This window comes from Phragmites australis, chromosome 8 (genome assembly GCF_958298935.1).
Source record: "Phragmites australis chromosome 8, lpPhrAust1.1, whole genome shotgun sequence".
NCBI classification, from domain to species: Eukaryota; Viridiplantae; Streptophyta; class Magnoliopsida; order Poales; family Poaceae; genus Phragmites; species Phragmites australis.
The window spans coordinates 31,851,732-31,923,820 of record NC_084928.1 but is presented as its reverse complement, the minus strand read 5'-3'; the positions used below and the strand labels follow the sequence as shown (position 1 = coordinate 31,923,820).

At 43.0% G+C, this 72,089-nt stretch overlaps 2 protein-coding genes across 2 annotated transcripts; one reads left to right on the top strand and one right to left on the bottom strand.

Annotated features, from left to right (window-relative positions):
* Positions 1-39,375: 39,375 nt before the first annotated feature.
* Positions 39,376-44,519, top strand: LOC133927078 (GDSL esterase/lipase At4g26790-like). The gene is made up of 3 exons (XM_062373349.1): positions 39,376-39,927; positions 43,207-43,696; positions 44,118-44,519. The coding sequence occupies exons 1-3, from the start codon at positions 39,445-39,447 to the stop codon at positions 44,309-44,311; spliced, it is 1,167 nt and encodes a 388-aa protein (XP_062229333.1). The 5' UTR covers positions 39,376-39,444; the 3' UTR covers positions 44,312-44,519.
* On the bottom strand, positions 44,449-46,583 carry LOC133927077 (serine/threonine/tyrosine-protein kinase HT1-like). Its single transcript, XM_062373348.1, has 3 exons — positions 45,665-46,583; positions 45,049-45,504; positions 44,449-44,931 (listed from the first exon to the last, which is right to left on the bottom strand). The coding sequence occupies exons 1-3, from the start codon at positions 46,142-46,144 to the stop codon at positions 44,680-44,682; spliced, it is 1,188 nt and encodes a 395-aa protein (XP_062229332.1). The 5' UTR covers positions 46,145-46,583; the 3' UTR covers positions 44,449-44,679.
* Between the last annotated feature and the right edge of the window lie 25,506 nt (positions 46,584-72,089).

Genomic DNA, 72,089 nt, shown 5'->3' with positions numbered 1-72,089 from the left:
AGGGTTAATTTCATGCAAATATTATTTCATGATGATTCTCTAATCTTGCCAAATCTTTTCTCAGTTCTTAATGCTTCCTCTATTGCTACCACAATTGATGACATAGATCAACTAACGAGGAACAATCGCTTGGAAAGCTAAAGTGATGTTTGTCCTTGGCGTTTTCGACCTTGACTATGCACTCAGGGTTGACGCTCCCACTGGTCCCGCCATTGGTGTGGAAAATTATGAAGAACTAAAGAAAACATATGATTCACTTTCTGAGAAGTAGGAGTGGTCTAACCGCATGTCACTTATGATAATGATGAAATCGATCTCATATGCAATAAGGGCAGTAATCCCTAACTCGAAGAAAGCTAAGACGTACTTGGCATCCGCGGAGGAGCAATTCAAAGGCACCTTAAATGTTTATGCCAGTACACTTATTCAGAAACTCCTCAAAACTAAGTATAATGGGTCTGGCAGTATAAGAGAACATATCATGATGACGACTACTATGGCTGCCAAACTCAAGGGTATGGACATGTAAATCTCTGAGGGTTTTCTTATCCACTTCATTATGACATCTCTTCCTCCTGAGTTTTCTCCCTTCATGATTAACTACAATACTCAAAAGGAGAAATGGACCATGAGCGACTTGATCGTGATGTGTGTCCAAGAGGAAGAAAGGTTGAGGGCTGAAAAAAAAGATTCTATTAATCAAGTAAGCAGCCCTAAAAACAAAAGAAAATTCTAAACCGATTATAAGTCTAAGAAGAAGTTGCATTTCATCGATAAGCACAACAAAGCAGCATGAAGGGCGCCCTAGGCACCTGCTCCTAAGACTGAAGAAACTAAAGATGATGGCTGCCACTTCTGCAATAAGAAAGGATATTACCAAAGAGACTATCCTGGTTTCCTAAAATAGCTAGCAAGAAAGGGTAATGATATAATAATGTTTATTAATGAATCTCATTGTGTTAATTTCTTCCTAATTTCATGGTGAATTAACTCAAGTTTCATTATGCTTGTTGCCAACTCATTACAGGCATTCCATACCGTGAGAACCCTAAGAGAGGGGAAGCAAAGTCTTTGAGTCGTCAATAGAAGAAAGCTGAAGTCGAAGCTGTTAGATTACTTTCATTAGTATTAGATAGCGGCTTCATTCTTCATCTTAATAATGTTTTCATGTTCCTTCCATTAGGAGAATTTTTTCTTTAGTTTCTCCGTTAGACGATTATAGTTATTAATGTAATTTTGGAGACAATAGTTGTATCATTAAGTTTAAATTCAAAAATTATTTGTCTTGCTTTCTCTGAATGAATTCTTGATATCTCTAAATGTCTGTGATGTGATTGATGAGACTTATTCGAAATTTTGGTATTGTCTTTTAGCCCACATTTCGAGGGGGAGCTGTTGAGGTTTCTGAAATTCCTAATGAAACATCTGACGGTGAGCCTCAACAGTCCCCTGCAGTACCCAATCCTGGTTCTGCAATGCCTAACCAACCGATCAGGAGATTTACCATCTCGAACGATTACATTATCCACATGAATGAGGATGTTAATGGCATTCGCCTGAATGGCTTAATGTCATGAAAGATGAATTAAAGTCTATACGCGATAATGATGTATGAGACCTAGTAGAAATCTCTGATAAAGCTAAAACAATATGTTGTAAATGGGTCTACAAAATAAAGCAAGACTCTAAGGGGAATATCGAAAGGTTCAAAAGCGAGGCTCGTAGCAAAAGGCTTCTCGCAAAGAGAAGGAATTGATTAATGAAACTTTCTCTCCTGTATCAAGCAAAGATTCCTTCAAAATAATTATAGCGTTTGTAGCGTATTATGATTTAGAGCTGCATCAAATGAACATAAAGATGAAATTTCTTAAAGATGGCTCAACCGGAAGGTTTTATCATGGAAGGCAAGCAAAATTTAGGATGCCACCTTAAGAAATAAATTTATGGTCTAAAGCAAGCTTTTAGGCGGTGGTATCTAAAGTTTGATAAAATCATTAGAAATTTTGGCTTCAAAGAAAAGGAAGTTGATAACTGTATTTATGTAAAGTTTAAAGGAGAAAATTCACCATCTTAGTCATAAGAAAGATCTCGGTGAAGTTTTTACGTTCTTTATTACGATATTCACTAAGATAGGTCCAAAGGCATATATTGATAGAGTACTAAAGGAACACAATATGTATAAGTGCTCTGCTTCGCCTGCTCCTATTGTTGAGGGCAATGAGTTTAGGACATTTTAATATGCGATGTCTGAGGAACCATTATGAAACTGATCAAATAAAATCGGTTCCTTATGCTTCAGCTGTCAGAAGCTTACGCGCCCTGAATTCAATTTTCATAACCAGGATGTTTGGCAGATATTAGTCAAATTCAGGGCTGGACCATTGGAAAGCCATTGAGAAAGTCCTTTGTTATTCGTAAGGCATTAAACACTACATGCTTATGTTTAAGAATGCATTTGTGAGGTGTGTGGATACTAAGTAATCCACGATAGGTTATATCCTCATCCTCGTTAGATGAGCTATCTTGTAGAAAAGCTTCAAGCAGGCACTTACTAAGTTTGTAGCATGTTATGAGGCTATCAGGTAGTCTGTATGACTAAAGAACTTACGTTATCCTAGAATTAAGAATGTAAGATAACATTATGAAACCACTTGCATTATACTCAGTTTTCTATACGAGTAACAACAAGTCGAGTGTTACTGTCAAACACATCGATATTAAGTATTATGTTGTGAAAGATAGAATCCAGAATCAAAATATCAGGGTCAAGCATATAAAATATTGAGTTAATGCTTGTGGCGCCACTCACTAAAGGCTTATGACCCCATATTTTTGTGATTATGTTGCCAGCATGGAGTTATTGGAAAGCCTACAATTCTGGATAAGAGGACCATAAAATAAACCAACTCCCATTAACTATAATGAATTTTTATTTCGAGATGGAGTGGTATACTGTAAGTATTTGAGTTTCAGTGGTATTTCGTTGGCTACTGTAACGCTTTACCTTGGTGTGTTGTTTCATTAAGAGTGGGCTTATGATGTTGGCCTTACGATCAAAGGGGAGAATGTTGAAATTGATCTCGACAAACACCATAACGGTCTAACTTATCGCCGAGAGAATAAGGGGGAGCTCGTCCCCACGAGCGCCACGATGAGGGGGGGGGGGCACTAACCAACAAGTTGGTTGCGGTCCCACCTCCGTGCAACACCATAAAACAAACGAAGGAGGCTTCGACGGTAGTAGGTGATCAACTCATGAATTAGCCGCCTCTCCCCAAAACCCTAAACTCTAAACCCTAATCAATCCTTAAGGGTGCTGTTAACGGGGTGAAGACCGCCGCTGCTTCATCCACGATTACGTCCCGACATCTCATCTACACCAAGTTGTCATCACCGTTGCCACCAGCTGCGCCTGCACGATGGCAACATCGCCCAAGCCAATAACAACTTCACCAACCCCCACTGCTCATCTATCCCAAGCTGACATCAAGCACCTAATGGTAGCATCCGGCTCTGGTATGTGTTCACGCTTCCGCTAATGATGTGTGTGTTCTGTTTTAAGGGCTAGTAATCATGTCTTAGGGTGATTAAGATCTAACATTGGGAATTAACGGTGCATTAACGGGGGGTTTAAGGAGAGGTTGGTTTGCATGCATGGCTGAACACCTAACGTTCAGGGGGGAACCACAAATGAGCTAGCTCTTGTCATTTCCTGGATGGTGACCCTGGTTTTCAGGCAGAAAACAAATGCATGGTCTCTGCATCATTGCTAATTTCAGTCTTGGAGGAAGAAAAAAAATGCAACTCTTTGCCTCATCTTGCTACAGCTAGAACAAGTAAAAAAGCGTTAGCATCCTTGATAGGGAAGGAGCTAGAGGAAGGAATCTGGAGCTAGAAGATGAACAGTAGAGGGAAGAAGAAGAACAGTGGAGAAGGAACATAGCAGAGAAGGAAGATGACGGGCAGAAGAGGCCGGTTCTGATATGTCTGGTTCGATGCCTTCTCCTGATGGGTGTTTCTTCTTTTGTACCGTGAGTCCATGCCTGTCTTCGCTTGCTCAAGGCCAAGCCCAGTACTTGATATTTCCCTCTCCTTGAATTGCGACTTGATCCCAAGTCACTGTCGTTGCACTGCCCAGATCCTGTGGAACGTTCTGGTCAGCGAGGTTGATAGCGATCAGGCCAGCGCTGCACCCCATGCCGCCGAACGCGTCCTCCGTCGTGTTGATGTTGTGCTTCACGATGTGCATGATACTAGCGTGCATCGTCGACTGCAGCAGCACTCCAAGCACCCGCACCGAGTTCACCACCACCAGGTCCACGCCGCACTGACGCGTCGTGTCCCACTCCACCTGCTCTCTACGCACTCTGATAGACCGGTCGATGGAGAAGAGCTACTCCAACGTCTGGAACGTTAACTTGTTGGGAAGGCTAGTGGTCTATTAGGTGTCATCTGCCTAGGTGTCAGCGATGGTGGCTTCATGCTCAAACTTCCAATGATATGGGCCCTCTGGGTCGACAAGCGTCCACATGCAGATCAATGTGTTATTAGAGAGGGTGCTGACATCTGCCACCGGGTTGTATGGGGAGTGGATCTCGACGAAACACAACCTTCCTTTGCTGAGCTTGACGCAGCGGTGCTCATCGATGATGACTTTGGGATTATGGATGACCGATTCATTGAGCTCGGAGCTGACAGGGAGCGGGACGAAGCACATGTCCGAGTGGTTGGGGAAGGGGTCACGACGAGCATGCCATATGCGCATCGACCCACCAGAGCATGCCATCATGGGAGAAGACATTGTGTGCGTGCCAGGGCTTATGCTCAGGGGAGGTGACGAGGCGCTTGATGGCCCACTCGTGGGTGTCGGTGGAGTAGTAGAGCAGGGTCTCGTGGCGGGTGCTGGACGTGTGCTGGAGCTGGGCGACCATGTAATGGCCCGCACAGCGAGGGTCAATTTGTGAGAAGCGCACGCCGTGGACCCTAGGTGCGTGGCCACACAGCGCGAGCTGGAGAGCGCGAAGGGGATGTCGATTGGAGACTCCAGCAGGTTGGGTGCCTCGGGGCTCGATGCCATGCCGAAGAGGAACGAAGCACCTCCAGGCACTGGACGAGCAGCTCCAGCTCGGCAAGCACGTTGAATTCGTGGCACAGATGCTCGGTGAACGCGACCAGGTGTTGCATCTTGCGCGTCTTTTGATCCATCTTCTTGTATGTTGCGTACCGTAGCTCGTGCAGGTTGGCACTAGCATTGCCCTTGAAGAGCACGACGAAGAAGGCATCAAACCTGCAGAGCAGCGGGTCCGTGCAGCAAGCGGAGGGCCATGTTGCGGCGTAGAAGAGGTCCCGGTAGGTGCCGGCCACCTCAGCAAGCGCGAGCACGAGGAGCATCGTGTCGTTGTTGGCCACGAACCTACACGCGCCCTCGAGGTAAATGGCCTCACCCTGTAGGTTAGCTAGCTGGGCGTCCCCGAGCAGTTCCGCAGCTGATCCGGCCGCCTCTCCGCCCAGGAGAACCGTGCACAACTGCATCTCCTCCGCATCGCAGTGTGGATGTCGATGGCGCAGAGGTCAGTCACACAATCAATGTGACAAGCCGCGAAAGCTCGCCGCGCGCGTGGAACTCTACCACGAGCGAGCTGCAGATGGCCGTCATTAGTCCGTTGAGAGCGGTGATGTCAGTGTCAGCGACGAACCATGCACACTCAAGCATGGGACGCTGGCCAGGGAACCCGTGGATGCAGTTGCGGCGCACGTCCAACACCCGGCTCAGCACGAGCACCATGCAATGGTGTCCCATGGAGTGGAAGAAGTTGTCCGATAGTGACAGGTTCTGCAGGTTCTCGGTCTTGGCAAGCAGGCACACCACATCTGGGACGTGGCCGTACAGCTAGTTCCCTGCCAGGTTGAGCTCCTCCACATTGCCCAGGCACCCGAACGATAGGAGGATGGGCCTCGTGATGTCGTTGCCACTGGCGTTGAATGGTAGGTCGAGGCATTTAGTCAGACGGTTGGTGGACGTAGATATGCTTGGAGCAAAGTTGGTGATGAAATCATGACGGTGTTGTGGGGGCCATCGGTGACGAGGTGGGCGTCATCGACGAGGAGTGGGGTCACAGCCCACACGTGGCGCCAGTGTGGGAAGAGCACGACGGTGCATGTGGCGGCCTTGATGGGGGAGGGGGGCGGATGCCGATGGTGTTGCCACCCCCTGGCGTGGCGAGGGCGGTCTCAGCGTGTTCCGCGTTGATGTCGGAGAAGGCAGGGGAGATCTCAGCGTTGACGTCGCTGCAGAAGACCACTTCCACCTCCCTGTCCGCCACCTCGGGTTGGGGTTGGGTACTTGGGTCGCTATGCCTAGTGTGACCTCAACGCCATCAAGTTGCTGCTCGATCGTCCCGAACTAGTCGCTGAGTCTGTGAAATTCATTGAGGATTAACTTCATTCGTGGCTCCATGGCACCGACCGACTTCTAGGAACGTGTGGAGTGGTGATGGGATCCAGATCAGTCGCAGAAATGTAGCCTCCGATACCAGTTATTAGCATCCTTCCTAGGGAAGGAGCCAGAGGAAGGAATTTGGAGCTAGAAAATGAACAGTAAAGGAAGAAGAAGAACAGTGGAGAAGGGAGCATAGATGGAAGATGACGGGCAGAAGAGGCCAGTTCTGATATGTCTGGTTCGATGCCTTCTCCTGATGGGTGTTTCTTCCTTTTTGTACCGCCCATGCCTGTCTGCGCTTGCCCGGGGATCAGCCCAGTACCTGACAATACATTTCTTCCATCAGGAAGCTTTGCATCAACAGTTAAACTGGTACCATACCATTGGATGAACCAGCTCAGTGGTCAGTCCTCCGTCAGCATACTGCATACAGGCACTGACTAACCCCACGTGACGATGACCTGGCACTAGAGATACAAGTAGATATATAATAGATAGTTCGAGTCGTAACTTTAGTTCATGTCTCTCAATTCGTTGGCAATAGCATCTTTATTTCAATTGAGTACGTTCTAGAGCGACTTCTAGAGCGACGTAATGGCTAATGAAAAAAAAAAAACTTGCATCCCTACATGCACGACTGCCCGCTGGATCGTGGGTCAGGTCGCGCGAGTCCGTGGAGCGCCTCTCCATCTCCAGCTTATAAGCGAGAACCTACCACGCGGTCGTGGCGCCCAATTGACCTCGATCGACTCGACCGTTCCAGGCGCCGGTTGGCGTTGTTGCCCTCGCGTCTAGCTTGCACGCGGACGCAGGCACAACCCTGCTTGCTGGTGTCACTAGGATCTCCTAAACGAGCCGCACAATAAGTCGTGACGGCGATGCGATACCGATACCCAGCGCTGTGTCCGTGCACGCAGTCGGCGCCGGCGCGTCTGCCAATAATGCGCATGAGTGGTTCCAGCGATCGAGCCGCGTACGTGCACAGCGCCGTGGCCTTGTTCGGCTCCGTTTTTTCTGGAAACCTTGCTGCTCTCCTCAATCAGATCGGTTGTTGGTGCGTCGCCGTTGCCGGATTGAGGGATCCATGCGACTGGGGTGGGCATGCGGAAGGATCGGGCAATCAGTTAAGGCGGTAGGCATGAGGGTCAGGAAAGCGACCGCTGGGAACCGGGGTGGGGGGGGGGGGGACCTGGGAACGTCACTGCACTTGTTTATGAATTTTTTTTATTGATATATCTAAGACTTTATATAGTTATCTTTTGTACTAGTTCGGTGTAATTTTTTCAATTCTAAGGATGGTGCACACGTGCGGACACCAAATTTATACGTCCAAATAATACAGTTGAAACCACTTATAACTATGTGTGTGTATCGTGAATGAACCCGGATGAGTAGAGTTAGGTTCTCACGTCTCTACCACCACACTATAGTACTATGATGATCAAGGTCGACTTATCTCTTTGGTGGCCTTTTAATGGGGAAAAAGTGCATGTGCACTAAATGTTTTATGAGTTGTGCTCTACCCACATCAACGCACAAAAATAAGAGACCGTCTACCTATATGATGATAGATTTTATAACAAAAAATCTATCAATTTTTCAACCAATAAGATGCTGACAGATCATATGCAAAAATCTAACAGACAATACAATGAGAAAATCTATCAATTTTTTGAAAGAGTCTGATAATGATCATTACGGGTGCAATAAAAATAATAGAAAACCAGAACCTGATAACATCTACGTGGAGCTTACATAAGAGGAAAGAAAAAACTCTAGCTGACTACACTGATCATACTTGCATAGTTTATGTGCAAATTTAAATAAGCAGATTAGATTGTAGTTCTAAGAGAGAGGGAGATACACATTGCAAGAAAGAACTACTAAGAGGTTGAACCGAAATAACATTGTGATACTTACAGGCACATCATTGAAAGGAAAAAAAACTGAACTACAGTGTTCCTGCTGCTTTCCATAATCTAATTTTGCTTAGCATAATCACAATCCTACCACTTCTTTTCCCCGAAAACTGAGCTGCTGTGGTTCATATAAACCTAGATATTTGCAACATGAACAATGAAAAGTCTCGGAGACAAAATCACAAAGCAAACAAGACTCACATAAACAATTTTTTGCATATTTTTAAGCAAAAATATAAACAAAAATAGAGGCATATGTCGTTCACAATTTGGACTCGAATGATAAGAATATCATCTTGAGATAACTCGTCCACTTAAAAACACCACATTTTCATGAACTTAGTCACAAACACACCACATAGGGAGAATTAGAAAATAAAGAGGCATATAAACAGATAAATAACTAGATATATCTTATAAAGAGATAAAGAGAGAATATTGTGACAAACACACATAGAGTCAGAGAGAAAATAAAGAGAGACATAGAGAAGGAAAAAGAGAGAGAGAGAGAGATAACTAATATAATTTATAAACACACACAGAGATATAAATAGAGAAGCAGAGACATACAATAATTAATCAAGAGATAGAGAAAATGGAGAGAAATAAAGAGATTAAGCAAGTTAGAACAAGAGAGAAATAAAGAGATAAAGAGATAGACAAATATAGAAAACACACAGAGAGATAGAGAAAGAGAAAGAGAGAGACAAACAGAGAAGCAGATAGAGATAGAGAAAGAGAAGAATTAAGCAAGAGATAAAGAAACAGAGAAATAAAGATAAATAAAGAGATAAAGCAAGTTAAAACAAGAGAGAAACAAAGAGATAGCCCCATATATATAGAGAGAGAACGAGAGAAAGAAAAAGAGAAAGATAGAAGCAAAGATAGAGATATAGATATAGAGATACGTATATAAAGAGAGAGGGGGAGAGATAAAAAGAGACCTACACACACGCAGAGAGAGCAATATTAAATACCTACTACATTACTGAAAAATATACACACAAGCATACATAACTGAGAAACACACAAATTACATAACTCACTATAATGAAGACCTGATAAGACACACTATGTAACTCAATATATAACCTCACTATGTAGCTCGCACTAAATAAAAGAAAAGAAAAACTATGTAACTCACTACATAACTCACACTAAAAACTACACACTGTGTAACTGGAGAAGCACTAACAGAGAAACAAATTAACCTAAGAGCAAGCACAACTATGCAACTAAAAAAAACATAAGTAGATAGGGAGAAATGAGAAGGGGGGGACAGAGTGATACATATAGAAACAGGAGAGATAGACCTAGACAAAGAAAAAAAATATAGACAACACACAAGGAGAGAGAGAGAGAGAGGGGAGATAGAATGAGATAAAAGAGAGATGAGACAGTCAGGGAGCTATATTTGTGGCAAGGGAATCATCTGGGAGGTGGTTACTGTACAATTGATTCCCAACAACTAATGAAAAGGGTCACTAATGCAAGTTTTATGTCAATACTGATGGTTCTTGATCTATGAAAAAAGCTGTAAACCTCAAAATCAACTTCAATAACTTAAACCAAAGAAACCAAGTGAAGCACCAACATGCAACAAGTTTGTTAGCTTCTCACTTCTCAAAATAAATATACGTATTATGATGAAAAAGTATATAGCACCAAAGATTGGTGCTGTAAAAATATTTAGCTTTCAGTTCCCAATGAAAAAGAGCACACATAATTTCATATGGAGTTAAACGTTGAAACAATCACAAACTTTGGACAAAAGCATAAGCAACGGACAATGAGTGCATATATTTTATTCAGTATGTGACGAATGTTTCAGGTGCATGTAGGGATCAGTGACGTCCTAAGAAGGGGATGCATTAGGACACTTATAACTATTTTGGCTCCAAAAACAACATAAGATAAATCTATATTAATTTCTATCTAAATATGCTCTAGGTTTATCTAGTGTATCTATTGTACTAATCAAAGCGCTTATAACCTATCTAAGAAGGTAAATTGCAACTAAGTAAATGCAGAAACATAAATAAGGTAGAGAGAGCAAACTCGGCACAAGGATTTTTCCCGTGGTATCGATGGCATGAATACCACCCTTAGTCCACGTTGGAGCTCCAACAAGGATCTGCTCCCGGTGGACACCTGGTCACGGCTCTTGAGCCACCAAGTAACAAAGACAAGGCCTCTACCCGGATGAGCCACAAAGGCACCAAGGCAAGGTCTCACCACTAGCCTCTCTTCTGGTTCCTCGTCGTCGTGATCACTTCGGAGCTTGAACCACCAAGGAAAGGGTCTACGTGTTCACGTACATACTTCTCATCGCCGCTCCACACCAAGTCGGAGGGTCAACAAGCTTGAGCAACTTCGGCTCAAGTTGCCGGCGAGTCACCAAGACTCTAAGGCGCTGGCGTACCAAGAGGTATAAGCTTGAATCACTCCTTGATTCACTCTCTAGGCAGCAATCACCTAGCAACACACTCTCTAGGCCTATAAGCATTAATTATTCTCTAATCTTATGCTTAATTGTTTTGTATGATCACTTTAAGCACTTTGGTAGCTTGGATGTCTTCTTAAGTGTATACGAACTTCTCTAGACTCCAGCTGCACGCCACACCTTCAAATGACTGAGTGGAGAGGTATTTATAGCCTCAAACCGACACACTAGCCGTTAACCCAATGGCTCTGTAAAGCTGTTAACACCGGATGATCCAGTGAGAATAGTAGTACTAACACAGGATCATCCGGTGAGTACACTCTCACAAATTAGTCGTTGGAACCCCACTCAAGCCAACTGAACACCGGACACTACGGTGTATACCGCAATATCATCACCGAACATTCCGGTGAGTATACCTTAGCCATTCGAGCCAACATCTTTTCTGTGTAAATTGCTCCAGTGCCTTCTCCAGTGCTTATTAATTCATCACCGGACTATCCGATGAGAAATTCTCACCCATCTGAGCCAAATGCAACCCTCTCTGGAAAATATGCTCCAATGTACACATGATTTCATCACCGGACTATCCGATGGCTTGAGCTTCGCCTGCCACTTTGTACTATTTATTATTTGGTGTATTTGTTCGTTGTACTCTTGCTTTATTACCGGACTATGAAACTGCCTCTGCTGCAATTGCTATGATGCTTCTGCTCATTTGACACCAGACCATTCAGTGAGGCAAAATTACCTCTGTTTGTATGCACTGTTCATTGTCTAGTGTGTGCAACACATTCAACACCGGACCATCCAGTTTTGACAAAACTCCTGGGACTTCTCCAATTCTACTAAACTTTGTCCCGGCTTCAGTGGCTTCTTCATGTATTGCATCCATGAGACCTACTAACATATATTCTTAACAAACATGTTAGTCCTATTGACTATATTATCATTAATCACCAAAATCACAAACATGGATTAATAGGGCAATTTTTCCTACAATCTCCTCTTCTTTGGTGATTGATGACAACACAAACAAAGCAAATGGCAAATAGCAAATGATGCAAAATGTAAAGATCATAAATGAGCACAAAGTCTTACCACATTGCTTGGATGCATGTTCTTACCAATTAGTCCCCTTTGTTGTGGCTTCCCCTTTCTCCTTTGCCACTATTTCCGTTATCGACATATGCAAGAGCTTCTCTTTTGTCGATCTAGACGCCTTATGTTGCTTCTAGCATCTTCTCCTTTTCTCTCTTTGTCAACTTCGGCATTCCTAGACCATCTTACTTGTTGCTACAATCTCCCTTACCTTGTTATTTGCTTCTTGTTTTGGTTGTCCAAATTCTCCCCCTTTATCAACAATCCCAAAAAGGACTATATGCACATGTTGAACTCAAAGAGGAAAATATTAGAGTACATGGGAGAGAGCTTCACAAATCATGATCCAATTGAAAGTATACCAATTGAATGGATATTACTACAAATGAATGATACCAATTGTAGGGTATGATACCAATTGTAAGCTATGAAAGCACATGAATCACAATATATGAAACTCACATAATACAGTCTAAACTCCACATATATGTGTGCATACATATGATGAGAATAAAATATATACACAACTAAACAATATATCACGATAGGAAGTTTAAGCTATATTATGCATGAAGGTAGATTAAATGAACAAAGATTTGACAATGATACCAATTAAAGCGTTTGAGCATTGCATACCTCCGGGGACATGTTGATTGCTCCATGAGACTACAACAGATATCACTAGCAACACATGTTAGTCTCAAAATCACAACCTATACGATATACTCCCCTTAAATATGTACATTCAAGTGTTGAATACTTGTGAGATATATGCACTTGTTATTGATAACAATGGAGATTTATCATATACATTGGATCATTACACATAAAAGATATCAATTGTAAAACTATTACCATAAAAGAAACCTACCACTAATAAACATGTAGGTTTCTCATGGATAAGAGAGAAACACAAGCAACCTACCATTTGAGACTTACACCAGGCATTGAAATAAGCACATGCAATCATAGATGAGGTAAATGAGCTACATTGAATGAAAGAATTTTGCATCTAACTTCATTACCTCTTTTACCTTTGAATGGGAGTTTGGGTATATGATGTTCATGATCTTCATCAATGTGTCCAATCTTGTATACTTAGCTTTTTTGCTTTAACTTCTACTTCATCTTGTAAGCCAAGTCTCTAAATCCCTATAGCCGCTTTGGGGCTTTAAGTCTTCTTTGGAACCCAAACCGATTGGCCCCCTTTATGTTGGTGATGATTTCTTTAGGCACCCAAATAGGTTGGTTTCACCTTCAATTCTTCTTCCCAATCATGTGTGCAACCACCTTGCTATTTTACTTCTTCTTGAACTTGTAGTGGTTGCTCTTTATCTTGTTCTTGTAGTTGAGCTTGGTGTAGAGGTTGGAGGCCTTGTTGAAGAGGTTCGTTGTCTTCTTCTTCTCCTTAGTCTCATTCTTCACTTGCTTGCATTGGAATGACTTGTGGCATTCTTGATGGCATTTGAAGCATATCACAATTGAACTCTCCGTAAGCTTCTTCACCATGAAAGCACGGTTATCTTGAAAAGGTTGGACATGTCCTTTGCCCTTCAATCTCGCCAAGTCCTCCTTGAGCTTCTCCACTTCTTGCTTAATCTCATCATTCTCTTGTGCAATGAGTTCATTATATTGTTCTATAACAACATTCTCAACACAAATCTCATTGCAAAAGGGTGAGCTAGATAAAACATATAAATCATCACAAGAAGTGGAAGCATCTACCTTAGGATTGTAATTAAAAAGAGATGTAGATTGCTTCAAAGGGACTTTAGTTTGAGATTCAATGCACTCAAATTTAGCCTTAAACTCTTCATGCTCCTTGTTCAGCAAATTGAATTTGCACAATAATTGTTCATAATTAGAAATAAAGATAGCATGAATGTCATTAAGTGTATTAAATTTTTTAAGCTCCTTCGATTGTTTCTTAAGTGCCCTTTATTGCTCATGGATCAAATGAATGAGTTCATCATAGGAAGGAGAATCCTCATTGGATTCATCATTACTTACATCGCTATCCATACCTTTGGGCATAAGGCACTTGTGATATGGCTTGCGAGACGACTTATGTGATGATGACCTTGAGAAAGAGCTTTTCTTAGATGGGAGGATGGTGAAGCTTTCATCACTTGAGCTTGACTCTTTATCGTCGCTCACCATCTTCCTTGGCTCTTCCCCTTGTCTCCCTCTTGTTCTTCGTCTTTTTCTTCTCTTTCTTGATATGATCAATTGTTTTGACCAAGTCCTTCATGGAGATTGGGTGATCAATCTTGGCATTGATCTTCTTGATGTTCTTCTCCACTTGTGAGATGAGCTTGGCGACTTTGGGATCCATCTCTTCATCGCTTGAGGTGCTTTGCTCATCTTCTTCATAGCTCTTTTCATCTTCATCTTCATCATCTTCACTTGAGCTTGACTCTTGCTCTTGTCTCCTCATCCTTGCTTTCGTGTATTGACATTGGGCTTGCTTGCTTGTGAGAGCAAAATTCTGGGCGTCAGATGAGGAAGAAGCTTCCACCCCCATGTTCATAGTCATCTCATGAGCGGTGATCTTACCGAGCACTTGACATGGAGTCATCTTCTTGATGTCATTATTGTCGTAGATAATGGAGACGATCAACTTGTACTTTGGAAGAAGAGCTTGAAGTATTCTTCTCACCACTTAATCATTTTCAATTGACGTCAAACCTAACCCACCGATCTCATTAACAAGAATATTCAAACGAGAATACATATCATTAGCACTTTCATAGGGTAGTTGCTTAATGCCATTATGCTTAGTAACAAGCACATAATATTTCTCATTTTGCACATCCTTTATTCCTTCATGTATTTCAATAAGACTATTCCAAATATCATGTGTATTGGTGGGAGAATAAACATGATTAAATGCATTAACACATATAGATGATAAAAGGAACTCTTTGCCAATGCATCTAATTGTGTCTTCTTGTTGGTGATGCATTGCCTCGTCCCTTTCTCGGTGACTCTCCAAACATCTAAGCCTTTAGCTTGCAAATAACAAGACATTAGAATTTTTCAACAAGAGAAATTTGTGCCATCAAAAAATGGAGCACTATGGGAATCCATCCCAACCCCGAACGTTAAAACTCTATGATGTTAAGCTTAGAGAACGAGGCTCTAATACCACTTGTAGGGATCGGTGATGTTCTAAGAGGGAGGGGTGAATTAGGACACTTAGAACTATTTTGACTCCAAAAACAACACAAGATAAACCTATATCAAATTCTGTCTAAACGTGTTCTAGATTTATCTAGTGTGTCTATTCTACTGATCAAAGCACTTGCAACCTATCTAAGAAGGTAAATTACAAGTAAGTAAATACGGAAACATAAATAAGGTAGAGAGAGAAAACTCAGCACATTTTTTTTCTCGTGGTATCGATAGTATGAATATCACCCCTAGTCCACGTTGGAGCTCCATAAAGGATATGCTCCCGGTCAGCACCCAGTCGCGGCTCTTGAGCCCCCAAGTCACAAAGACAAGGCCTCCACTCGGATGAGCTACCAAGCCACCAAGGTAATGTCTCACCACTAGCCTATCTTTAAGTTCCTCGCCACCATGATTTCTTTGGAGCTTGAGCCACCAAGGCAAGGGTCTCCGTGTCCCCATACACGCTTCTCATTGCCTTTCCACCCCAATTCGTAGGGTCAACAAGCTTGAGCAACTCCAGCTCAAGTTGCCGGTGAGTCACCAAGGCTCCAAGACGCCGATGTACCAAGAGGTATAAGCTTGGATCACTTCTTAATCCACTCTCTAGGAAGAAATCACCTAGCAACACACTCTTTAAGTCTATAAGCACTAATTACTCTTTAATCTTGTGCTTAATTGCCTTGGATGATCACTTTAAGAACTTTGGTGGCTTGGATATCTTCTCAGGTGTATATGAACTTCTCTAGACTCCAACTGCACGCCACACCTTCAAATAACTGAGTGGAGAGGTTTTGTAGCCTCAAACCCGCGCACTAGCCATTAACCCAACGGCTCTAAAAAGCCGTTAACACCTAATGATCCAGCGAGAACAGCAGTACTAACACCGGATCATCCGGTGAGTACACTCTCACAAACTGTAACACCCTAACTTTCAAATTTTCTCAATAGTTAAAATTTTGGTACAATTAAATAGGAGTTTCAGATTTTTTCTTGAATCTAGAGAAAATTAATTTATAAATTTAAATTTGCCATATGGTAAATTCTTGCTTGTTGCATTCATACTGGCTCTGTAGTTGCAGAAGGCCCCTTTTTCTCTCTCTCTGAATTTTTGGGTGAAAAATGTTTTTAAAACTCATTTGAATTCGGTGTAGATTCGAATTAGAAATAAAATTTGGAAAGAAATAAAAAGAGGAAGAAAAGAATAGCAACCCGAGCCAAAATCCCTTCAAATCTCGGCCCAAAACCCCTTTTTTCCCTCTCTCTTCTCTCTCGGGCCGAGCCCGTGCCTGAGATGGCCTCCTCCCGCGCTCCTGAGCCGGCCTGCCCACCTTGAGCTGCCCTAGCCCTCGCTGGCTAGCGGGCCCGGCTCAAGTCAAGCCACGCCAGTCGAGCAGAGCCGCTGCCCCAGCTCCTCTTCTCCTTCCTCCAAACCGCGCCCGAGCTCTCCCCGGTCGCTGGCTGTTTCCTCCTTCCCCACGCCCTCTCCTCTCCCAACAACGGTCGGATCCGAGCACTCAAGTACCATCAAGGCCCCCTCGCCCGTTTCCCCCTCTTTCCATCCTCTCTATTGCGCATTCAAGGCGAGAAAAACCGACGGCCATCAAAGCCATGGCTGCTGCCCCTTTCTCTTCCAATTATGACTGCTCCGCTCGCCCTCTCCTCTATTTAAGCCGCCGTACTCCTTCACGGCAAGGTTCCACACGTTTTGCACCACTTGTACCCCTTTTTCCTCATCGCTTTCGCCGTCGCCGGCCTCTTCTTCATCGACTTTGGTGAGAACCTTCATCGTCACCGTTCTTTGCAACCGAGCCATCTCCTGCCAAATTGACCCGCTCCTCGTCTTTGTAGGACACCCCAGACTCGATTATGTGGCTTGCCACCATCGTTCGATTTCCGGTACACTTTCACCTCCGCCTCATCGACCGTTGTCGTTGTCCTCGCTATTGCCCGGCCACCTCGATGCCTCTCCAGCCCATGTTAAGGACCGGTTCATAGAGCGACCACCCATGACAACAAGTACAACCACGAGACCAATATGGTATAGCTTGGATTGGTAATTAGATGCTCTCCCACTGGTGTATGAGCCAGTTGGATGTGTAGATAAGGAAGGGGTACTTCCCGATTCTACCCAACACAATAGTGGGCTTCTAGGGTAGATGGTTACTCCACTTATGTACAACGGCGAAACCTCAGTGGGCAAATGCATACTAAGAGACTCTTTGGAAAAGCGTCGTAGTGATCTCTTGGTGCACACCTCAGTAGTGTGTAAGGTACTGACAGGTACCGGCATAAGAGCTGATCATGACTCGTGGGTAAAATTGTACAAACTCTGCAGAGTGTCAAACTGAATATTCAGTCATGCTCACGGTTATGAGCGACATGGACCCTCACATGATTAGTCAGGTGGATGTTTTCTATGGATGAGAATTGGTTGAATTCTCAGAGGTTAAAGAAGATCTTTTGTACTTCTTTCCCCTTTTACAATAAAACTGTTTTTCCATTGTTTAGGACTAAAACTGGTTTTTTCTGCAAATAACACCCTGGAAAATAGGAAACCTTGAGTTAAATCACCATGTCATATTTTTTTTCCCACTTGCTGAGTATTGGAAATACTCACGCTTGCTTTTTAGAAGGTGAAGCTTTTGAAGAATTTCCTGAAGATGATGTTGAGTTCTAGGTTTGTGGAGCTTCCAGTCGACTGCCTGTGGTGGGAGCTGCGCTTGTTTCTTTTCCGCTGCTGTGTAATTTTCTTTAGACCTGTGTGTAGTCATTTTGTAATAAATAACGTTGTTATAATGAGCAATGTATCTGTTATCCACTAATTTTCTTTAGACCCGTGTGTGGTCATTTTGTAATAAATATGCTCTGGTGTACACGATTTCATCACCGGAACATCTGATGGCTTGAGCTTCGCCTGCCACTTTGTACTATTCATTATCCGGTGTATTTGTCCATTGTACTCATGCTTTATTACCAAACTATCTGATGCCTTCAAAATCTTATGCCAAGAACCAAACATTCCGGTGTGTATTGCTTGTTGAACACCGGATCATCCGGTCAGTTGATCTTCAACTTCAACTCTTGAAAATGCCTCTGTTGGAATTGCCACGATGCTTCTGCTCATTTGACAATAGACCATCCTGTGAGGCAAAATTGCCTCTGTCTGTATGCACTATTCATTGTTCGTTGTGTGCAACACATTCAACACCGGACCATCCGGTGAGAACAAAACTCCAGGGACTTCTCCAATTCTACTAAACTTTGTCCCGGCTTTGGTGACTTCTTCATGTATTACATCCATGAGATCTACTAACATATATTCTTGACAAACATGTTAGTCTCATAGACTATGTTATCATTAATCATCAAAATCACAAACATGGTCTAATAAGACCATTTTCCCTACAGTGCATCAGATGAAGAACACATAGAACAAAAAAAGGAGTGCTATCTCTTCAATATATAAATAATTATGGAATACAATACAAAGCGTTTGTTGGACAAAAAACAACATTCATATCGAGCATTTTCTAGAGCATTCAAAAAACACAATTATATGACATATATACCATGATGTTCATACTGGAATTAGAAACACCCCACAGGCCATCAAAAAACATGAGTGTGAAAATGACCCCACGACAATCAGAACACATAAATATGATTGTATGAAAAAAGAACCCTAAAATCTACGAAGAACATATCACCACTCACCAATGAGATTCTCTCTCCAACAAGCAAACTAGAACAACAACAAGGTCTTGCAACACCATGAGATGCCTACACAAAGATCATAAACACATCAGCAACAAAATCAGGAAAAAGAAAAAGAGGATCCAGCACAAATGTTCATAAAAATGGGAGTGCTACTCTCCCAGAAACAGGATCTTAACTTCTCGATTCATGCATAGCGCTCCCCTGCTCCAACTCGAACTAACCCTAAAGCACAACATAATGACACCGCAAATTAAGCCTACCCCACTTGAGCACACAATTTTTTTTGGAGATATGAATGAATCGACAATCAAATCGAATAGATCAAGAGACATAATGGAGCAAAAATATATCAAATTGAACCTTCATATCGCAATTTCTCAATTCCTCCACCAGGCTCCCTCTGCTCCAATTCGACTGGACCCTAGAAAACACAATGAAATGACATAACGAATCAAACCCTAACCATTGCAAGCATCGAAATAAACGGGTAAATGAATGAATTACCAATCCAATCAAATAGATCAGGGGAACAAATAGAGAAAATCAACCAAAAAACTTCGAATCGTTGGTGCGAATCGACGGGAAGGGACGGAGATAGCGAACAGTTTGTAGAGAGAGGCATACAGATTGGGATAGAGAGAGAGGCGCAGGTTACAGCTAGTGGGAGAGAGAGACGGTTTGTTGTCACATTAAGAGAGAGTGGGAGAGATGGATGTAGAAACAAGGAATAATAAACAAAAACAGATCTCCCATCCTAACACGGGTTGCGGTGCATACTCGAAGTCCCCCGATGACAAAAAAAAAATCCATCACAATTTATCAAAGCTTAGCATAGATTTTAAAGCACATCTAAGGGCCACAAATTAGACAGATTTGAGAGCAAGAAATCTATCAACAGATAAATAGCAAAATTCCAAAAATAAAGACTACCTTGTTGATCTTACTGTACACAAGCACTATAGCTATAATGTAACACCAAGGGCCTGTTTGGCAGAGCTCCTAGAGCAGCTTTCTAGTTGAAATCAGGTGGAGCTCTACCAAACAGCAGCTTTCAGCTTTTAGCTCCCTAAGTGGAATCTATGGGAGTGATTCTCTGAAATGAACTAAAAGTTAGGGAGCTGAAAAAAACAACTTCCCCTGATTCACTTCCCGTAGAGAATCACTTCCTCCATATATTTTATTTTAGAGAATTACTAGAGAATCACTTTCAGCCACAGAATCACTTCCTCTAGAGAATCACTCCCCGTAGAGAATTTGAATCAGAGAGAGCTCTACCAAACAGACCCTAAATCTGGATAGTCCATTTTCAATCCAACAGATCACAGCAAATGCAAAGTCATGATATTGTTCACCCTCTGACTTTCCTCACATGAGCCGGTTCCATAAGATTAGGAACTGGCTCATCTAAGGTTGCTAAGTAAAGTACTGTAAACAGTAATTTATGAGAGCTTAAACAGTAATTTGCAGTGAAATATGTAGCATGTGTACTGTTTGCATTTCGTTTGCGCGGGGTATATCCAAATGTAGGAGTATTTGATTGGGCGCCTCTATTTGACTGCAAATTACTGTGAACAGTGCGCATACTGATTAGGCTATTATCCAATGGATTTGTACTATCCAAACGTAGCTCGACACATGCTGTGGGCTCTTGGCGGCGTACTGATTAGGCTATATCATACAAAGATGGTCCATATATATATCTCGTTTCTTTATTGCGAGAAACCATATGGTGTATGTCTAAAATGGTGCATGTACAACCTTCTAAGATATTTGAAATCACTACAAGGATCCTTGTGAGACCACTCTCAATGATTAACCAATTCTAACACGTTTTTGTTACCGACTAAGAACGGTGGACCTAGACAATTTCGAGCTTTACCCAGCTATGGCCTAGCATATGAACAAAATCTGCTATGTTTTTTTTTGGACCGAACCTCTCAAGTATATCCTGATCTTAAACATGAAAAGAACCTATTATGGTAGGAGTATATGGATAATACAAATCCATTGTGTCATTGCTACCGCATGTATCATGCCCTATCTCGATAGCAGCTTCGACTTCACTGCAAAATGCCACGCCAAAGTGGTTAAACACACCGCCTCGACCAAGTCTATTAACATGAAAAAAAAACACAAAACAAGTTTAGAAATATTTTTTTAAACAAACACACGTAGGGATGGTTATATTCTATAATCACGTAAATTTCCAACGTCTAACATGGTTTCATTTGTAAGATATAAAATTGACAAACAACGATAAAAACGCAAAGAAAGAAAGAAAGATGAATAGATCCAAGACAGAGAATAGCCATTTTTGTCACCCCTCCCCCCGGCAAATTTGCTCAATGACTCAAACACTACTACAAAACAGGTGAACAATATCAGTTTCAAAACCTCATCAGTATCGGTTTTGGACCCGACACTGATTACTTGATACTAATAGTCTATGACTATTAGTACCGGGTATGAAACTGGCACTAAAAATCACCACCAGTACCGGTTTGTGGAACCGGCACTAATAGGTATTTTTCGCCATTTTCAAAATGTGGAGGTTACCGTCAATTCCGTGGCATTTTCAAATTTTGGCGTTTGTTGGCAATAGTATACAGTATATTTGTGGACATGTATATATAAATTTAATTTAAGAGACGTCGAGTTTTATCGCAGCATATATACACAAGCACATATAAATTGCATTTTTAAAACATCAAGTCTCATCAAAATATATATACACCCCATACATGTGAGATTTCATTAAAAAATAAAAAAAGAATTTATGGTTTCTTACTAATCGAAGGTTCTGAACACTACTTTTTCTTGTTGGATGAAGGTAACAACAAAGAGGAGCCAAATTCATAGAACTCACCGGTTGGACTAATGACTTGATCATTGATGAACCCAATAAATTGTTCTTGAATTGCGATGATTTCATTGGCCATGAGTCAATCTCTGGATAGCGCGAGGAGCTGCAATTTCAACAATTGAAGAAATCAATCCTTATGAACACGTGTCGGACCTGAAAATTAGTCAAGATGTACGACGTATACCTCAGCATCAACCACGTGGTACAACGCGTCTCCGTTGAATCCGTGCATGAATTCCATTACATAAAAACCACATAAATTATTGCCCGGGCCCTGCTTCCTACAAGGAAAGTCATGTCGAATAATCCATTATTTCGAATGGCCGGTGTCTGACACTCTTCTTGATGTATCGTAAGTACACTCTGCATGTGTGTGATTATTACCATAAGTAGATCTAGATTCAATCTAATCAAATATTACAAGAGCAATAACGAAATGGTCCGGTTTTAACTTTGTAGCAAGTCAATGACGGGTTGGTAGGTTTCTTTTGGATTATTCTGTGAGTCGAAAACAACGATATTGTTGATGTCTGGCTGGATGATAAGGAGGATCCAGTGATAACTGCACATAGGTCACCATAGGTTAGTTGGTCCTAATTTCTAACTATGTATTGCTCAAAAAGAGTAGAACATTCATGGAGGGAAACACATACCTAAAGTGGTAGGGCAAAAGTATGTATTTCTTCAATTGTAGCTCAAGAATACACTTCAATGCATAGTCCTCGGTTCCTTTTAGATCGGATTGCATCATTGTCGGGTTTACATGATGTGGGTCAATGAATCCCACATTGTCGATCCCCTCCATCCTGCATCTTTGTACCTCCATTCTACATAAGGAATAAGTTAAGACATTCAATCCAATGATACATGAATGTATACTGTGAATTATACGTATACGACACTTACAGAGTCCAACAACTCAATATAGACACATCGATGGTATCTTGCTGGTACAGTCGATACATTTTCTCAAATAATATATAAATAGAGCCGCCCCGTGGAGAAGATCTTGATCCTTGTATTTGGCCTCGAATATTTCTCTACCATCTCGCGACTCCTTCATGTATCACGCATGGAATCTCCGAAGTTGAAAGGTCAATTTGTCCCACACGTTTGGCGCAACCAAGAGTTTGTCCAATTTAAATTGCCATCTCTCGGCTACTTTTTGTGCCAGAGACTCATCTAGAAATTGCTCTTTTATCATTTTAGCATCTTCAAGAAATCTTTCTAAATTCTATTCTTGTCATATATATTCGATAGAAGACTCTTTCAAGTATTTCTTGCTTTTGATGCACGCGTAGTCTGATTTACTCTTACGCTCAACAGGTTTGGCCATCTTCAAGAGAAATTTATGTGTTTCTGCACAAATTAGTTATTTCTTCTCAAGCTCTGACTTTTGAAAGATTTTTTTTGATACTGGCATCCACTATCGCTCTGGTTTCCTCTGGTGTTTATTCATAAGGCAACTTCTCAGGTGCTGCCACCTTCTTAGGTGCCCTTTGCTTCTGGGATGAAGCCAACTTATGAGATGAACTCAAATTCTTAGACTGTGCAGCTGTTGCCAACTTCGGAGGGGGAGGAGTTGCCTCTCTTGGCGGCACTGGTGCTGACTATTGAGTGCTGCTGTCTGTTTACTTGCTGAAGTGCTTCTTTGATTTTGGCGTCTGTCATCTGACACTCCTGTACAAGTTCTTGTCGTATTACAGCCAACAGTTCTTCCAGTTCTTCTCTCCTTCTCTTTCGACTCCTGTAACTTTCGACGACTTCTGGGAATCCCTCTATCCAAGGCACCACACCCTTGTCTCTAGTGCGTCCTGGATGCTCCTTGGTTCCCAGAGCCAAGGTTAGCTGGTCTTTCTCCCTTTCTGGCCTAAAAGAGCCTTGTAAAGACTGAGCGTGGGCATCTGCAATTCTTTGCATCATTTCCTGTTCTCTGTCGCCTTTGAAGTTTAGGCTACCATCTGCCAGCAAAGTCACCCCTCTCGCGTACAGATAGTGCTTTGCTCGTTCAATCCAGTCAACCGTCTGAGGTGTGGCACCACTGCAGGTTACTTGTTCTTCCATCTCTACCCACTCGTCGTATTTCCTCACGTACCCACGCAAGTCAGTTCTGTGGGGGTATACGTTCTTGTGGGAGTTGACCTTGTTTACCTCACTTAGTCGTTGAGCTTCCTCTGACCGCCTGGACTCTACGAAATCATTCCAAAATGGTTCCACCATCGGATAATCATCCCATTTCAGTGTCTAGCCCACCAAGTAATAATTTCTCCACAGCTTACCCTTGAAATTCTTGAACATAATAGCCATTGTTGCATCCTTCAGGGTATTCAAACTTTTCCACCAACTTGCCCCACATAAGATCCTTCATGTTATCAAGAACCACCCACATGTTATCTCGTCTACCTCTCCAACTTCTATATGTGATTGCAACATGGTCCCTCACTAGACACCCGATTGCTGTTTTGAACGGCCCTAGAACAACTTTAGGTCTCGTGGGCTCTCCAACTGAATTGACCTCCGTGATAATGAAATGTCCCTCGGGCATCCTGCTGGAACCTCGTCCACTCCTCTCTTCTCCTGTCATCTCGTCACCCTCCAGAGCATCATCTTCGGCCCTGCCCTGTGCAGCCTCAGCGGCTGTCTCCAACTCAAACTGATCCATGTTTAGGTACACACTCAGGCTACCACCTCCCGTCTGGCCCAGCTCCATGTTTGCAGGCTCATCATGTATCATAGCTAGAGCTGGATATGAGGAGGAGCCTTGTATCGGAGGGGGGACAGGACGGGGCCATGTACGGCGGTTGGATTTTGTACGTACCATTCCTACATAAAAAAATTTGACACAAGAAGCACTTGATTTAGAGTTAAAATTAATGAGATATGTAATCAAATTATGATCACATTTAGGAAAAGACCAAGTAAAACGTGCAGATGGTTAGTAAGTCGTTGTCTTGTTCATGGACACGTGCTAGCTAGCTAGGTAGATATAAAGAAAAGGACACGACTTCTTGATGGGCCTCATGGTGCCACGAAGTCTAGCTACTCATTACCTCATGTCGATGTTGACTTTTTCATTAAAGGAGCAAGAATATCACTAGCATCCTGAGTGTCAAGAAATATACCCCATTGGTTAAAGAAAACTGCGATTTCTAGTATATTCATTTTGAGTGTTTGCTAGCATAGTATATGACCAAAGCTATTTTGTTTTTACAAATTTGTTTCTCCGGTTGCTTCAATTAAGGAGCTGAGCGAATCTTTATGGTGCAAATATTGATGTGTTACACTGTTATTCATTGAAGGGCCTGGGGATAGTGAGTAGGATTGATGAAGCATTCGAAATACTGGAATCAATCGAGAATGATACTTCTATCAGGAGCCCCAGTCCCTCTCCCCATCTTATTTGCGGTTTTCTAAATGCCCTTATTGAAGCAGGTTGGTACAAGATTGATCTTTTAATCTTCCAGTAATAGTACAAAAGTTTGAGAAGAGTACTAGAGTTATACATTCCTGGCATGAAAATAATTCGCCTCTGTCCTGAACAATTTTATTGTTTATCAAATAGAAAATTCACAAAACCCAAATCAAGCATCAGAACAACAGTCCTAGTTTTCATTGTTTCAAACTCCAAAGTATAGCCGAGATTAAGTTTGAATGGTGCTAGTCAGTTACACTCATCTGTACTTTCTTGTAACAAATTACTTTCCTTTAAAAACCGAGCCAAGCGTAGTTGGTGGGAGGTGTGTATACTACTTAGAACCGGCACTGATAAATATTTTTTTTCTTAAAATATTCTTCTATTGTTAAATTCGGCTGAAAACTTAAAAAATTCATAGAAAAATTATTAGAGTTGAGAAAAATATGAAACCAAATTTGTTGAGTTTGTATTATTGTCGGCTACATGATAAAAATACTTTCATACATGAAATTTGCATTGAATTAATTTGTTGATTCTGTAATGAAATTATGAAATATCCGTATAAAAAAACATGTGAAACTAATTATGTTAAACTTAATTTTTCATACTCTTTACATGAAAATTAACGTTAACCACTGATTCTTGGTTAACTTTGTGATTTTTAGCTCTTCATTTGATTTTCATCTTTTAATCCAATTTGAATTCTAACCAATTCACATTTATAATATTAATGTCAAAGTGGATTTTGTATATTTTAAATTTATAATATTAATGAATACTTGCATACATGAAATGTGCACGATATAACGGAAATCAGGTTTTGTGTGAAATTGGTGCACGATACTTATAGTGTCAAAGTACATACAAAAAGTAATGAATACTTGCATGCATGAAATGTGCACTAAATTTGAATTTTAACCAAATCAAACATACACAAACTTAATAGTTTAGATTTCCAACAAGAGAAAGTGTGGTGTCACATAAGCCCGATTGCCTGGTCCAACACTCAGATCTGAACTTTCAAAAAGTTATTCCTTGTTACGGTCGCCAAATTCATGAAAGCTGCTTTCATTAAACGATTAATGCTTCATTATGGTTGCAGTGTATGTAGGTAGCTTCCTCAATGTCATCAATGAGAGGAAGTTTGACATTCTCTCCAAAAGGAGGCAGATCATCAAATTTGCCGTAGTCTTCTTCGTCGACAACATCCTCAACACCAACAATCTTTCATTTTCCTTGAAAACCACGTGACGCTCCTCCTTGTTAGTTGGGTCCAGGTCCTTTACATAGAAGACTTGTGCAATATCCTTGGCAAGCACGAATGGTTGTTCTCTGTATCCGACGAGTTTGAGGTCCACAGTGGTCATACCATACTTGTCGACCTTGACTCCCCCAAGGAATCTGACCCATTGGCACTGAAACAGAGGGACCATCAACTCGCCATATTCAAGCTCTCAAATCTCCTCTATGAATCCATAGTAGGTCTCCCTGTTGCCAATGCGGTCGTAGGCATCAATATGGACACCGCTATTTTGATTAGCGCTCTTGTTGTCTTGTGCTCTCATATAAAATATATAGCCATTGATCTCGTATGTTTGGAATGTGCGAATCGTAGTTGACAGCCCATTAGCCAGCAGTTCCAACAGAGCATCGTCGGTATCCTTACCCATCATGTATTGACGTAACCAATTACCAAAATAATCTATGTGCTCTCTTGCGATCTAATCATCTGACTTCATTGGCGTAACCAATTACCAAAATAATCTCTGTGCTCTCTTGCGATCCAATCATCTGACTTCGTTGGATTTGTGGAACGTAGTATGCTCACGTGCATATTAACATACGGGCTCACTACAAGTGATTGTTGCAGAACTGTAAAGTGTGCTTTAGTGAATGAAACACAATCTTTGATATGGATTGTAGTACGACATATTGTCCCTTTCTCCTTTAGCCTTCTCTCATAGCGAGATATAGGCGTACCAATCATGTTCAGTTTCATGTAGTCAATGCAAAACTCAATGACCCCCTCCGTACTCCACCCTTGGGCAATGCAACCTTCTGGGTGACCTCGGTTACGAACATATTTCTTCAGAACCCCCATGAACCTTTTGAAAGGATACATCTAAGCAGAAACACGGGGCCAAGGCTCTTTATCTCACCCACAATGTGAACAATTAGATGGGGCATTATATCAAAAAATATCAGAGGGAAAATAGTCTCAAACTAACATATAGTATGGACCACGTCTTCCTGCAGCTTTGCCAGTTTGTTCGGATCAATGTCCTTCTGTGAAATTGCGTTGAAGAACGAACACAACTTTATGATTGGGTCTCGGACCTTATCCGTCAGAATACCACTAATTACAACTGGAAGCATCTGCGTCATAATCACGTGACAATCATGAGACTTCATGCCAACTAACTTCTTATCTTTCATGTTTACTAAGCTCCTGATGTTGGAGGAGTAACTAGTCAGAACTTTGACATCACGCAGACAACCACAAAGGCGGATCTTCTCTTCCTTGCACATAGTGTAGCAAGTTGTGAGAAGTTTCTTTTTGCCGTTGTCTAATTTTATGTAATGTAGGTCCTTTCTGAGGTTCATTTCTTCCAGGTCCAGCCTTGCATTTAGTGTATCTTTTGTTTTGCCGGATATGTCTAATAAGGTACCAATCAAGCCATCAAACATATTCTTTTCCACGCGCATGACATCGATTGCGTGTCGGACCATAAGACACTTCCAATACGGCAGCAACCAAAATATTGATAACTTTTTTCACATAGGAGCATGTTGCCCAGTCGGGATTTTTGTACTGCCTAGCCCCTTTCCAAGTACAACTCTAAGTGTCTTTACCATCTTAAATACCTGTTCTCCGGTGTGAATCTTTGGATCTTGACGATGCTCCACTGTCCCGTCAAAAGCTCTTTTATTCTTGCGGTATGGATGATTTGGACGAAGGAACCTACGGTGACCCATGAAGATCATTTTCCGACTGTACGTCAGCCACCGTCCCCCCTGCGTTTCCTCCAAGCATTGAACACATCCATTGTACCCTTTTACAGTCTACTCTGATAGGTTACTAAGAGCGGGCCAATCTGAGATCATTACGAACAGCATTGCGCGCAGGGTGAAATTCTCACGTCTGTACTTATCCCATACCCGTACGCCATCTTTCCACAATACAAGAAGATCTTCAACCAATGGTTTGAGTTACACATCGATATCGTTGCCTGGTTGATTCGGCTCACTAATCAGGAAAGGCATCATAAGATACTTCCGTTTCATGCACATCCAAGGTGGAAGGTTGTAGATACAGAGAGTCACAAGCTAAGTGCTATGAGTATTTCTCATGTTGCCGAAAGGATTCATCCCATCCATACTCAACCCAAACCTTATATTCCTCACTTCATCTCTGAATTCCTTGTATTTTGAATCGAATCTCCTCCATTGCATGCCATCAGCAGGGTGTCTAAGCATTCCATCTTTCTTGCGCTATTCGGCGTGCCATCGCATCAACTCGGCATTTGCCCTGTTAGCAAACAATCGCTTCAAACGGGGGATTATAGAGAAATACCAAACCACCTTAACGGGGGGTCTTTTCTTCTTTCTCTTCACCCCCACGCCATCACTCTCAATGTAATCAACGTTGCGCTTGTACATGATGCATTGCAAATGCGACATCCTTCCAAGTATGCATCCTCGCCGTGAAACAACATACAGTTGTTTCCACATGCATGTATTTTCTCTACATCCAATCCCAACGGGCAGACAACCTGCTTAGCATGATACGTATTTTTGGGCCACAGGTTCCCCCTTGGAAGCAATTCCCTTAAGAATTCTAACAATTCATTGAAGCCATTATCGGCCCAACCATTACTAGCCTTCATTTGCATCAGTGTCAGTACCACATGCAACTTGTTATGCTCATCTTTATAGTTCGGGTAAACTGATATTTTAGAGTCCTCTACCATGCGCTGGAACTTTTGATGTTGTCTGTCACTGGTGAAGTTCCCCTCCCCATCGCGCAACATTTGCTCTAAGCCGTCTTCATTGTTGCCAACAAAAGTGTCCCCTCCATCGTTCTTGACAAAAGTATCTTCAAATGCTAACATATCAAAGTCTTCGTTAGCTGTCATATCATTGCTTATGTCTTCTTCGATTGTTGGTTGCCCTTCACGCCCAACATCTTCAAGTTCACCGTGCTCAATCCAACGGGTATAGCCAGCCTTGAAACCCCCTATGAATCAAGTATGCACGGATCTGCTCTATGTTTGAAAACTGTTTCTCTTTCTTGCAGTCAACACACGGATAACATATATAGTGATCGACACGCTTCCTTTTTAGCTTCTTGTACACTGCGGCAGCCCTCAGAAAATCCTCAATGCCAACAAAGAACTCTGGCCCTCGATCCTTGTACATCCATGACCGGTCCATCTGCAAATTATTATAATTAAACACATTCAACTTATAATCATTCAACATTTGAAAATCTAGAACAAATTTATTGAATTACCTCGCATCTTGATTGGTCCCTATTTGAGAGCTCATCTCCTTCTGGTACTTGGGCCGAGTCGGGGGACCCGCCTTCCAAAGGCTGCCGCGTCCGATTGTGACTCGTGGGTGGACGTGCCATCCTTATAATACAGTATTATATCAATTGTGTTAAATTAACTACGTTGATTAATGAACAGAGAAAATCCACTGGATTATTATTTAAATTCAAGACATTGAAAATATACGCAAACCACATACTAAAAAAATTGGAGCTAGATTTTAGGGGCAATTGCAAATACCTCCCTGTTTTTTATTCTTTGCAAGGATACCACTCGAATGACATTTCTAGTGGTTTTTTTGTAATTTTTAATGGCAATAATGGTTCTAGTAGTGAAAAATTTGCAATTATCCATAGATTTTAATGTATGCACCCACATCTATTTACATGTGACTATTAATCTACTCTTTAAATCATCTACAATGATAAAATATCAATCTTTCTCTAATTTATATCATAATGGAGCTCTTGCTAATTCCAAAATTAAACACCAAAGAACAACCATCTAAATTCAAATCTAGAGCAATATAGCAACTAAATCCAACTAAGAATTAAATGTAGATCATCTCTATACATCTAACAATGACAAAGTTGCAAACTTTTCCTAAATTAGATCTCAATTGCATCTCTAAATCCAAAACCGTAGAACAAGCGCCAAGCATCAACTCTAGAGCAATCTACCAAGTAAATCTATCTTAAAAAGAAATATATAACATCATATTAACCTTAGAGCACTTGACTCTTCCAAATCTTGATTCCTTTAACCGTAGAGATGGCAAAAATGGCGAACGGCGCTGTTCTGGTGGGTTTGCGGCGGCTCTGGTCACGCTTGGGGGAGAAGATGGGCTTTATACTGTAGGGCCACATCATTGTCGATTAGTATATGGAACCGGCACTGATAGTGTCTATCAGTGTCGGTTCTCAACTCCTCAGTGGCTGTTCACGCGTGGGAGTTTAAGAACCGACACTGATACGTCAATAGTACCGGTTACTGTTGGACCAGCACTGATGGACCGGCACATATGTCTAGTTTTGCAGTAGTGAAACTGGACACTTTAGTCCTCCAACTTTTCTTTTGGGCTCAAACTGTCCCCTGATCTGACGTGGAGTGCCATGTGGCATGCCTTGTGAGAACCCTGATCTCAGGTTTCCCTGTGACTCCTGTATCAGTCTCTGGATCAAATAGTTGATACACATAGGATTCAGCAAAATGATATCAAATACATACTCCAATTAAAATAATTACCTGAATGAGAAAAATATGGTCTCGTAGAAAAGGATCCATAGACGACCAACTAGGTAGAAGAGCCTACAGCAGAAGAAGCGAAACAACCTAATGCCACAGGCAACTCAAGTGCGGACACGAACTTAGACTTCTTCTCTTTAACTTTATCCGGGTTGAGGTTGATCTCCATCTCAATAATCTGAAAGCAACAAGGTTGAGTACAGAAGATATTCAATAAGTCTTATACTACTTCAAGGTGTTGATAGATGTATAAGGGATGACTCAAGGATAATGCGATTTTAGTTTTAAGTGTAAAGCGGTTTATGCAAGTGTCCAGTATATACTCTCTACTGATAGCTTTGAAACAGTTTAAACGAAGTAACAAGGTATACCTAGATGAGCTATTTCTCACTCCGTAGTTCCTATCGTTGTGTCTAGTGTACCTCTAGTACCACATAGCTCCTAGCGGATTGAGCTAGCAATCTCATCACACGGATATTTAGTCCACACACTCACTCATCTAAGATACACATGCCCTGAGTCTAACCAAGTGAGGTCAATGCTTTGCATGTCCATGACCGTGGACATGACTACTCAAATAGATTTACACTCTGCAAAGGTTGTATACTGTACCCACGTGATATGCTCAACCTCCAACCGTTGTAAGCGGAGGAGCAAATCATACCAAGATACTTCAATCACCCTCCCTTACCGACACATATGTATGTGTGATACTTACATCTATATATATGTGAGCATGTATACATATATGTAAGTATAACTCTAGGTGATTAAAAGTGCTTAAGCGTCATATTTAGTTATTCTAAGCTGTAGCACTAAACCAAGGTTATTTAGTAAATATTCTTAATTACCTAGTATTGCTTAATTGCTATTCTAATTAAGCTATATTTTATTACTATGTAAAGCATGTATGTAATTAATTAACTAGGTTAATTTATTGTATTAATCTAATTAATTAATTATTAGAAGGGCAATCAATATTTAATAACTAATGTTAAATTATTGTATTACATTTAATGGCATGTATTTATTTATCTAGCAGCTACACTGGTTAATTTATTATATTAATTATACTAAGATTAATCTTGTAGCTTAAGGCATGAACTAACAATCTATTGTATGCATTAAGTAAAAACTAATTCTATAGTTTTCTAGAAACTATTATTAATTATTAATTAATAGATTCATCCTACAATTAAGCTAGGAAATTAAATATACTATTATAGCCTAGGACATGATTAAAGGATGACTTTATACCTAATTATAAATATTGAAATACCTAAACTAAACATTATTTAATAAAAGATGAAATATAAACCTAAGTTAAAAGTTACAACAAAATAATTACTAGACGAGAAATTTAAATGAACTCAAAAAATTAACAGATTTAGCCGTGAGATAGATATGATCTTAGAGAAATGTTGATGAAAAAAATCATTGAAATCAATGTTAGAACATGAATTATGATCGTTGGAAGATTTGTCGGAAAAGGAATTTCTTGGACTTGGTCTACGGAGTTGGTGGGGCGGAGGGGACTGTGAGGAGATCCACGTTGCAACTTGTTGGTGGACTTGGTCTGTGGCTTTTGTGGATCGAGACTGGCTCGTGTGGTTGGTCCAGCTGGTGGGGCCTACCTGGTGGCGAGATGAGGGAGAGGATAAGGCCGGCCTGGTCATATATATATATATATATATATATATATATATAGAGAGAGAGAGAGAGAGAGAGAGAGAGAGAGAGAGAAAGAGAGAGAGAGAGAGAGAGAGAGTGCAGAGGAGCTATGGGAGGAGGCCAGAGGGAGGGAGGCATCAGAGCAGGGAGAAGGTGGAGACACTGGAAGAGAGGGAGGCTGACTGGGGCGAAGGTTCGGCCGAGCTCACCGGCCTTGGAGGGGAGTGCTCCAGGGGAGAGATCAGCTCACGTTGGTGCGGGCTAAGAGAGGGGGAGCAGTAGCGACCGATGGAGGACATGATGGCGGAAGGGCATAGCGGTGGCAGCAGCAAGGGAAGGGTGAGGCGGTGGTGCAACGGGGCGTAGGGTGAGCAGCGCGCTGGCTGGTGGTGCCGGAGGTTGCACGCGACTGTGCGTGAAATGGCGCAGTGATGAGACCGGGCAGGGCTCGGCCTTATGGTGTGGCTGGCAATGTGGCACGGCAAGCAACTACGTGCGTGGGACGGCATGGGTTAGCGACAGCACAGACCGGCTCACGTGCGGGATGGTGGCATGGCAGAGCACGCCGGCGGCTGTGCATGGCCAAGCAATGGTGACATCGGTGGTGCAAGAGTAGAGGAGGGAATGGAAAGAGGGAGCAAAACAAGGAGGTGGTGGTGCTCACCGTTGACGGATGGTGACGGTGAGAGCGACAACGAGGGATGGGGTGCTGCGGTAGTGAAGGGCGTGGCACGGCGTGACGCGCAGCGGAGTTGCTACTACTTCTGTGATATTGTTTGTGACGTGTTTGTATGTATGGTGTGGGGGGACAATCTCTTGTGGGTGGAGGAAGAGGGAAGGAGAGAGGAGCAGGGCAAATGGGAAAGAAGAGCACAGGGGGAGGAGAAGTTCACTTTGTGCTGCTCTGAGAGAAAGATCAGAGGGAGAGAGAGAGAGAGAGAGAGAGAGAGAGAGAGAGAGAGAGAGAGAGAGAGAGAGAGAGAGGAGCTGGTGGTGTGGACGGAGAGAAGAGTGGCAGTAGATTAATAGTAACTAACAGGACTAAGAAAAGTGAGCAGAGAAAGATCTTAGGACAGACGGAAAGAGAGAGAGGGAAAAAAGATTTGATGACAAATTCAAATGAATGTACTCGAATTTAAACTGGATATATAGTAATTCAATTTGAATGTACCTAAATTAAAAATGGGATGTATGATGATTCAATTAAAAGTATTACTTGAATTTGAATTGAATTGGGGTAATTCAAATTGTATTTGAATTGACATGATATGAAATGAGGATTTAAATATGAGATTTGAACTAGAACCTTGATTTGAATCGACTTGAAATGAATTTGCAAAAATATCATACTGGAATAGATAGAATATATCTCGAATGATTCGAATTTGCATTCGAATACGAAATCGATGACAATTTGAATGAATCTGGATTTGGATAGGATTTGAGATTGATTCAAAAAGAATATTTAAGTTGGATTTGAAATTGAGTTTGGTACTAATTGAAATAAGGGTATTTGAATTACGAAAATATTTGAACATGAAACCTCAAGATTTGAGAGAGGTTTTAATTCAAAAGAATTGAATTTGATTGGATTTTCACTGAATTGAATCTAATAGAATAGATTTGAATTTGAGAGACCTTCAATCTCAAATTTCCACTCAAAGAACCATAAAACAAATAAACCAAAATGTATATGATCAATTTATTGCAATGATTAATTTAGAATTTAATTTGGTGCTTTTTGGAGTACTTAGCCAAAATAATATATTTGAATATATACATGCATGTATATATATATATTCAAATATATATTTTCTTGATTTTATGTTGGTTTAAATAAGTAGAATTTTTTAAAAAATGAGTGAATTTTACTATATTTTAAAATGCTAAAACTCGAGATCTTGCATGCCTATTCACACGCTTATAAAACTCTTTGTCCTCCCTCATAGGTGAACCAACCTTATCTGGAAACTTCATAAAAACATGCCACATAGCATAATCTATACATGGTAGTAGGGAACACTTTGACGATGGTTGCTTTAATGCTAGCATCATCATCGGTTATGATAAGTCTGGGTGCAGACCCCCCCCCCCCCCTTTGCTTTTAGGAATGTATTAAATAACCATATGTAGGATTCTATTGTCTCATCAGAAAATCAATGTAGCCCCCAACAATATACAAATTCCATGATGGCTAACTCCCATAAATGGTGTAAACTTCATATTGTACTCGTTTGTGCTATATGTAGAATCAAAAGAGATCAATTCCCTAAAATGTGAGTAGTTCTTACTGCAAGTAGTATTTGCCTAAAAGATGTGACCAACTTATCCTCTTCATCAACACCATAGTCTAAAATAAAACCCTAAATTGATAGAGTTCTTTTTAGCAAGATTGTCAACCAACATATGTGCATCTCTTGTCTTTATCAAATCTCAAGCTACAGTGTGATAGCTCTACAGGTCTTTCTTCATGCATCACATATTCTCATAAAACCCCTCACTAAAATGAAGATATCAATATGCTAAGGAGGTGCTGATGCTAGCTTTATATCAATTAACGCTATGTTAGCTTTCTCACTTACTTACCTATTTGATCTTATCAAGTGACGCGAGCGAGGTGAGACAAGTATGTGTGCATGGACAGGTTGAAATATCTCAACCCTGTATCTATTCTCGCTCGTATATTCAGGGCTAGTCCTAAGATTTTGGTGGCCCAAGGCAAACTGAAAAGGTGGCTCCCATTTAATTGAAACATCAAAAAATTAATTAGTATATAAATTGTAAAGATAATGTTTGGTGCATTAAACAAATTATTTGTGATAAACACTTAAAGTATATATAAAAAACAATGCTCAGGACCAGCCGCAAATCTGGAAATGATTGATTCACATATAAGAGTCATGTGAAAACAAAATTAGGAGTACAAGGATCACGTTGTTACTTATCGCTTGTGGCAGTCGCCTCGAACTTGTAGGACTCGGTGGTGATGTCACGGAACGCGTCAATGGGGGTGAGCTCGCCATGGGAGGTGTCCACCCAAAGGCCGCCTCCAAAGAACACGCACTCGCGGGGATCGGACGGCCCGCACCGGTCGATGAGGACCGAGGACGTGGTCCGCCACATGGTGCCCAACTGCTCGAGGCCTGAAGGAGGTGAGGGCCGTGACCGAGGGCATGCCGAGGAACTGCAACCGAAGGAATTCAAGGGGACGTAGGAGGCGGATTAGGACTACATGAGAGATAGCGATCTTATCGACTTCACTACGCACAAGTAGTATACATGTATATAGTATACCTATATCACTATATGGGAGGGGGGCCAGGGATTTGAGTGCTTGGGTGGCCGCCCAACTTGCCCCCCTCCAGGGCCAGCCCTGGGTATGTTTTAGGGCAATCATGGCCTCACAACTATATCTAGTGAGTTGTTGCATGTGCTTTCTCTTCATCTTGTCATCAACTAGAGTGGTGCCTCAAACTTTTTCTTACCTTCACGTCGGAAACCTTCTCTCATGCAATAGAATCGCTTCAATGCTAGTATGTCATCCACCACAGTCTGTTGTTCAATTGGAACTGAAAGCCCAGCTTCATGAGCATAATCTTTGTAAAACTTCCTAGCTGATTCTACATCAATAAACTCCAACCCCAACAGCTGGCAAAGTAATCGGGCACTTCCGGTGTGCATGTTAATCCCTACAATAAGACACACTTCTTACAATCAACAACCTAATGCCAAATATGCAAATGATGGACTATGCTCATGATGGAATTATGCCCATGACGTAACTGAACTTACACATGATGGAATTATGCGCTTCCGTGGAGTGATGCATCCATCATCCTCGTAAGGGAGTCAACTGCTATTGGTGATCAAAAGGCATTGAGGCGTTGGGAAATCAATTGGTGTCGGGTGGAAAATGTGAGTGAGAACGGTGTTAACATGGGCATCACCGTCGTGGGAATGAGGAAGCTCGTCGCTTGTGTTTGTTCTAGACCAAGCCGGGTTCATCAACGCTACGCAGGGCCCCTTGTCGGCCACCCTCATGGTATACATTGCAGAAGTTAGGCCTCTGGTGAAAGTGGTGTTCGGGTCGTAGCTCATCTATGTCTCCTCCGACAGCACGGTTGGGCTGGTGTCCTCCCCGATTGAGTTCATAGCTGGAGAGTGGTTTTGGCAACGCAAGAATGCCAGCCTTGAGTTCAACAAGCGCTCGCCCCACAATTTCATCATTGATGTTGTGCAGGCACAAAATAAGGATGCATCGTCGTGTCCTAGGTCCCCCATCGAGGCCATTGCCGAAGCGCCACAATTGAGGCCGTTGTCAGAGTTCGTCATTGACGTTGTGCACACGCAGAACAGAGTCACGCAATCGCGTCCTGGGTCCCCCGTCAAGGCCATCACCGGAGCTCCACAATAGAGGCCATCGTCTGTCCGTCGCTATTAAGGCTATCACCATCGTGTCATGCCGCACCGCTTGGGGAGATTGATACCCTCGCCGTCACATGAAACAAACCCTGCGAAGGGGAAAATTTAGGTCGTGCGTTCGAGCAAGAGGAGGGACCAGGTCGTGACATACTGAAATGGCAAAGGGGGTTTTCTACGAAATGTGTGTGGTGGGATGGAGGACTCCCTTCCTGCCGTTGGATGTGGATCAGATGGCCTCTAGTCGGCGTTTGCACCATTGCACTGGATGAAACGTTTGCACCAAAAATTTCACCTTGATAGATTAGTCACTCATACATTCACTACGTGAAAAGAGCTCAAAATTGACAGGTCATAATCGTTATGGATAACTGGTGTCGCATCCATCACCCCGAATGTGTCACTGATGACTAGTTATAAGTGACGGGTAAGGACTTGTCACCAATAAAATCACTGGTGATTGGTCAAAACTTAACATGTCACTTATTAAGGTCATAAGTAACGGGTCATAACTGTGACCCATCACTTATGACTGATTTATATTTTTCGCATTTTTTGGACAAAAAAATTAAAAAAAAATTTACCTGAGCCATCCCAACGCATGCCTATCACCACTGGCCACGGGTCACTTATATTTTTTCAGCACTATTTTCTGTCATTGCGTCAAGCGGGAATCTAACCCACCACCTCCCCTCGCGCGCGCGTGTTAGCACCTCAACTATCGTATGTTTTGATGATATCGGATATTTTATCTTTTTACCTTCTTTGTCGAAGGTCATAAGTGACAGGTTGTAATGTTGACCTGTCACTAATGACTGATTTTTTTATTTTACATATAAAATTTATATTAATATTTACATATAAAATATGTATTAATATTTACATATAAAATTTGATAGGTGACTGGTTAGAATTTACCTATAAAATTGTATTGATATTTTATGAATTTGTGAATATCTCATACAAACAATCGCAATTTGATAGGTGCCTCGAAGTGCATCTGGTAAAACGGCATAACTTTTGCATATGAACTCGGATTTTGAATTTTTTTTTTACTCTACGGACATCTACAGACAAATTTACATCCGTTTCAACATTATTGGGTTCGGTGATTTTTTTTAGGCCCAAGACGGCTTGGAAGATTGAGTTCTCGCCCTCTGAAATTTCTGCATCATTTTTGGAACGCGCGTTTGTGTCCATAACCGTCACCTCTTACATCAAACTTGAGCAGAAATTATATATATTTCCTATTCTAATGCTTCTTAGATGATAAAAATAAGAAAAAATAAAAATAAATAAAAATATTAGTGAACTAAGTATCTATGACTATTATCATCAGTGACGGGTCATGTTGTGACCCGTCACTGATGTCAGGTTATAAGTGACGGGTCACAACTTAACCTGTTACTTATGAGTGCCCAAGGTGATCCGTTACTTATTACTTGTCATAAGTGGCGGGTCACCTTAGGCCAGTTATAAGTGACGGGTCAAAGTATACTTGTCATAGTTGATGGGTCACCTTACACCACTTATGAGTAACGGATCAAGTTGTGACTAGTCATTTATGACCTGACATAAGTGACAGGTCATATTACAATCCGTCACTAATTTCGTATCTATTTTGTCTATATTTTCACGTAGTGATTTGAACATCCACAATTCCTGCCACTTGTGTATCTATATTTTATGCTCACATATCATGATAGAAAAACAAGATATTTGAAGTAGAAAGACAATTCTTTGCCACCAAAATTACTTTGACATTTAGATTTTCGGTTGGCATCAACCAAACATCTACAACACCAGCCACACTCCACCAGCGATTACAACAATAAAACACAACAAAAATAGACCGTTGCGGAGGGGAAAGGGGCAAGCGAGATAGGTAGGTCGAAACAGATGCATTCGGTTTGGGCTGGACATGTGCCTGCTAAAAGAGGGGTAGTCATTTCCTGGCCATCCCAATTCCGATTGATTAAGTATCTATTTGTTTCGAATGCAGATTGTAAAATATAGTTTATAAATTGTAAAAAGTTAGATGATAAAAACTAGATTACATAATCTGCATAAGCTGATGAAAGACAAATTACTAAATTGTTATAATTTAGAGGCTAGATTATTGAAATTGGATTACATAATCTGTTTATTTATTTCAGCTTACAGATTATGATCACAATCTATGATCTATAAGCTGAAACAGACAGATATATCATGTGATACTGCACACTAGATCTAGGACCATTTTGAGCCCAAAGGGAAAGTTGGAGCACTAGAATGACCCGTTTGATAGTTGGTGGACGAAATTGAGCAAAGTTCAGGGACGAAACTAGCTATTCTACCTTCTCTAACAAATGACAGATATGCGTTGGTTGATGCAACTTTGAAAGGCCCCTCCGTCTGTTAACACCAGCCTCTACGTACGAGCTCGTCTGCCGGGGACCCAACCGCCGCCCTGTGGCCTCGATTTAATGGCCACTACCAGACGATGCCCGCAGCTGCAGAGCACACCCGCGCACCGTGCCAGCCGTACAGACACACCCTCGAGCTCTCCACCTCCGCAATGGCGTCGCCGCCCACCCGTCGCCGGGCCAGCGTGTTGCAGGCGGCGTTCCTGCTCGCCCTGTGCTGCTGCTGCTGCTGCAGCGGCGGCACCTCGCCGACGGAGTCGCCGAATGTGCCGGCGGTGATCGTGTTCGGGGACTCGACGGTGGACACGGGCAACAACAACGCGATCGGCACGACACTGAAGAGCAACTTCCCGCCGTACGGGCGCGACATGGCCGGTGGCCAAGCCACGGGGCGATTCTGCAACGGGCGGCTGCCGCCGGACTTCATCTCCGAAGCGCTCGGCCTGCCGCCGCTGGTACCCGCCTACCTCGACCCTGCCTACGGCATCCAGGACTTCGCCCGCGGCGTCTGCTTCGCCTCCGCCGGTACCGGCCTCGACAACGCCACCGCCGGCGTCTTGGTACGCAGCAACACCCCCATACAGATGATTGTTCATACTGACCTTTAATTACAAAAAAGAGAACAATTTTGCCATTTCGGTCAAGCGATTACCGATTGTGTGATCCTTGCGGCGCTCTGCACGACTGCAAGAGGGGAGATGTGCGTTTGGCAGCACATCTGAACATAGCAAGTTTCTTAGCAGCCGTGATGCCGCTTTCTTCTTTTGTGGCACGTCAAAATGGCAGGAAAAGTTGCCGGGAGAAGATTCCGTGAGCCATGCAGGGCTTCAAACGGCAGTTGAGTAGTTGAACTTTCCTTTCGTTATCTTGTTTGGGAGGGCGAGGAAGAAATGGCAGGGGAAAGCCTGCAGTGGTCTTGCAGCTCCGGGATGGATGGTTGATGCTACAGCAGTGTTTGAAGCCCTGGGCCATACTCACACTGCATTTTTTTTTTCCTCAGCCTTGTTGTTGGAAAGAAGACTCTGCATATAAGCAGTCTCTTTTCTTCTCAAAACATGCAGTTCAAAGTTCAAACCTTGATTACATGGCGACGATTAGATTAGGTATAGAGAATTAATCAATCACTGACATGATGGTCCATGTTACTCTCATCTACACATTTGCTAATATGTTAAGCATCCTCTTCTTTAATTTGTACGACAACCGCTTTCTTCCTCTTCCGGCAACCAACAGCAGAAGCATTGAAATTGTTGCATTTAGTGCCTGGAATAGTTGCGGGCAGTGCTTTGAAGCTGCAATCCATAACGAACTCCAGCGTTTTCAAGATTCAGTGGCACGGTTGGTCAGCCAACCTGTAGCGACCAGCAAATCACTAGAACATTCTTCATTGTATTTTGTGCCTCTTCGTCTATCTCGTCTTCAGTCATTCAGTGTTGTGCTGTTGTATACATAGGCACCTACTGCCCAAACTTATCGTATCAGTAGTTCAGTACATCCGTACTAAAAATATTTATTCTGCAAAATTGCTTTGTTTTTCACTGAAATGAATTTCTGAACTTCTGCTCCTGTCCTTTACTTCTGATGACGTGCTGAAGAGGCTAGTGACTCATGGTATGCTAGCCGCTAGCTGCTGGAAAGAGCTGCGAACAGTTCGTGGCTGCTATTGAGAAAAGGTAAGGCCAACTCTAACCTACAGTAGACGCACAGTAATGCGGGAGGCTTCCGTGCGTCCGGAAAGCAGGACTTTTTTTCAGCTGCAACAGTAATACGGGTGATAGGAACGGTAATTTTGTCGGTTCTCTCTCAACTCTTTATTATTTATAGAGTATGTTAGTGGATTTGAGAGAAAAAAAAATAATAAAAGATAGAAAATAGAATAACTGTCACAGATAGAAAAAATAGAGATATTATAATAGTGTTAGAGAATACTGTAATAATATTATAGAAAATAAATTTTTAAATACCTGCTGAAGATAACAAAAGAATAGATTTGGAACGTCACAACCAAAAACGCTGCTGTGGCCAGACCTTTATGGATCAGGGCTGCCGTATCTTATCTCTTCTTTTATCACAGGTATTACAACTTGATTACAACGAGTAAGCTTACCCACGCTAATAGATATTTGATTAATTATATTTTATAGACTTTTTATTTAAGTACTTAATTTTTATAATAATTTGATTTATTTTATAATATTTGGACTCTTTATTTAGATATTTTGCTTTCCAAATAGTACGAAATCGATCTACTAATTTTTAATAATTTTTAATTCTAATATTATATAATAATTAATTATATTTGATATAGGCTATTTGGTTTAGTCCAAATCGTTAGATATTCATAATAATGAGTGATATAGTTTTTTTTTTCTTTTTTTTTTATTAATGTGATAATTCTATAGTCTTAAGAGCGAACATGGTGGCTCTTTTTTCACTTCAAATAATATAACTAGCAAGGTGACACACACTAATAGAGTGGCTAGCCTTGCTGTAATATTTTATCACAATATTTTTTATTAAAAATTAGTCTTTTTATAAGGTTAGTGTCATTTAGTTACAAAATATATAAAATTATAAAAAGAAATAAAAATTATGTTAGTGAAAAAAATTATTTATGCTCCAAACTTGTACTCGAATCATATACATGTATTGATTCGAATTGTATACATTTTGATCAAGTGTCAAAATTGTGCATCACGTGTAAGCAATCCAACCAAAATTAAAATAGGTTTGTCTTACCTGCATGCAGTGATTTGCCTGCTGCCTGCTTGATGTGACAACTATGAGCTACACGGTACTTCTTAATTTATTATCTTATTAAGAATTTTGAAATTTTTTCATTATTTTTCATTATGAATTTTAGCTATTGATTCATTGTATTTTACATGGACTATTTATTTAAGTATTTGATTTTATAATAATTTTATTCTTTTTATAAGACTATATTTGATATGGATCTTTATTTTTTTCTATTCTAACAGTAATTTTAATTATGATTTATTTTATTTTATTTGGATTCTTCATTTAGATATTTTGTTTCCAAACCGTATAGAATATTTTTCTATAATTTTTAGTTTTAAATTTAGTTATTTATTAATCATATTTGATATGGACTCTTTGGTTTCTTAATTTATGTATTTATTACTCATATTAAATATGAGCTATTTGATTTAATCTAGACGGTTAGATATTCATTACAATGAGTGGTCCGATCTTTCTCTTTTTTCCGATTAACATAGTAATTTTGTGACCTTAAGAGCGAACGTGGTGACTTATTTTTCACCTTAAATAAAAATATACTGTAATAGATAGATAGATAGTTTGTTTCCAACTATACCTTGATACTGATAGTTTGTTACCAACTATACCTTGATACGTACAAGTTACCTTTCACACCTTGATGTACAAGTTACGTTTGTACAAGTTAGCTACGTTAACAGCTATCAATCAGCGACAGCTAGCACTGTTTGCTAGGGGATGTAATGGTGGTTCCTGTAGAATTATTGAGCACATAGTAATTTCGTTCATCGCTCCCAACTATTTCGGGACAACACAAACATCCCTCCTCGGCCGCAAGAACTGACACGCGAATTCAATGGATGGACGTACATACGAGCTCTGAGCGAGCGTCGTGGGAGGCATTCAAGCTCTGCATCTACCCATCTGCAGATCTGGCCACTATGCCCAGATCAAGATTCTAGCTAGACCGTGTTGATTCGCGATGAAAGTTCACATCGCATCGACCATGATTCATGACTGCATGCTAATTATCTCCACGAGTCCTTAATCTGATCTGACGAATGCAATTTCTTTTCTTTTCTTTCCCTGCATGCGCGAAGTCAGTGATCCCGCTGTGGGAGGAGGTGGAGTACTTCAAGGAGTACCAGCGGCGTCTCCGGCGGCACGTCGGCAGCAGCGAGGCGAGGCGCATCGTCTCCGACGCGCTCTACATAGTGAGCATCGGCACCAACGACTTCCTCGAGAACTACTTCCTGTTCGTCACCGGCCGGTTCGCGCAGTTCACGGTGGGCGAGTTCGAGGACTTCCTCGTCGCGCAGGCGGAGTGGTTCCTCGCCGAGATCCACCGGCTCGGCGCGCGCCGGGTCACCTTCGCGGGGCTCAGCCCCATCGGTTGCCTGCCGCTGGAGCGCACGCTCAACACGCTCCGCGGCGGCTGCGTCGAGGAGTACAACCAGGTGGCCAGGGAGTACAACGTCAAGGTGCTCGACATGCTCCACCGGCTCTGCGCGTCGCGGCCGGGGCTCAAGGTCGCGTACATCAACGTGTACCAAAACATGCTCGACCTCATCAACGATCCTTCCACCTTGGGTGAGTTGGATTCGATCATTTATAAAGGGGCCTGTTTACTAGAGATCCTCCTGATCTAAAGTTTTCGAGAAAAATGATTTTTTCTTAAAAGTGGTTTTATAAGTAAATTTTATAAAAAAAAAATGATTCTGTGAAATGAGTGAATAGGAAGAAGTTGATTTTTACAGCTCCAAACATCTAGTTTTTTTTTAGTGAATCATTCACACAGAATTATTATGAGAGTTAAAAATTATAAATTTTTGTTAGGCTCAGCTTCCACTAATTTCACTTAGAAACTAGTAGTTTACTTTAGCCAATGTTTGGAACACAGGAATTTCACCGGAGTTTTGCAGGAATTTCACGGGAACAGTTCGATTTCAGTAGGAATCAGGAAAAGCCCCCGCGTTTCAAACATTGATCAATTGTCGTGTGCACCTGACAGGGCTGGAGAACGTAGAAGAGGGATGCTGCGCGACGGGGAAGTTGGAGATGTCCTACCTGTGCAACGACGCGAGCCCCCTGACGTGCGAGGATGCCAACAAGTATTTCTTCTGGGACTCCTTCCATCCGACCGAGAAGGTGAATCAGTTCTTCGCCAAGAAGACACTGGACGTATGCTACAAGGAGCTCCTGTGATGCATCCCCACTGTGGCTAGTGACATGAAATATATTGTGATCCGGTTGGTCAAAATGTTGCTAATCAATTGCCGTGTATAGGATTCGTCGAGAACGATTCGATGCATTGCTCCGTTTCGATGCATCAATTCTCTCGGTTTAAATTATCAAGAAGATAAAATGTACGCATTTCAGTTACACTTGGTTCCGTACGTTCTTTATGTCATTTGAGATAGATATATACTTCCTAGTCTCTCAGACAAATTAAGCAGAGACAAATAGCAGCAGCAGCCGGGTGTAGGCACAGTTACAGTGTGAATGTGTGATGCATCCTATCCTGAAGATCAGCAGCAATTTAGCATATATTTGTACGTGTGATACTGGAAGGATCACGCATGCACCGGTATGGACAAGTTGTTGGTGATGCACCCCATCCTGAAGATCTTGGCGAAGGAGCGCCAGAGCCTGAGCTCCTGGTGCGCCATCACCGGCGTCCCCTCCTTGACGCAGTGGTCGTACTTCTCCAGCACCGACACGATGTAGCTGAACTCCGGCCGCCTCGCCGGGTTCGCCGACCAGCACCTCTTGATCAGATTGTTCAGAACCGGCGGGCACGAGCTCGACAGCGGCGGGCGCAGGTTCTGAATGAATTCAAACACTAGTCAGAATTGCACTAGCTACTACACACTGATCATTCGATATATTCAGATTTCAGACGGAGATTCAGTGAGAATGAAGCAATGCAAGAGCAGAGTAACCTTCTCGGAGGCGGCGTAGGCAGCCTGGACGGGCGTCATGCCCTGGAAGGGGAGGAGGCAGGTGGTGAGCTCCCAGAGCACGATGCCGAAGCTGTAGACGTCGACCTTGCGGGTGTAGGGCTTCTCCTTGGTCATCTCCGGCGCCATCCACCGGTAGGTGCCCTTGTTGCCCTTGGTGGCCTGGCACCGGGTCTCGAGGCAGGACGTGCCGAAGTCGGCCACCTTGACGCGCATCTCGTCGTTGAGCAGCAGATTCTGGGACTTGAGGTCGCGGTGGATCACGCCCTGCGCGTGCAGGTACTCCATGCCCCGCGAGATGTCCAGCGCCAGCTTCAGGATCGTCTCCGGCGACAGCGAGTACGGGTCCTTCTTGTTCAGGTACATCCGCAGCGTCCCCTGGGACATGTACTCCGTGATGATGCAGTACACCGGCGGCTTCTTGCACGCCGCGATGAACTGCATGCGCGCAAACAGTTTTTCTGTCACGACAAGGCTCATGGCGTATAGATTTGTGTACGGAACCCTCTGCATCTTTCTAGGACGGGCTCTGTGCGCGGAAAATGCAGGGGAACTACACAGTAGGAGTAGGATGATCGAGATAGAGCAATGGGGTGACCTGCACAACGTTGGGGTGGTAGAGGCGGGAGAGGAAGGCGACCTCGGAGTTGAACTGGTCCTCGAGGACGGCGCGGCGGGCCTCGTCGCGCTCGGGGATGCGGACCATCTTGACGGCGACGGCGCGCTGCTTGTAGATGCCGCGGTAGATGCGGCTGTTGGCGCCGGAGGCGAACTTGTTGCCGATGAAGAGCTGCGAGAGGTCGGCCATCCATTCCTCCCGCCGCCCGCTGTCCCGGGAGCCCTCGCCGGCCGGGCCCATGACCGTGTCCAACAGCATCGACCACGACTCCATGCTGTCCCACCGCTTCTTCTCCATGTCGTCCGCCTCCGACGGCCACGGGCTCTTCCCCCTCCCCGACGTCGACGGGGACGCCGCGAACAGGCTCGTCGCGAACGGTAGCGACGGCCGCCGGGGGGACGCCGCGGCCTGGCCCGTGTCCCCGCCTGCCGGCCGCGGCAGCCGGAAGCAAGAAAGCATATGGGGCGCCGGTATCAAGAATCGCACGACGCAAACGGCATGCTGTCGCCAGTATCAACACGACACAGCGACACGCCGGAGGACGGTCGCGCCGCCACCGCGAGCATTGCTCGCCGCACCAGCACTACACTGACCGGATACTCACGACTCGATCCAAAGCAAAGTATCTCTTCTTCCCACCAAGCTAAACACGCACCAGCACTACACTCGGATACTCACGACTCGATCCAAAGCAAAGTATCTCTACTTCACACCAAGCTAAACAAGATCCCGAGTGCTCATGCCCATGCAAAGGCAAGCCTAGATGCTTACGAGGATACAAATGGCAAGGAAGCGAAAAAGGGCGCGCGCGCAGCTGCAATAAGGAGATGCTTCTTCCTCCTCCTCTCCTCTGGCACCCTTCAGAAGCGAGCTGAGAACGCTAGCTGCTGTTGTTGACTCGAGAGATAAGCTAGAAAGAGTAAAGGTGCTCAAGGATGTCTCGTGAAGAAGCAGTTCAGAAAAGGCCACACCTTTTCTCTTCCAGTTGCTAGATCGGTGCGTGCTCACCTTCTGATGATCAGCTCAGCGTCTGCAGCACATGAGAGATATCTACAACAAAAAAAAAGAAGTGTTGGGAAAAAGATATCTTCAAAAAAAAAGGGAAAAAAAGGAAAAGCTTCGTATGACATGATTTGCAGTGAGACACTCAGCATAAAATGCGTCGGAAAAGGGTGGTGTCGAAAGGAACAAGGAGCAGATGCGTTCTACGTAGTTTGCGTTCTCATCGGCATGGAGGCGTTTTGGGGCGAGAAAGAACGACGCGCCGCCAATGGTATTGCATCAGCGAATGCGTCATATCCTGCTGCTAGTGAGCAATTGCAGGGGAAATGCAACTCTACATCTACTCATGCAAGCACCTGATTTGTATACACCGATGATTCTCTCATCATATATGATTTTTTTTATCTATCTATGTAATACCATTCTCAATGCAAATAAACGACCGTGATAAGTTGTTTCATGGGCCAAACATTCTCATACTAGGCTAATTTCGAGACGTGAATCTGGACCGGCAGTAACCCAATGCCATGATGCGTAGTGGGCCTATTTATACGAATTTGTTTGTACCCCGACAAATGGCCCAAAAACCAGTCAAACTTTTGGCATCAATTCTGGGCCTAAAAGCCCGTTGGAAAAAAAATTGGTGGCATAAAAATTAACGTACTAGTGGGCAACATGGTGACCTAGTAGCATCACTAGGATAATCTGAAAAAAGCATCGCTTGGCAAGCTAGATGTCGGTGGACAAAATGAGATGATGTAAAAAGTGGCACATATGTTCAAATTTTGACAATTTGGTCATATCCACTGTAGTAGACACATCACATACCTAAAAATATTAGCAATATTAGTATTGTGCCCGTACGTTACAACAGTATCATATGCTACTATTACTATAGTATAGTGAAAAAAAAAGTTTCCTGATATTACGAGTTTCATGGAGTCATGGCAGGCTTGAACCGCTAAGCATGCTAAAGCTTCCTAATAAATTTGCCTTCGGAATTGATCTAGCTCTGCCCTCAGATGGGCTGAGGCTTAACAATTTAAAAAACAAAATTAAAATATGTATTGGTTTATTCGTGATGAGTGATTCATAAAGTTGTTATTTTAGTTTGATAATTTTTTATTTTGCATAAGAGTGTCAGTGTATTGTGATTGTGATCTTGTCTAACTAAATTTGGAGAGAAAATTGTATTGAAAGTTTTATCTCTGATTTTAGAAAAATTGTACATACCGGAAGGTCCAGTAATAGATTTTGTGCACACCGGACCATTTCTTGTAGAGAATATTTTTTTGAAGGGTTTTGTGCTGTATTGAATATCAGAAGTTCTGGTGTTGATACCGGAAGTTCCGGTGAGTACTTTGGAAGTTCCGATAATGATGGTGGGTCATTTCTTGCAGAGAAGAAATTTTCGGAGGGTTCTGTGCTGTACTGAACATCGAAAGTTTCGATGTTGACACTGGAAGTTCCGATGAGTACTCTGTAAGTTACAATGGATGTTCCGATGAAGAGCACAAACAGTAAAGGAGGTTACACACACCGGATGTTTTGGTCTGCACCGAAACATCCGGTATTTATGATTCCTGTGGGTTGTTTTGACAACTAAAGATTCTTGAGTTGGATTAATTAGAGATATTTTTGAGATATATGTTTGCTTGCCTTATAGTGTGCAGGTGATGGATGTAACTTGACGGTTGATGACAGGATCGGGGCTAAGAGGGATGTTTTGTGGCGAACGATCAAGGAGACCGGGCGAAATCAAGTGTGATCCTAGTAGTACACATGGAGGTCAAGCAAAGCATGGAAGATGGATGAAGTCAACGTGTTGAAGAAGTCAAGCGAAAGGGATACAGGTGCAAGTGACAAGGTGACCCGAGGGATCGGAAGCGGAAGAGACTTGTTGGCTGTCAAGATCGCAAGACAGGGTCCATGTGGCATCATCGCGAAGCTTGCGTCGAGGTGAAGCTAAGTCGTGAAGGCGTCTTGGCCGTTTGATAGACAGAGTGGAAAATAGATAAAAACACCCTGGTGGTAGGTAGGAGACTATTGTAAGTGAGGAATATTTTGAAAACAAGAAAACTTGGCATCCAAGAAAGCTTCCAACGCCTATAAATAGAGGGGTGGGACTGTTGGGAGAGGTTGAGCCTGCTATTAGAGAGTTGTGTGGTTGAGTTTTTTGAGACGGAGATATGAGAGCTTAGTCTTTGTAATAGGTGAGAGCTTTTTGTGAGGAAAATACTTTGTAATCTGTCTAAAATAGGACTGGCCTCTTAAAGAAATGAAGTGCATGTTTCCTCCGATGCTTATATTCATCTCCATCTAGTTTCCTTCTATTGAATCTGTTGCTTTGTTGCAAGTTTTTCCTTGTTGGATGAGATTTTCGTTTTGGTTTTAGGGCTGACTTTTCAACACCTTACTTCTCCTTATTGCTAGAGGCATAAAATTCACATACAAATGCATACAAGTAGGTGTTGAATTCCCTTACCTCCATATCCTCAACTTAAAGAGTTTTTTTATACGGTAGTTTTCCTTTTTGGTTCGAAGGTCATCTTCCTCAAAGTTGCAATCTTTTGTGGCAATGACTCGTGGGATGAGTCTCAATAGAACATAGGGTTCATATACATCCACAAGAGCCATGCGTTTTTCTGAAGATTTCCTTAGCAACTTGATTCCCTTCGGTTTTGCTTCCGCTATTAGTTTTTGAAGGAAAAAGCCATATGTTTCGAAAGAAACTGGTAAGGCGCCTATTCATCCCCTCTAGTCGTCATTATTGGTCCTAAAATTAGTATCAAAGCCGGTTTCATCACCTGTCGACCTTAACCAGCTTTGTGATCCGTAGGCAATAATGGAGAGAAGTGAGAAGATTCCGCTGTTTGATGGCTGTGATTTTTCGTACTGGAAGGTGCGCATAGAGACTTATCTTCTAAGTTAAGAAAGTGCAATAAGGGAAATAGTTGATTCCAACTATGAGATCCCTGCTGCTTGCACGACTCAAGTTCAAATTGAACAGTATGATGTCAACATCAAGGCTAGAAACATTTTGTTCACAAGTCTAAGTCAGAATGAGTTTGACAGGGTTCAGCACATACGTACAGCCCGTGAGATTTAGACTACCCTTAGTGTCTTTCATGAGGGTACCAACCAAATGAAGGCTAGGCATCATAGCGTATACAACAAAAAATATCAAATATTTGTGCAAGGGTTTGGTGAATCCTTGGATGCTATGTTTGCTAGATTTGATGGAATTATTAGCAACCTTAGATCCACTGGTATTTTGCCCTATTCTGACAATAAGAGAGTGATCAAACTTCTCTATGTTCTTAACCATAGCACATGGAAAGTTAAGATCTCAAGTTGAAGAGTCATCTAGTTATGACATATTGATTTGTGATGAACTCTTTAGTAAGCTCAAGTCTACCGAGATAGCCAAGGCAGTTCGATAGGTTTCCGAAACCCAAGTTAATATCTCAAGCATTGAAGAGTCATCCAATTATGATACATTGACTTGTGATGAACTCTTCAGCAAGCTTAAGTCCACCGAGATAGTCAAGGCAGCTCGGATAGGTCTCTGAAACCCCATGTCTCAGAATATAGCGTTGGTTTTCGGACCTAGTGGTGGCAATCAGGCTGGAGTTAGCTTTTCTTGTGCAAACACTTCACCAAATAGATTTACTTTGTCTTCTTTGGTCTCTATTATAGAGGAGCAGGTGGATATGCTTGATGATGAAGATCTTGCACTGATTGTGAAGAAGTTCACTCGCTTCTACAATAACCGCCAAGACCAGAGAAGGAGTGATTCTAGAGCCTGCTTTGAGTGTGGTGACACCACCCACTTCAAGGCAGACTGCCCCAAGCTCAAGAAGAGGGAAGACCGCAACTACGGCCATGACAAGCACAAGAAGTCCAAGAAGCCCTTCTTCAAAAACTACGATAAGATAGCCAAGAAGGCGGCCAGAACAACTTTAGGGGCATTTATGGTGACGCTCAGCGACATCAACACTTCATCAAGCGAGGAGGAGGAGCAGCCCAAAAATAACAAGAAGAAGGCTAAGGACTTCACCAGCCTTTGCTTCATGGCGAACGACAACGACAGCGATCCCAAGCTTGATTCTTTTGAGGTATCACCCTTCTACGACCAACTTTCTATTCAGGTTGATACCTTGAATGATGTGCTTGTTAGCCATGATAGATTGCTAAAGAAAGTGGTTCGTGAGGTTAAGAAACTCAAGTCTAGTCTAGAGTGTTCATCTTCTGAGCTTGAATTGCTTAAGTCTAGGGCCAATGATGAGGAGTGTGATGGTTACCTTGTGGTCATGAGTGAACTTGCTGAGCTTTAGACTTTGCATACTCAAGTCCTTAGCCAGCTTGAGACTACTGAGAAGAATCTCTTTTAGGAGGAGTCTAGACCTACTCACTTAGACGCTTGTAAGAATTGCCCCTAACTCTCAAAGTATGTTGATGTGAAAGCCAAGCACATAAAGGAGCTAAAATTTAGATTGGAGAGTGCTGAGATTTCTAAGAATGTGCAGCCAAACTATTCCACATATATCGTCCTGAAGGACAAATTTAGTTGGGTTAGAGGGCAGGTTAAAAAACTCATGACTGAGGATGAGTACCTCCTTTCTCTTGTGGATAAGTGCTCAGAAGACAAGAGAAAAAAATGTCAATAAGGTGGGCTTAGCCTTGGGATTGAGTTTTGAGAGGGTGGCATATAATAAAGTTGGTAAGACTATTTTTACCTCACCTACTACCCTAGAAGCTGAGAAGTTCAAAATAAATGCCACACCACAACCCATCATGAAACCCACTCCACAATCTACAAAAAAGAAGGCCATACCACAACACAAGAGAGCTCCGCTACCCAAGATGAGAGCCCCTGTGAGAGAGTCTAGAGTGATCGGCAGTCAAGTTCCTGAGAGGCACTACCATTACACCTACTGCCAGAGAGAAGATCACATTGTTGGGTTTTGCTTTCGCCTTAGGAGGGATGAGTGGCATGAGTGGAAGTGGATTACTTAGGACATGTACTGCCTCTTTTTGATGTACATGAGCCTTTTCCTCATTCTTACTCACGAGTCTCGAGTGCTCCTCAGCTTCCTCCTAGAGGTGATGCCCAGCGTGAATCTTACCATAATTCATATGGTTTTGGTTCACATGTAAGAGGCTTTGAGTTGCAACATTTTGGCGGACCACATTTTCCCTATCATGGCACTTACCCTCAGTGCACTAGTATTGATTTGCATACACTTGCTTCTATTGCTTCAAGGCAGATGACCTAGTACTGGATTCCCAAGAGGTTTTTGTCTAACCTCATAACTGAGTCATCCACCTATTATTCTTCTCATATGTAGGTGGCAGGCAGAGGCCTGGAGAACAAGTGACTCATCGACTCCGGTTGTTCGTGCCATATGACTAGAGATTCATCATGGTTTTCCAGCCTCAACCCGACGAAGAGACAAGAGTACATCATTTTTAGGGATGATCAGAAAGAAAGGGTGAAAGCCAAATGTACGGTAAAGGTGAATGAGAGTTTCACTCTTAAAGATGTAGCTTTAGTGGAGCATTTGAATATAATTTATTTTCTGTATCTCAATTGTTGGATGAGAACTTGAAAGTGCGTTTCAAACACGATACTTCTCAAGTTCTTGATTCTTTGGGCGCTTTGATTTGTTGGATTTTCAGAGTTGGAAGAGTTTTTAGAGCTAATTTTTTTGAGTCTGTTGGTTCTTCTCGATGCTTAATTGCTCAACCCTTTTTTGAGCTTTGGATGTGGTATAGGAGACTAGGGCACATGAGTTTTGATTTTCTTTCTCATTTGAGTGCCCTAGGCTTGATCCGAGGATTGACCAAGCTCATATTTGAGAAGAACCTTATTTGTGCTCCTTATCGGCATGGCAAGATGGTTGTCGCGTCTCACCCACCAGTTAATCTGGTGATGACTGAATGACCGAAAGAACTTCTCCATATGGACACTGTTGGTCCTTCTCAGGTTCCTTCGGCGAGTGGGAAGTGATATGTACTTATCATTATTGATGATTTCTCTCGCTACTCTTAGGTCTTCTTTCTTGTGAGGAAGGATGAAGTGTTCTCACACTTTCAGAGCTTGGCTTGGAGATTGTTTAAGGAACTCCGAGGTGCATTGAAAGCAATTCGCAGTGATAATGGTACCGAGTTCAAGAACTATCTCTTTGATGCTTTCTGTCTTGAACATGACCTTGAGCATCAATTTTCTACCCCACGCGTTCCTCAACAGAATGACATTGTTGAGAAGAAGAATCTCACTTTGGTGGAGATGGCTAGGATGATGCTCGATGAGCATATGACTTCTAGAAAGTTTTGGGCAGAGGCTATTAGAACAACTTCCTATATCTCCAATCGGATTTTCTTACGCTCGATTTCGAATTTGACTTCTTAAGAGTCACGCTTTGGGAGGAAACAGAAGGTTTCACATTTGAGAGTTTTGGCTATCGATGCTTCATCTTAAAGCATGGCAATCTTGACAAGTTTGATTCGTGCTCTTTCGATGAAATTTTCTTGGGATATTCCCTTCATGGTCATTTTTATAGGGTTTATAATATTGATACTAACACCATCATGGAAACCTGTGATGCGATTTTTGATAATGTGCTAGTTCTACTTTTGAGTGTGCAGGTGACAAAGAGATTTGCGAAATCATCTTCATATATGGCAACCTTCCGACCGTCGGTGGTGATGAGGATGATCCACTACTTCCTTCCATCACATTTGCTCCCGAGCTGGCTCATGCTTCTACACCGGTAGAGTGTCCTGTAGCCTCTATTTCCACATTAGCTGCTTTCGAGTCTATACCCGCATCAATTGAGGGGGAGATCGTCTCACAACTCGAGGCTCCTAGACACATTCGACGGAGATATCCCTCACAGCTGATGATTGACGACCTTGGTGAGAGGGTAACGATGTCTAAATATGCTCATTTCATAGATTCTGCATTTGTTGCTTCTTTTGAGCCTAATGATGTTGGACATGCTCTTTCTGATTCAAATTGGGTCAATGCCATGAATGAAGAACTGGAAAACTTTGAGAGAAACTAAGTTTGGGTCCTTGTAGATCCACCCTAAATTTTCACACTGTAGGCACAAAATGGGTTTTAAAAAACAAATAGGGGGATGATGGATATATAATGAGAAACAAGGCTAGACTTGTGGCTCAAGGTTTCACTCAAATAGAGGGGATAGACTTTGGAGAGACATTTGCTCCAGTAGCAAGATTAGAAGCCATTAGGATAGCATTTGCGGCATCCCAATGTTTCAAGTACCAAATGGATATCAAGAGTGTATTCCTAAATAGTTTCATAGAAGAAGAGGTCTATGGTAAGCAACCCTCAGGTTTTGGGCACCTTAAATACCCACATAAAGTATACAAGTTTCAGAAAGCTTTGCATGGTCTTAAGCAGGCGCCTAGGGCTTGGTATAATAAGCTTATGTCTTTTTTGGTAGAACATGTGTATGTGATGAGGTCGATGGATAAAACTTTATTTACCTTTAGGCATGACAATGATTTCCTATTTGTTCAGATATACGCAGATTATATCATTTTTTGTGGCTCTTCTTATGCACTTGTGACCAAGTTTGCAGATACTATGAGCAGGGAATTTGAGATGCCGGTGATGGGCGAGCTCAACTTCTTCCTTAGGTTGTAAATCAAACAATGCAAACAAGGTACATTCATCCACTAGACGAAGTACACCAAGGATTTTCTTAAGAAGTTCGATATGAGCGATATGAAGCCACTGGCAACACCGATGGCTACCTCGACCGTGCTTGATCCGGATGAAGATGGCAAGGTGGTAGACCAGCGCGAGTACAGGAGCATGATTGGCTCCCTCCTGTACCTAACGGCGACAATACCTGACATCCACTTCACCGTCTGCTTGTGTGCCCGCTTCCAAGCATCACCAAAGACGTCTCACCGTCAAGTAGTGAAACACATATTGAGGTATCTCAAATATACCCTTGAGTATGGTCTTTAGTTTTCTGCATCTTCTTCACTCTTGCTTTGTGGTTTTTCGGATGCGAATTTTGCTGGTTGCAGAATTGACAGGAAGAGTACCTTAGGTACTTGCCATTTCTTGGGTACCTCTCTTGTCTGTTGGTGTTCTCGCAAATAGTCTAGTGTTGCACAATCAACTGCTGAAGCTAAATATTTTGCTACCGCTAGTTGTTGTTCTCAAATTTTATAGATGGTTGCTACCTTGAGAGATTTTGGGTTAGATTTGAAGAATGTGTCACTTCTGTGTGACAACACCAGTGCCATACGCTTATCCAATAACCCAATCCAATACTTCAAAACCATACATATAGATGTGAGATTCCAATTATTGCGATGCCATAATAAGAATGGAGACATTGACTTGAGATACATTGATACCGAACACCATCTTGCCGACATTTTCATGAAGCCTCTAGATGCAACAAGATTTACCTATTTGTTGGGAGAGCTTGGAGTGTGACATCCCTATGGCATTGTGTGAGGAGAAGTTGTAGTTGTATATACTCTATCTTACTTTTGTTGCATTTCATCTTGTAAGATAATCATAGTAGTTGTGCTTTGACTTATATGTCTTTAATATTTTCTGTTGCTAGACTTGATTTTGGACTATGTTGAGTAGTTGTGCGGAGCCAGCTTTTAATCTTAGGCTATCTTGATGTTTTGACATGAAATATTTCAAGCAAGCTAGTTTTTCTAAAGATAAAATTTGACAATTTTATTAATCATGTAGATTATAAAATACTACATTCTTGATCACCATGTCTGTAATTACTTTGACTTAGTCAATGCTTGTATTAAGGCTAGTTTGATGAATATCTTATTCTAAGCTTCTTGGTTCAAGATAGTGGATTGTGGAACATTGCACTATATTTTTTATCTTTGTCAAATGTTTAGCTCATGATGGAACCTTGGGGTAACATGTGTTCCTTGTGTCGCAAATGCACTACTTGACTTGATCATGTGAAAACTTAATAATTTGTGAAAGTTTGAATAATATTGAGAAATCAAGTTTCTTATGCTAAAATATAATCCAATACGGTTTTCTCGACGCCTCGAGGTATTTGTTGATGAGGACATCACTCCCTCGGATACATACAATGATCCTCCATTGAACTTTCAAGGTCCAATCACAAGAGCTCGCGCACGACAATTAAATTTAGAGGTGAGCTCGTTCCTAAGCAACTCTTTATATAATTTTGAGAATAGATTACTACCTAATGATTATGTGTTGTTTAGGAATCATGGAGAGGACAAGGAAACACATAGAGGAAGGCTTGGAGGCGTGGAGGAGCAGCTAGGACGTCCAACAACAGCAGGAGGTCCAGTCCAACTCGAGTCCGAATCAGCCTCGGCCTCCAGGACCAGCGAGCAATAAAACGGACGCCCAGGACGCATCCGGACTCCGTTTTCGACGATTCACATATGGTTGGAAAGATAATTTCATAAGGAAACCAATGGCGTTGGTTTGAGGTCCAAATTCCTTCTGAGTCAACGGAAAACGTCAAAACAAGTCAGCGTCCAGAATCTGTCCCGGTGCTGCGTCACCGTTTTTGGTCCGTTGGGCCATGTATCGTGTTGGAGTCCATTAGGGACGCGTCTAGGGGTCCTTGGCCGACCCTAATCCTTTATATACAGTAGCCGCCGCCCTAATTAGGGTTAGGTTTTGCTTAGATTATTCTGTCAAGAACAGTTTCGCCGTTTCATCGGTTTGTGAGACCCCAACTCGTGAGATTAATCATTCATCTGCAATTTGGTTGCATTCTTCCTTGTTCTTGCTTGTGTTCTTCGATTCGCAGGCAAGGATTTTAGCCTTCTTGGCGAGGTCAACCGTGCAACGCCGGTTGATAACCAGAGGAGACGTGGTGCTGCGATTGCGGGGTTTCGGATCGTGTTGTTCGGAAGCCGGATCGACTTGTGTCTCGTTTCCACCAAATCGAGCGTTACCAGAACCTTTCGGAAGATCGGAAACCCTTGTTCATATTAAGTGGTATTCAGAGCTTCAGGTATACCGTCAGGTTCATATCTACCCTTAGTTTCGAGTGTTTTCGCCTTCGTTCCATAGTCCACTGCCATATCGTTTTTTTTTCCTGTCCTACAACCCTTCCGCGCCTTTAGCTTTTGCATATTTCAGTTTCAGAGTTCGTCGTGTTGAGTTTGTGTCCTGGTCAAGGTCTTGTTGCTGGTTAGGTCGTGTTAGAGTCCAGTTCGTGTGTTTTCCCCCACCGTTTCCATCAAACCCTAGCCTCCGTCGCATATTTTCCCCACTTTCTTCCCGTTGTGTCCTCTAATTCGGAGTCGTTTCTCAAATCGGGCATAACTTTCGCATACGAACTCCGTTTTCAGAAAAGTCATAGAGTTTTTCGCATCGAAACAGCGTTTCGGATCCGTTCGTCCCCAGGTTCGCCGGGTTCGGCGAAATCAGAATTCCCAAATTCGCCTCCGAAGTTTGAGTTTTCAATTTCCAAATATTTTTCTCATTTTACGGCTGAACTTCAGAAAATTCTACAGGCCACGTCTTTCACTTGTTTAAGCTCAAATTTTCTGTGGTTCCCTCTTGTGTGCTCCTAAGTATAAAAAAAATATCAAAAAAATAAAAAGAAAAAGTCGAATTTTCCCAAAAAAATAACGACAGCCCAAAAAAATAGAAAAAAGAGAGGGGCAAAAGAGGAACAATATCTAGAGGAGCACATAGAGAAGGGCAAAGTGAGCTGTGTTAGCGTGTGCTGTTTAGTTCTTTGTTTCTGTTGCTCTTGCTATCCATCATACTTGTTTCTCCACCTTGTTTCACACACATACTTGGTACTTGCAACACTTTAGGCCAGCAACGAGAATAAGTACTTGGGACTATAATTCAGCATTACTATCTGTTTCTGATTTGTGTTCCACATATACATATTTGTTCTCTTTGTGTGCCTTCCAAGCCCCACAGATTCTTCTGAACAGCACTGGTTTGCATCCCTGCAATCGCTCGCACGCCTTCCAGGTATCCTTTGCTTTGCTGGTAAGAACCCTGGTAAGAGCTTGGTAAGGTGTCTACCTTTGCTGATCTTGATTGAGAGGCACCACTCCATCTTTGTAGTACGATTATTAGGGATTACCTTCACTGTTTGTTGTTGTGTTTGTTTCCACAATGTCAGTTGAAGGAGATAAAACGCCAAAGGACTTCAAGGAGTGTGTCAGCCAAGAGCAGCTACAAGCTGTTGTAGACAATGCTCAGAAGGAGATGAGGGAGACAGTCATCAAGGCTGTAACTGAAGCGATAATTGAGATGAAACTCGCAAACGCGGTTGAGCGGGTGGATAAACGGTTATCCGAGCTCACCGACAGGGTAAATGCTTTGGAAAACCGTCCTGTGCACAACGAAGATGTGAATGGAAGCAACACCGGTGATGAGTTGTATGATGACGATGTTAATGTTGATCCAGCGGCGACATTGCAAAACAGATTACGGCGTCGTCTTCGCACTAACACCACAGGTATGGGTGGCGTTCCACATCACCACCACCATCGAGGTATGTATAATCGAGCTCCTGAAGATCCTTATGCTAAGGTTAAATTTACTATACCTTCTTTTTCGGGACATTATGATGCTGAGGGATATCTTGATTGGGAGATGACAGTAGAGCAAAAATTTAGTGCCCATCAAGTACCTGAACAACATAGAGTTAGACAAGCCACTAGTGAGTTTAAAGATTTTGCTATTATTTGGTGGACTGGTTTAGCTGCAGATGGTGCCACACCTCGTACTTGGGAAGAGCTTAAGGTTGCTATGCGTGATAGATTTGTTCCCCCATCTTATCATAGAGACTTGCGTAAGAAATTGATGCGCTTAGAACAGGGAGATAAATCTGTGCAGGATTATTATGGTGAGCTTCAAAAGGGCTTGATGCGTTGTGGCATAGTAGAGGGAAACGAAGATTCTATTTGTCGATTTTATTCGGGTTTGAGACGTGAAATCCAGGATATTATTGATTATAAAGAATTTAACAATGTCAACCAGTTGTTTCAGTTTGCTATGCTTGCAGAGAAGGAGTTGCAGGGGCGTGAGCAGCAGGGCAAGTACAAGGCCAGCACCACATACACGCCGCGCACAGGACCATCATTTGGGCTGTCCAAACCATCCACTTACAGGGCTCCCTCACCAGCGAGCAAGCAACAAGCAGCTACGGCACCAAATCCTGTCACTACACGACCTTCGGGCTCAGGTAAAAATTCTGTTTTGCAGGGACCTTCCAAGAGTGCTTCCTCTGTTGCATCAACGGGATGCACCTCTGGCATTCAATGCCGTCGCTGCCATGGATTCGGTCATGTGCAGAAGGATTGCCCAAGTCAGCGGGCATACATTGCAACGGAAGATGGGTACATCAGCGCCTCTGACATTGAAGAAGAAGAAGAACCAGTTGTTGAGGAGAGCAACGAAATCTTGGGCAGTGATGACACAGCGACCTATAGGAGCATCATTGTGCAGCGGGCGCTCAGCACAAAGGTACAACAACCAGAGAAGCTGCAACGCCATAACTTGTTCCAGATTTTCTTCGTCATCCAAAATCGGCGAGCACGTGTCATCATCGATGGAGGTAGTTGTAATAATTTGGTGAGTTCAGATTTGGTCAAGAGGCTTGGCTTGACCACACGCCAACACCCCCATCCATATAATCTTCAGTGGTTTAATGATGCTGGAAAAGCTAAGGTAACACAAACTTGCAGAGTTTCTTTTTCCATTGGTTCCTATGCTGATTATGTTGACTGTGATGTGGTACCTATGGAAGCTTGCTCACTTTTATTGGGTCGACCTTGGGAATTTGATAATGATGCTATACACCATGGTAGAAGTAATACATATACTTTTATGCATAAAGGAAAGAAAATTACTTTGGTTCCTATGACCCCTGCTGAAATTGTACAAGCTGATAAAGAACGAGCTGCTAATTTGCGTGATACTAAATCTGAAAATCAGCAAGTTGCTAATTCTCTTTACCCACCTAAAAAGGATAAGTCTGCACCTAGTTCTAAGGTAGAGGGCATAAAATTGAAGGGTGGTGTTATGCTTGCACTAAAAAGTGACCTTGCTGAAATTTCTAATAATGATATTTGCTACACCTTGGTTTGCAAACGAGTTTTGTATTCGCTTGATGATGTTATTAGTTCGATACCTCCTGCTGCCACTAACCTTTTGCAGGAGTATGAGGATGTTTTTCCAGCTGAGATACCCCCGGGACTGCCACCTATGAGAGGGATAGAGCATCAAATCGATTTGATCCCGGGAGCAACATTGCCAAATCGTGCTGCGTATCGAACCAATCCCGAGGAGACTAAGGAAATTCAGCAGCAAGTCCAAGAGCTTTTGGACCGCGGGTATGTACGTGAGAGCCTTAGTCCTTGTGCTGTTCCTGTGATTTTGGTTCCTAAGAAAGATGGTACTTGGCGTATGTGTGTTGATTGTAGAGCCATTAATAACATTACTATTCGATATCGCCATCCTATTCCTAGACTTGATGATATGCTTGATGAGTTGTGTGGCTCTGTAATTTTTACAAAGATCGACTTGCGTAGTGGTTACCACCAAATTAGAATGAAACTTGGAGATGAATGGAAAACAGCTTTCAAAACTAAATTCGAATTATATGAGTGGTTAGTAATGCCTTTTGGTTTAACTAATGCACCTAGCACTTTCATGCGTTTGATGAATGAGGTTTTAAGAGCTTTTATTGGACGATTTGTGGTGGTTTACTTTGATGATATATTGATTTATAGCAAGTCTTTGGATGAACATATGGATCACTTACGTGCTGTTTTTAATGCTTTACGTGATGCACGTTTATTTGGTAACCTTGAGAAGTGCATCTTTTGCACGGATCGAGTCTCTTTTCTTGGCTATGTTATTACTCCACAGGGAATTGAGGTGGATGAGATGAAAATTGAAGCCATAAAGAGTTGGCCGGTGCCCCAAAACATCAAACAGGTGAGAAGTTTTCTTGGACTTGCAGGTTTTTATCGTCGTTTCGTGAAGGATTTCAGCGCCATTGCTGCCCCCTTACACGAGTTGACAAAGAAAGGTGTGGTGTTCCATTGGGGTAAGGCACAAGAGGAGTCCTTTGACACTTTGAAGGACAAGCTTACGCACGCGCCATTGCTGCAACTTCCAAATTTTGGTAAGACCTTTGAGCTAGAATGTGATGCTAGTGGAGTTGGCATTGGAGGTGTTTTGATGCAAGAAGGTAAGCCCGTTGCATACTTTAGCGAAAAATTGCATGGCCCTGTTCTTAATTACTCTACGTATGATAAGGAATTGTATGCACTTGTACGTTCTTTAGAGATGTGGCGTCATTATTTGTGGCCTAAAGAATTTGTTATACATTCAGATCATGAATCGCTTAAGTATCTTCGTTCTCAAAATAATCTGAATCGTAGACATGCTAAGTGGGTTGAATTTATTGAATCTTTTCCTTATGTTATCAAACACAAGAAAGGGAAGGATAATATAATTGCTGATGCTTTGTCTAGACGATATGCTTTGTTGTCCCAACTTGATTATAGAATTTTTGGACTTGACTCAATAAAAGAACAATATGTGCTTGATCCTGATTTTAAAGATGTATTGCTGAACTGTAAAGAGGGACGTACATGGAACAAGTTTGTGATCAATGATGGATTTGTGTTTAGAGCTAACCGTCTATGCATTCCAGTTGGTTCCGTTCGTCTTTTGTTGTTGCAGGAAGCACATGGAGGAGGATTGATGAGACATTTTGGTGCTAAGAAGACGGAGGATATGTTGGCCACATATTTCTTTTGACCAAAGATGAGGAGAGATGTTGAGCGGTTCGTGGCACGCTGTACCACATGTCAAAAGGCTAAGTCTCGCTTGAATCCACATGGTTTGTATATGCCTCTTCCTGTTCCTTCTATTCCTTGGGCAGATATTTCGATGGACTTTGTTTTGGGATTGCCTAGGACTAAGAGGGGGAGGGATAGCATTTTTGTTGTTGTGGATCGTTTTTCTAAGATGGCACATTTTATACCTTGTCATAAAAGTGATGATGCCGTTTATATTGCTGACCTCTTTTTCAAAGAGATTGTTCGCTTGCATGGTATGCCTTCTACTATTGTTTCAGATCGCGACGCTAAATTTTTGAGTCACTTTTGGCGCACTCTATGGAATAAGTTGGGTACAAAACTATTGTTTTCTACTACTTGCCACCCACAAACTGATGGCCAAATGGAGGTAGTGAACCGCACTTTGGGTACCATGTTGAGAGCTATTTTGAAGAAAAATTTGAAGATGTGGGAAGAATGTTTGCCCCACGTGGAGTTTGCTTATAATCGGGCAACACATTCTACCACCAAGGTAAGTTCTTTTCAGGTAGTGTATGGTTTTACCCCTCGCGCTCCTATTGATCTTTTGCCTTTACCTACCACTGAAAGAACACATAGTGATGCTAGTGCACGTGCTGATTTTATTCGTAAGTTGCATGAAACAACTAAAATAAATATCAAAAAGATGAATGAAAAGTATAGAATTGCTGGTAGTGAAGGTAGGAAAGAAGTCAAACTTGAACCAGGTGATTTAGTGTGGTTACATTTAAGAAAAGATAGGTTTCCAGAGCTGCGTAAGTCTAAATTAATGCCAAGAGCTGCTGGTCCTTATAAGATAATTGAGAAAATAAATGATAATGCATATAAACTTGAGTTGCCACCCGAGTTCGGGGTTAGTCCTTCTTTTAACATTGCAGATTTGAAACCTTACTTGGGAGCCGATGATGAGCTTGAGTCGAGGACGACTCCAATTCAAGAGGGGGAGGATGATGAGGACATCACTCCCTCGGATACATACAATGATCCTCCATTGAACTTTCAAGGTCCAATCACAAGAGCTCGCGCACGACAATTAAATTTAGAGGTGAGCTCGTTCCTAAGCAACTCTTTATATAATTTTGAGAATAGATTACTACCTAATGATTATGTGTTGTTTAGAAATCATGGAGAGGACAAGGAAACACATAGAGGAAGGCTTGGAGGCGTGGAGGAGCAGCTAGGACGTCCAACAACAGCAGGAGGTCCAGTCCAACTCGAGTCCGAATCAGCCTCGGCCTCCAGGACCAGCGAGCAATAAAACGGACGCCCAGGACGCATCCGGACTCCGTTTTCGACGATTCACATATGGTTGGAAAGATAATTTCATAAGGAAACCAATGGCGTTGGTTTGAGGTCCAAATTCCTTCTGAGTCAACGGGAAACGTCGAAACAAGTCAGCATCCAGAATCTGTCCCGGTGCTGCGTCACCGTTTTTGGTCCGTTGGGCCATGTATCGTGTTGGAGTCCATTAGGGACGCGTCTAGGGGTCCTTGGCCGACCCTAATCCTTTATATACAGTAGCCGCCGCCCTAATTAGGGTTGGGTTTTGCTTAGATTATTCTGTCAAGAACAGTTTCGCCGTTTCATCGGTTTGTGAGACCCCAACTCGTGAGATTAATCATTCATCTGCAATTTGGTTGCATTCTTCCTTGTTCTTGCTTGTGTTCTTCGATTCGCAGGCAAGGATTTTAGCCTTCTTGGCGAGGTCAACCGTGCAACGCCGGTTGATAACCAGAGGAGACGTGGTGCTGCGATTGCGGGGTTTCGGATCGTGTTGTTCGGAAGCCGGATCGACTTGTGTCTCGTTTTCACCAAATCGAGCGTTACCAGAACCTTTCGGAAGATCGGGAACCCTTGTTCATATTATTTGTCGTACCTAGTCGCGCGATACTTCGCTTGGATAAGAGGTATGTTTTTGCTATTTCTCGAGTTTTTTTGTCACTTGGATGAGCTTCTTGTGCCTTCTTCAAACCAAATTTTTTGTACTTTGAGGGTTGTCAATGCACTCATCAAGGGGAGATTGAGAAACCAAGTTAAAATATGCCTTAGTTTATTTGTGATGAGTGATTGATAAAATTGTTGTTTTGGTTTGATGATTTTTGGGTTTGCATAAGAGTGTATATGTATTGCAGTTGTGATCTTGTCTAATTAAAAGTTGGAGAGAAAATTGTGTTGGAAGTTTTATCTCTAATTTCAAGAAAATTGTACACACTGGAAGTTTCGATGTGCACACTGTAAGTTCCGGTCCTCACCGAAAGGTCTGGTGCTGGGGTTTTGTGCACGCCAGACTATTTCTTGCAGAGAATTTTTTTTGAAGGGTTCTATACTGTATTGAACATCGGAAGTTCTGGTGTTGATACCGTAAGTTCTAGTGAATACTCCAGAAGTTCCGGTGATGACGTTGGATCATTACTTGCAAAGAAGAATTTTTCGAAGGGTTATGTGTTGTACTGAACATCGAAAGTTCTAGTGTTGACACCGAAAGTTTCGATGAGTACTTCGGAAGTTACACCGGATGTTACGATGAAGAGGGCATAGACAGCATAGGAGGTTACACACACCGGTTGATCCGTTCTACACACTGGAACATCCGGTGTTCACTATTTCTTCAGGTTGTTTTGATAACTAAAGATTCTTGAGTTGGATTAGTTGGAGATGGTTTGGAGATATATGTTTGCTTGTCTTATGGTGTGCAGGTGTTGGATGCAACTTGACGGTCGACGGCGAGATGCTTGGTGTCGGACGATCAAAGAAGTCGGACGAAGTCAAGGGTGATTCTAGCAGTACATGTGGTGGTCAAGCAAAGCATGAAAGATGGATGAAGTCACCTTCCATCATATATATCAAAACCAGTTGGTTCAAGTGGAGCTATTTCTTGTGTGCTCTTAGCAGCTGTATACCTTGACGCAAGTTCTGTTGAAAGGAAGACCATAATTATACAATCTATAAGGAAAGTGATAAATCAACAAAAAAAGTAGATAATAAGCTCAACCAAAAAAAGGGATTATCATAATTTAATTGTACAAAAAAGCAGAGTAATAAGCTCAACCAAAACATGAACTATAAATATGATGCATGTGATTATCAATAATTCAGTATCATCAGAATTTAACTTACCATGAAATCTTGACCATTTCTCTCCATCTTTTGGTTTTGTATGTACGAAATAGCCGAATCTAGGAAAAACGTTCGGAGTATGATAGGCGCCGTGGATCCTACACAACAACACAACCCAAGATCCACCCACCCAAGGAGGAGGAGAGAAAATGGTGATGCGCTGCGCGGACCAATCAAATCGTGAGAAACAGGGGAATAATCACAACGAATTGCGCGTGCGACCTCGTATTCAATTTGTAAATGGAGGCGGACGGAGGTGGCGATGACGAGGATAATGATGAGAGAGAGAGACGTGGTGAGATAGGGAGGAGGAAACCGAAACGAAACGAAACGGAGACATGTGCGTAAACAACACGACAGGGAGGGGAGTATAGAGTGGAAGCGGTGATTGAGCCCTGGGTTTTCTCCTCGGTCGGTTCTTTTCGGTTTTTTATTAGGTGGAGTGGGGAACGAGAGGTAGGAGGGGGTGACACACGAACCAACTCATGCTTTATATAGTAGAGATTTACTTTCTCTAGCGCTTCTAATGTAAAAGTATCCGCTACTTCCCCAAATAGTGGCAAATTTTAAGACAAATAAAACTTTTTGCATCCAAGGGGATTTTTCATGTATGGGTTCAAGGGTTTCAATTTTGGACTGCGATTAAGAAACTTTTTAGTTGTGGCTCAGCTTTTACTTCAGATTTAAGAGCTTTCAAAATGATATTGAAAAGCTTTTAAACGAGATTCACGAGCTTTCAATCAAAGAACCAGAAGCTTCCAATTGAGATTCAAAAGCTTTGAATTATTGATTTCGAGTTAAGAAATCAGAAGCTTTCAACCCTAACAACATAACAGGGATTTGCAATTGCAAGTAATGGTAGTGGGCCAAGACTGGCGGTGATAAATCATCAACAATGTCATCTCCTTCCTTCCAAACTTTTACTTTGCACCTCCTCTTCTATCGTGGTGTAGCAACTGTGACAATTGGTTCCTGTACCGCTTTGCCACCTCCGTGTCATATTGCCTCGACATACCAAATGACTTCTACCTGGTGCTACATGACTCATGCCTCCGTGTGGTGCCTTTCGAGAGCGCCTCCACTAGTCACTCGAACATACTCCCTTGTTAAATAATAGTAGGTATATTTCTTTTAAGCTCGGTCTTTGAAATTGAATTTTAACTAAGATTTTCTCACAAATATATCATTTGTAGCCACAAAACTTATATAATGTGAAATCATTTTGAATTGTGAACCTAGTTGTATAATTCTTATACACTAGATATTCTTATAATTTGATTAAATATTAGTTAAAGTAAGAGGTAGGGCAAAGAGGACGAAGTATTGATGGTCTCAAGTAACCAGCTTAACATGATAGGTATTTTTTAATATTATTTTTTGTGGTAATTTCAGAAATAATATGGAAAATCATGAAATTTCAAAAATATCACATGTTTGTGCGACCGTTTATCGAAATATAATTTTTGCACAACGGTAAAGTGAAAACTACAGAAATCGCGTGACCGTTCTATGAAAATATAATTTTCGCATTTCTCAAAATTGAAAAATCAATTTCGTTGAACAATAGTGCAAAAATAATTTTTTACAATCTGGTTTCACAAAAAATATTACGTCGCTTGTCCATTCAGCGAAAATATCTTGTAAATGCAAAAATTAATTTAAATTATATTTTATGCATGCAAGAAAATCCTTATTTTTTGTTTGATGTAAAATTGTCCAAGTACTTGTGTGATTGCCAAGAACTATTTTCCTTAATTTTTCGTTCGATGTAATTGTGTCTAAGTACTTGTGTGATTGCCGAGAACATTTTTTACTTAATTTTTTGTTCAATGTAATTTTGTGCAGGTACTTGTTTGGTTGCTGACATTTCTTTTTTATTTGATGTAAAATTGTGTGAGTAATTTTTTCAGTGAAGTAACCTTGAGAGGGTGCATGATATAAATTTTCAAACAATAGCAATTTTGATCCATAATTACCATAAAACCCGGCATGTAGGTTACATGCGCTGATTAACATTACATGGGACATATGGTTATTCTTCGTAGCACGAATGGAGCCTAACCATTCAGAGATGACAAATGCCTAAAGACTAACCTACCAGTGTACCAATGCTAAACCTAACATGCATTAGAGAATGAAAATAACCCAGATTACAATAGATGCTCTCTACTGAGTGAACCTAAGATATTTGTCATTCCTTAGGGCATCGCACCCTTCCCCCCCCACCCCCTCCTTAGCACGACGGACCCTCTCTGCTTCATGTGCTTAAGTCGTGACACGCTCCTCTGTGGCATTCCTCATGTGCTCCTCCTCTTGCCACTTCATCCGTAGTCCCTCTTGTTATTGCTCGTAATTGTGGCATTCGTAAGCTTCACTCCATTGCATGTTCATATCAACCCACCACTTCCGGTGCCCATTTTGCTCCATATCCAATTATAACATGAAGTCATAGAGAGGTGGAGGAAACTAGGCAAATGAAGCAAGAGGAAAGATTATTAAGATAATGTGCGAAATCATATGCAAAATGCTATAGGAGTGATTTATGTCACCATATCAGTGGATACTCATATGGTCCATGTCGAGGCAGATTATACTGGTAGTTGGCACACATAAACAAGCGTCTGTCATAGATGTAGGAGACATCCTAGGACTCGCGAAGCCTATAAGAGTTACCATAGAAGCATATCAGCGGTTCGACCCCCTAGGGGATGAAAGTCCCCTAATGTTTTTTTGGTGGGCTTGGTGGAGCTGAGGAATATATTAGAGTTGATAAAGCTAAGGAAGGAATGATTTATCCATGGTTCAAGGTGGACTTATTTATGGTGACTGGGGGCTAGTGCATGAACTAAGTGCATGTGCATGGCTGGGTGCTGGAGCATGGAAGTATTGTGCACAAAGACAAATGAGCAGGGATTCCCTGTGAAAGTTGAGAAGATTATGGCATTGATGGTTGACAGAGATTCCCTGTGAAAGCTATTGCTTGGTGTGGTCATCTTATTTTGCAAAAGTTCAACAATGAGTTATTGTTGTCTCTGCATGTAAGACAGAGAATCCTATAAAAGCATTGAGTTTAGAAAAGATGTATTGGTAGAATGATAAATCTCGGTCATTTCATTGATAAAAGTAAATTACATCACATATAAGGATCATCGTAAACATTCATTGCTTTTTTTTATAGTACATAAGACAACATGCACCGACTTGTACCATATTCCTACACAATCTACGACAAGTTACAATAGCACGTAGTACCCCATTGCTAAATAAAGTATGTCTTATGGTAAGATAGATTGCTAGGTGCAAGAAAATATTTACTGGGTTAGTGAAAAAGATAGAGGCTTTCCATCCATATATTCCCAACGGATCTCTTGAAAGTTGCATCCATAGGGGTAGGGCTTGCTGCACATGTACCCTTGTGTCGGTCCACATGCCACATGCCCCGACACAGCAGGTAGGCCGCACATGCATTGTGGAGGAACGTACATGTTACCGCATGTAGCGAGGTACTTATCCCACCACTCTTCATTAAGCTTTTGTAGCCTCATCTTCGGTCGTTCAATATCCACGTGCCTCAACCTCCTTGTAGTCATAGTTGATGTTCGCGTACCATCCATAATTGCACATAGGCTTGTTGTACTGTTGGAGGGAAGCAGCTGAATTAGATGAAATTCGTAGCAGAGTAGGATATCATGTACACTTACCCCATAATGAAACCAAGCAATTGTGGCAATCGGGAACAGTTTCGCACGTGTTATTTTACTGCAGTTGCACGTGGCATGCATGCCTCATGCGTTTTTATCTGCAGCTCCATCTCCCTCTTCTTCTGCTTTGGGTCTTTATTTCTCTTTCGTTCTTCGTCCTCATGCTTGCATCTATCAAGGATGTCACACCATAGCTCGTAAGGGCCTATCTTGGCCTTACCTTTGTTGGACCTAGACCCGGAAGCCATAGATGGGATTGTGGTGGACATGAAGTAGTTAGTTTGTATGCATTGAAGCGTATTCGTCCTTGGGGTTACCCCTATATAGAGTAGTTGGTCATGACCTATTTTAGAGATCAATGGTGGCAAGGTGTGTCTCAAGGAATCTTGTCATGTGTTCAAATCTATGGTGTGAGGCCGACAGAGAGAGAAAGAGGCGCGACACGTCATGGGCGTGCAGCTTCTGAGCTGCGGTGCATGGACCGAGTGAATGGTCATTGCGCATGCCATTAAAGCCATGATTCGCGCGCTCAGGCATCTTCTTTGACAAGGCCACTGATGATTGGTAACACAGACTGGTTCCTTTTCATCGTGTGTTACTATAGCAAAAGGGATAAGGCCACAAGTGAGTGTTTCCTCATTATTCTACTGCATGGAGCGAGGATATGTCCAAGCTATAGGTATAGGCTGGCTGTAACGAACAATGCTATGGATGTGATGAATCACTCGCTCTAGCATCTTCTCTGATTGATCTGCCGATTATTGGCAACACGGAGTGGTTCCTTTTTCATTGTGCAACAACAGTCTGAACTAATAAAATGGAAAGCTAAACAAAATAAATAGTCATGCAGCAGCCTGAACAAAATATATTGACTAAGCATACAAGTAAAATAGACTACGCTTGACCTCTACCCTAGCCCCTACCCTGACCCCTACTGTCGGTGTATTTAGAACCAGGGGTCCCTAAGTCCCGAGGCCAGACCGGTCGTCCACCACATATCACCACCCTGCAAGATAGGTAGAAACAGAGTGCTCGGGAGAGAGTGCTCGGGGCTGCACGTGGCAGCCCCCGAGGACTCGGTGCCCCGAAGGTCCCGCTGAAGTGCTCGGGGGAGAGTGCTCGGGGCTGCACGTGGCAGCCCCCGAGGACTCGGTGCCCCGAAGGTCCCGCTGAAGTGCTCGGGAGAGAGTGCTCGGGGCTGCACGTGGCAGCCCCCGAGGACTCGGTGCCCCGAAGGTCCCGCTGAAGTGCTCGGGAGAGAGTGCTCGGGGCTGCACGTGGCAGCCCCCGAGGACTCGGTGCCCCGAAGGTCCCGCTGAAGTGCTCGGGAGAGAGTGCTCGGGGCTGCACGTGGCAGCCCCCGAGGACTCGGTGCCCCGAAGGTCCCGCTGAAGTGCTCGGGAGAGAGTGCTCGGGGCTGCACGTGGCAGCCCCCGAGGACTCGGTGCCCCGAAGGTCCCGCTGAAGTGCTCGGGAGAGAGTGCTCGGGGCTGCACGTGGCAGCCCCCGAGGACTCGGTCCCCCGAAGGTTCGCGCACGCTCGTTCAAAGACTCGAAGGGCCCCGTCGTCAGGGTGTCATCCAGTCAAGGGCCCGATGCCGCATTTAATAGGCGCGCGTGGCCTGACATTCTGACATCCTGACATTCTCGGCTGCCCACGCCCCAGTGTCAGACCCTGCCATGCAATGGCAGGGGGGCGTGGGTCCATTAAATGCACGGGTCCCGTCCCGTTTTCGCCTGCGCGCCTCGGGATAACGTCGCCAGAATCGAAGCGCTCGGCCTGCCACCCTGCCCTGGCAGGAGAACAGGACAGGGTGGGCGCACCGGGCACCTCTGAGGCTGTCCGGTGGGCCCCTTTCAGAGCACCCCGAAGCTTCCGCAGCGGCTGGTGGTCGAATGCACGCCGCCTTCCTCCACCGCCCCTGTCACTTCGCCAAAATGAAATGATTACGCCTTTCTCCGTGGCACCTGGGCATTCGCGTCCCCTCTTTCCCATTCAGGATATGTCGAGGTCGGCGCATCTATAAAAGGAAAGGATGGAGGACACCGAAAAGGAGAAGAAAAAAGGAGAAGAAGAGAGTCAGTCGAAGAACAAGAAAACAACAGCCCCCGATCGCAAGACGATCAAGAGACCAGCTAGCTAGAACATAAGAGCCTCCAGCTCTTTGTAAACAGCTCTCCTTGGAGAACCAGATATATCCTTGAAGGATCCCCTTCAAGGATAGATATAACACTCATACAGGAGTAGGGTGTTACGCCCCCGCGCGGCCCGAACCTGTTCAAAAACCCGGTGTACCCGCAAGCCAGCGCATTTGCTTCCGTTCCCGCTTTTTTCCCGTACAAGCTTTTCTAGGATCATCCCCCCGGCCGAATCTCTAAAGAGGGGTCTCTCGGGATCCCTGCGACAGGAGTTCACTCTCCGACAGCTGGCGCGCCAGGTAGGGGGGAATATCCCTAGATTGTTTGTTTCCCTTTTTTCTCCACAGGAAAAGATGGCCGGTGGGCACCGTCTCCAGCGCTCCGGCTCCACTTCCAGTAACGGAACGCCGCCCCACGACCAAGAGGTTTTTCCCGCCCAAGGGGATCAGGGCGCTGGGCCCATCAGCGCCGCCGCTGCCGGCGTGCTCTCCGACCCCCAGCAGATGGTCGGGGCCCCGGCCGCTAGGTCCGCCTCTGGATCCCGTCGAGCGCCGCCCCGGCGCAGGCTAGCTTTTAGTGAGGCCAGCCCAGGGAGCGCCTTGCTTGCAGCGCAAGCCCTCCTCAGGCACCCTCCCATTCGGGCCACGCCAAACACTCCGGAAGGCCGGTGGATGCAAGATATCGCCGCTTTGGTCGGCACCGCTCGTCGCCAGGTGCAGGTCGAGAGCCCTCGCGCCACTTTTCAGCGCGGTGCCGCCAGAGTCGGCTCCTCAGCGGGCAACACCCGCACGGGCCGAGGGGCCTCCAGGCGGAGCGCCATCCCCCAGGACGTATCCGAGGCCCGGGACCTCCGTTTGCGTCTCGACGAGCGAAGGGGCCACGAGGATGCCCGGGTCACTCTCGAGCGCCAGCGGGAGACACGGCAGGGGGTTGGGGCAGAGGACCAAGCTTCCTCTCTCCCGGTCCACGACCACCGGGGATCCCCGGCTCGCCGTTCCTCTCCACCAAGAACCCCCGCTCGTGCTGCGGGGTACGGCACCGGTTGCCGTGCCTTTACCACCGAGCTCCGTCGGGTGAGGTGGCCTTCCAAGTTCCGCCCCGAGCTGCCGGAGAAGTACGACGGGTCCATCGACCCCGTCGAGTTCCTCCAGATCTACACGACGGCCGTCCAAGCGGCCGGAGGCAGCGAAAAGGTGATGGTAAATTATTTTCATGTTGCCTTGAGGGGTTCCGCCCGCTCCTGGCTTATGAACTTACCCCCGGGATCTATCAGCTCCTGGGACGACTTGTGCCACCAATTTGTGGCCAACTTTCAGGGTACGTTCGCACGTCCCGGGCTGGAGTGCGACCTCCACGCCGTCCAACAGCAGGAAGGGGAGACGCTGCGTCGATTCATACAGCGTTTCAGCCAGGTTCGCAACACTATTCCGCGAGTGGCCCCCCATGCTGTTATTGTTGCTTTTCGGCAGGGCGTACGTGATGAGCGGATGCTCGAGAAGCTAGGTACGCACGAGATCGAGACCCCTGCGGAACTTTTCGCACTGGCCGATAAGTGCGCCAAAGCT

Excerpts from the sequence above, each read along its gene's own strand:
- LOC133927078 (XM_062373349.1), top strand. The coding sequence starts at position 39,445 with ATGCCCGCAGCTGCAGAGCACACCCGCGCACCGTGCCAGCCGTACAGA. Across the intron at positions 39,928-43,206 it reads ACGCCACCGCCGGCGTCTTG|TCAGTGATCCCGCTGTGGGA; the intron begins GTACGCAGCAAC and ends GCATGCGCGAAG. Across the intron at positions 43,697-44,117 it reads CAACGATCCTTCCACCTTGG|GGCTGGAGAACGTAGAAGAG; the intron begins GTGAGTTGGATT and ends TGCACCTGACAG.
- LOC133927077 (XM_062373348.1), bottom strand. The coding sequence starts at position 46,144 with ATGCTTTCTTGCTTCCGGCTGCCGCGGCCGGCAGGCGGGGACACGGGC. Across the intron at positions 45,505-45,664 it reads ACCACCCCAACGTTGTGCAG|TTCATCGCGGCGTGCAAGAA; the intron begins GTCACCCCATTG and ends GCGCGCATGCAG. Across the intron at positions 44,932-45,048 it reads CCTACGCCGCCTCCGAGAAG|AACCTGCGCCCGCCGCTGTC; the intron begins GTTACTCTGCTC and ends GAATTCATTCAG.